Below are 72089 nucleotides of genomic sequence, written 5' to 3' on the forward strand. Positions count from 1 at the left end.
GCTTCTCAAATCGGAACCAAATCATCTCTGCAGTTTGATACCGACGAAACTATCAAAGCCCTAGGTGTCTGCTGGGAACCTGAGCGCGATAATTTATGCTTTGCATCAAGCATCAAGCCACTACAGTTACCCTCTACAAAACGGAGCATTTGTTCGGAGCTCGATTATTTGACCCGTTGGGTCTTATCGCTCCTGTCGTAGTGCGAGCAAAAATAATGATGCAGCAGCTTTGGGCGCTATCGATTGGCTGGGATGAGACTGTACCAGAGTCATTTGGGCTGAAATGGAAAGATTTTTATGAGAAGTTGGAGATTTTGGCTTGCTATAGAATCGAGCGATACTGTTTCGCCTTACGATCGAATGTGCAGCTGCACATATTTACTGATGCTTCAGAGGCGGCATATGGCTCATGCGTTTATGCAAGGTGCGAGGATGCCGAGGGGAATATTAAAATATCTTTGCTTGCGTCGAAATCTAGAGTAGCTCCATTGAAGCGTATAAGCCTGCCTCAATTAGAACTCTGCGGTGCCGTATTAGGGGCTCATCTTTACGAGCACATTGCCAAAGCCATTCAGCTTACTGTGCAGTCGGTACATTTCTGGTCCGATTCTAGTATTACACTACATTGGATCAAAGCGGCTCCAAATACCTGGAAAACATACGTGGCAAATAGAGTAGCAAACATTCAACAATGTACGAAGGGCCACACGTGGAGGCACGTACCTGGACAGCAGAACCCGGCTGATCTCGTTTCGCGAGGCATGACGGCACCCGATTTTATAAAAAGCACCATTTGGCTCTCTGGGCCAGCTTGGCTGGCGCTACCCTCTACTGAATGGCCTACATCTGAACCGCTACTACCGACCGGCATCGAAAAGGAAACGCGTTTGCTAGTTGCTGTTGCCAGCGCATCGCCTGCAGTTAACCCTTGGTTCAAAAGGTGGTCATCATACTCCCAATTACTGCACATTATTGCATACTGCAAGCGATTTATAAAAAATCTAAGGCTTAAGGCGAGAACGAAGCCTTCTTGTGACCCGGTATCCATCGTACTGACACCAGAGCAGAATGAGAAGGCAAAGGCATTTCTGGTCAAGACTGCTCAAGACGATGCCTTCCGAAACGAAATTTCAGCCCTTCGGAACGGCCAACCTATAAAAAAAAACTCATCGATTAGAAATCTCAACCCGTTTTTGGACAACCAAGGTGTGCTTAGAGTCGGAGGAAGGTTAAACTTAGCTGATTTGCCGTTCCAGTCAAAGCATCCTGCTCTCCTTCCAAAGGGGCATCCGTTTACACGCAACATAGTGGTTCACTATCACTGGAAACTACTTCACGCTGGAGGGCGAAATCTCATCAGCAACATAAGAGAGGAGTTATGGCCTTTGGATGCTCGACGATTAGTTAGAAGCATAACGCGGGAATGTTTCCGGTGTTTTCGGTCGGATCCTTTTATTGCATGCCAGCGAATTGGACAGCTACCCGCATCCAGAGTGACACCTAGCCGACCTTTCAGCAACGTGGGAATCGACTACGCCGGCCCATTTTATTTAAAACCGGTACACAGAAGAGCGGCCGCCTGCAAGGCTTATCTCTGCCTTTTTGTGTGTTTCGCTACAAAGGCGGTACATCTCGAGCTGGTATGTGATTTGTCTACATCAGCCTTTTTAGCAACGCTACGAAGATTCATTGCTCGCCGTGGTAAGCCGTGTCACATTCACTCGGATAACGGAAAAAACTTCGAAGGAGCTAGTAACGAAATAACAGAATTGGCATCGCTCATCGCTAGAAAGGAAGAAGAACAGCAAGTGAATGAGTTCTGCACGTCCCAAGGGATATCATGGCACTTTAATCCCCCAAGGGCTCCTCATTTCGGCGGACTGTGGGAATCTGCGGTGAAGGTAGCAAAAAGACATCTGTGTCGTATCCTCGGTGCATCTCGTTTGTCTTTTGAAGATTTTTATACGGTACTAACGCAAATCGAAGCGGTCATGAATTCGCGACCGTTGCTTCCTCTTTCAAAAAATCCTGATGAACTGGCGGCGCTAACTCCGGGCCACTTTCTGATCGGTACCTCCATGCAAGCACTTCCCGAACCTAACTTGTGTGACGTTCCCTTAAACCGGTTGGAGCACTATTGGAAGCTACAAGCCTACGTGCAGCGTTTCTGGGTCCACTGGAAAGGCGAATATTTGCAAGAGCTGCAAAAGGACACGGTGGGACATGAACAGAATCCTCAGTTCACTATCGGCAGGATGGTCATTCTCATCGATGAGCTGTTACCCGCAACCCGATGGCCTTTGGCACGTATTGTTGAGACGCATGCTGGAAAGGACGGAATAACGAGAGTAGTATCTGTGCGCACCAGTAAGGGTATATACAAACGTCCCATAACAAAAATATGCCTGTTACCGATACCATCGTCAATAGACGACGCAGCTTCAGAGGAGGTTGATTTGAACAAAGAGAAATTGATAGGAGAATAGGTTGATAGCGCTGAATGCACGTGCAGCAGTCTGTATTTTTGGTTGCACCGTTCTGACGGGAGTTTGTTGTGTTGTGCTTTCCGGTAGCAATCGATTTGTTGATATGCCATATCAAGGGGGGGGGAGGATGTTTATACATAAGAGTTAGGATCGGCGGAGGAGATTGCATGAAAGAGAGTTCAGCAATAATACAAGCAATGCCATAATTAGAGTGCCATAATTTGGCGGCCATCAACGCGTTGGTTGGTGTGCGTGAGAGGGCAACAGCAGAAAGGTGATCGCCCGAACAGCGAGAATCTTCCACGAACGGCAACGGCAGCGATCGGACACGCGCGCAATCCGCTTAGTTTTTAAGTTATTTATTAAAAATAAAAATTAAATGTAAAAAATATCGCAACGTCCAACCCTAGACGGATCAAACATATTTCACAGCCCATGGCTGTGAAATATTTCGCATTCAAAATTGTTGCAAATTAATAAATGAAATATTTCGAAATTTTCAGCTCTGAATTTTTAGGATTGAAATATTTGTTCAATTGGAATCGAAGCGTTTTCCCTGACATTTCTGCTCGCTTTTTCGATCGCTTTTGGCGGAAAGCGATCGAAAATCCGACCCGCTGCGCACAGCGATCGAAAACTTCTCAAACTCAAACTGCAAACATATTTCACAGCCCATAGCTGTGAAATATTTCGCATTCAAACTTGTTGCAAATTTATAAATTAAATATTTCGAAATTTTCAGCTCTGAAATTTTAGGATTGAAATATTTCTTCGATCGGAATCCAAGCGTTTTCCCTGACATTTCTGCTCGCTTTCTCGATCGCTTTTGGCGAAAAGCGATCGAAAATCCGAACTACAAAACTGCTCGATTTGGTCGTGCGGGGAGCTACAAAACTGCTCGATTTTGTCGTGCGGGGTGCGAGTCCTTCCGCAAGCGTTTTGTGAAGCGTTTAGGAGCTGCCCGCACGACAAAATCGAGCAGTTTTGTAGCTCGGATTTTCGATCGCTTTCCGCCAAAAGCGATCGAAAAAGCGAGCAGAAATGTCAGGGAAAACGCTTGGATTCCGATCGAAGACATATATCAATCCTAAAATTTCAGCGCTGAAAATTTCGCAATATTTCATTTATAAATTTGCAACAATTTTGAATGCGAAATATTTCACAGCCATGCTGTGAAATATGTTTGCAGTTTGAGTTTGAGAAGTTTTCGATCGCTGTGCGCAGCGGGATGTTGCGCTCCGTGTTATGCTGTGTGGAGTCCTGCGGTAACGGATGTTATAACAACATTTAAAAATTTAATTTTTTTTGTTTAAGAGGAACGGTTCGCAAAGGCCGTACTGCTAAAAAATATCATATGAAATAATAACATCCACAGGTGTTTTTTTTTTCAAATGTGAAGAAGTGGAACTAGGCACATAAAAACAGCTCAAGAAAACGCGCCAGTCCGCGATCGCCAAAACACACAATTAAAACAAAATAGAAACAAACGTGTTGCACACAGTTCGCAGTTGAAACAATAAATTTGATCATGTTGATACAACAGTGCATCGTCGTGTACCAATAGGTATGTATTACACAACAAAGTGGATAAGCGAATTACTCATGTAAATGATTTTAGGTGCGTCAACAATATTTTTCTTCCGGACGGGATTTGATAGCAATTAGTAGCAGCGGTCTGTTTTAGGTAGTTCTAGTTCAACTCTATCTTTGTCCCAATTTTAAATCAAGCAAACATATGTAATGAACGTAATTGTTTATATTATTTCAGCAAACATGGATGTATCAGTTGAAAATTAATTCAAATCACTTATAAAGACTACTTAGAATCGAAAAGAAAAGGAACATTTCAATCCTCAATTACTTCACCTCGCAAACAACGGGCCAAGTAAGCCCCCATATTCCTATTTACCCTTCACAATCTTGGGAGTGACAAGGTTGGCATAATTTGTGATAGCTTTCATTAATTCCGGCTCATTCTGAGCGTTGGCTCTTTTCACTAAATTTTTCCTCTCACTTATAAGATTTTCTATCAGGTTCTGAAAAGGCGAGTAGAGAGACAAATAAACTGCTTTATCTTCGTCTTAGCCTATTGCTTCCTTCACCTCGCTACTCTTACGGAAAGCCACGTTATCCATGACCATAAATATTCGATGAATTTCGCGCATCCTGAATTTCTCTTTGAGCTCGTAAATAAACTGTTTAAACAGTTCGCGATGTATAGTTCTGTTGTGCGACAGGTAATGAACAATATCACTCTTATTCATTGCGCAAACAATAGAAATATTTCTTGAGCGCAATTGAGGCACGACAATCGTTGGAGTTGTTAGCGATCTATCCTTTGACTTGCGCATACTCACTTTAAATCCTACCTCATCCAAGAATACTATAACTGTATAGGGATTTTCCATCGATATTTCGTAAAAAATCAAAGTATACGACCTACATTCTTCGATGGTGGAATCCGTATTACGCCGTTCGGGAAGATAATGAATTCTTTTAAACGAATAATTAAACCCTTTGGTTTCGCGGCCTATTGTCATCGTACTCACACGCACGTTAAATCTTTCGTGTACCTTTTCTACCAACGCCTTCAACGTGACAATGCAGTCTTCGTCTATCCAAGAACGAATGCTTAGAGCAGCCGCTTCTAATAATAGTTTTGCACGATTGCCACCCCGTTTAGCAGCCGCAACTTCCCAAGTGTTATGGAACTTTTTTATAATACTATAAACAGTGTAATAAGTTTTATTATGTACACTTTATTACGTATACGTCTGTTGCTCTCTAGTTCCCAAGCACGTCTGCTGGATCATTCCCCAAGCAGCCAGAACTGTCATATGCCAGTGTTGCCAGCAACCTTGCTTATTACACGCTTTCTTTTTCTTTTTTTGTTACAAATATTTACAAACTTATTATTAAAGCTAATTATCCTAATGCACTTAGTCTAATCCTATCAATATGAATCTATACTAACTAAACATCAAATATTCTTGGAGCACGAACGACGCGTCCACTTCGAGTTTTGTATAGGTTATCTGTATCTGACCCATCTGATTGAGATTCGTTATTTTCAAGGTCCTCATTTAATGTTGATTCTGAATCACTCGCTGTACCACACGTGTCATAATCAGATTCTGTCCCTGTAACTGTTTCGTTTGATTGATTTTCCAATGCCTCGGTATCTTGTGTTTCTATGCTTTCAGTTGGCTGATATCTATTTTCAACGTGAGATGCGGCCATACTTATGGGTAAACCTACATGAATCTCATCTTTGTGATAGAATATGTCATTGCTATTTGGGATCATATTTGCAGTTTTCACCAGAAATCTTCTATTCCGTCGAAAATGATTTCCAAAATTGTCTTGAACTATGTACGATCTACTGTTTACCTGACGAACGATTTTACCATTATTCCATTCTTTTCCTGTCTTTTTGAAATTCACTCTATCTCCTATGTTCAGGACTGGCAATGGTTTTGAAGCTCGATCATAGAATTTCTTTTGATGTTGTCGCTTGGAAAATATTTTCCTTTCGATGAGTTTTTCATCAATGCAATTGTGATGTAACAACGCACTATTTGTGGGTAAGCGAGACTTAAGCTGGCGACCAAAGAATAATTGTGCTGGAGAAAGACCCATTGTCGCTACTGTTGTGGTGTTATACTCTAGAAGCCGATATTGAAAATATTTGATATCGTTAGCTTCATAGCATCGTTTGATAATATTTTTAGCAAAAGCTACACCTTTTTCTGCTAATCCGTTACTTTGAGGGTTTCTTGGGCTAGAAAATGATATGTTAATATTTGTATCATTGCTATACGTTACAAATGCAGTAGAATTGAATGGAACATTGTCACACCTGATTTGCGTGGGATACCCATATTCACAAAACACGCGATCTAAGACTTCCAGGACACATCTTATTGATTTTTCATTTAACTGCCTAGAAATAAGATACCCTGAATATGCATCTATAATTACGATATGGTCATTCCCTGCGTATTCATATAAATCTATACCCACTCTCTCAAATGGATAACTAGGAGGTGTGTCTTGTAAAAGGGGTTCTTTTTGTTGGTTACGTGTAAACTTTTCGCAAACCTGGCATACTTTAACAAGTTCAGTGATGTCATTCGACATACCGGGCCAAAAAAACTGGGACCTGGCTCTTGCGAGAGTTTTTTCTATGCCTAGATGAGGAGCATGCAACCATTTGGAAATAGTTGGTTGCATGAGAGTAGGAACAACCAATCGATGCTCTTTGAACAACAATCCATTTTCAAAACGAAGCAAGTGTCGATGCTTCTAAAACAATTGTCCTAATGAATCTAGTTGATGATATGACGGCCAGCCCTGTTTGACATAATTGACAATTTGTTTGTATCTTTCATCATCATTGAGTTTACCTACATAGTAATTATAATTATCAGTCGATAAGCATGCTTTATTGGATATTGCATGAATTATCCCCGATAGCTCGTTGCTAAAGTCTTTATTGTCTGGCAGTGCTGCTCGTGAGAGACAGTCAGCTATAAGTAATTCCTTACCAGGCGTGTATTTTATGATCATTCCTGGATACTTCAATAGATGGAGGAACATTCGTTGCAAACGAGGAGTAACATCATCAATATCACGTTTAACCAGAGCTTCTAGTGGCTTGTGGTCCGATTGAACAGTGAATTCGTGACCATATAAAAAGTGATGAAATCGTTCACAAGCAAAAACAATAGCCAATAGCCAACAATTTGTTCACTTTTGGATAGTGTACGAGATGCATATGCTATGGCCTTTCCATTCTGCATTAAAACACTCCCTAAGCCAACTTTAGAACTGTCTGTTTGAACTATTATAGGCTTGTCAATATCAAACATTGCTAGCACAGGTTGATTGGTAATCGTCTCTAATATATCGTCAACCTCACGTTCGTGTTGCTCGGTCCAAGACCATTCAACATCATTGCGAGACAGTTGTCGCAGTAAGGCGGTTCGTTTGGATAGATTTGGGATAAATTTACCTAGATATTTTAGCAATCCCAGAAGACGAAGCACCTATGACTTATTTTTTGGTCGGGGCATATCAACAATTGCATTTATGTAAGATTGATCTGGTCTTATTTTACCATCAGATAATATGTGACCCGGTCTATAAGCCGGTCTCGTAGTACAGTCGTCAACTCGTACGACTTAACAACATGCCCGTCATGGGTTCAATCCCCAAATAGACCGTGCCGCCATACGTAGGACTGACTATCCTGCTATGGGGGAAATCAATTAGTCACTGAAAGCCAAGCCCACAAGTGGGTACAGGCAGGCCTTGACCGACATCGGTTGTTGAGCCAAAGAAAAAAAAATATATGTGACCCATGAACTTGATCTCATCAGTTCTGTATTGGGTTTTGCTAGAGTTAAATTTTATGTTATTTTGTCTAGCTCTTTCAAGAACAATTGATAGAGTTTTGTCATGTTCCTCAAAATCCTTTCCAGTAATGGCCAGATCATCAAAATATACTTCAACTCCAGGAATATCCCCAAATATTTTTACCATTCTTTGTTGGAACATTTCTAGTGCACTACTTATTCCAAACGGCACACGATTCCAACGGAATCTACCATACGGTGTCATAAACGTGGTTAGATCCGAACTTTTTCTATCTAGTTTCAACTGCCAAAACCCATTTTTAAGATCTAATACGGTAAATATTTTTTTTTCCTGTCATACGACTTAGAAGATCTTCTGACTTTGGGATAAGAAAATGTTCCCTTTTGATACATTCATTCAATGGTTTCGGATCTAGACAAATACGTAAAGCACCATTAGGTTTTTCGACAATTTGCATATTGTTTACCCAATCTGTAGGGTATTCAACCGAACTAATAATCCCTAAAGATTCCATATTTTTAAACTCATCTTTTAAACGAGAGTGCAGGCTAATTGGTATGCGCTTTTTGTAGTGCAAGGAGGGAGTGGAGTTTTCTTTAAGCGCTATAGTGCATTCCCCTGGAAGGTTTCCCAGGCCTTCAAAAAGATCTGCATTTGAATCAATGAACGTTTTCCTGTCTGATGGAAAAGACTGAGATGATTCTATACTATTCAAGCGTTTCAGCAATCCAAATGCTATACATGTTTGTAATCCCAATATTGGTTGAAGATTATCATCTACAACAAAGAAATTAGCTGATAATGCGTTTTTGGTTTCCTCGTCAACACAAGTAAGACGAATCTGACCGTGTATTTTTATACGATTATTATTATAATCCACAACATTAAATGTACGCTCTTTCGACAACGGTAAGTTCATACGGGTAACCACGCTAACAGGAATGCAATTGACATCTGCACCGGTATCAAGCTTAAATTCCACTGGCCAGTCCTGAATTAGGTATCGTTTAGTCCATTTGTAATTGGAACCCACTGTTGCTACGTTACAGTTTACTCTACAATAATAATTATTTTGAAATTCATAAGAATCCCTATTTTCCATACCCTCACAATAAACATCTCTAACAATGTTACCTGAATCAGCCCACGCGATCATGTTTACATCTTTGTCGTTCCTTTGCTTCACTTCATGCGTTGTTCGTACCGGTTCCCGTGAGATGTCACTGTTGCTGTTGATCTTCGGAGCTTTGCAGAATTTCATGAAATGTCCCCGCTTTCCGCAATTGTTACAGGTCACATTCTTTGCAGGACAATAACGACGATGACTCACGTTAAAAGGATGTCCACAGTTATAGCAGCTTGCCTTATGAAGTTCACTACGCTGAATTGTGTCTATTTTCCAATTTCCAGCATCTTTTTCTACACTATTGAGGTGATGTACATCGTTGGTCTGAATTAGCTGCTTGTGTTTTGATGCAGCCTCATACGTTTTACACATTTCTACGACGTTTTTAAGCGGCTCGTCTTTTGCATCCAACAATTTTAGCTACAACGTTTTATTCTGGATGCCGACTATAATACGATCACGAAGCATTCGGTCAGCATAGGATGCGTGACAATTTGCACACTCAAATTCGCAAAATGCCATTTGTTTTCGTAGTGCCGTTTCAAACTCTGCAAAGGGTTGATTTTCTTTCTGCTCTATGAGGTTGAATTTGAACGCTTCGATGGCAAATTTTTTTCTTGGAAGACAGTAAGAATCAAAAGCAGTAATGACGTCATCCAATGTTCTGCCTATTTCTTCTTTTTTAGCAGCATCTCCCTTATCATCTTTTTTTGCATTGTTTTCGACAATTTCACCGAACATTGCCTTCATGTCTCCGTTGCTGGGAAATAATGTGTTGTATATTTCAACTCCGTGATCACCAACTAGCCATAAAAAGATCGCGATCTTATTCCGCTCGTCCTCGTTGATTTTGTTATTCGCAATCATAAAGATGTGAAACTGCTGCTTCCATTTTGGCCATTCTTTTGTCAAATCTGAGCAATCCAGCGCTCTTGGTAAGCGGTCTGCTGAATTTGCCGCCATCTTGCTGCTTCTTTTCTTCTCTTGATACACGCAATATGCGACTTTAATATGCGTTTGTTCTGCTGGCAAACGACAATAAATCCACGATTTACCGGATATTGGACGATACTTTCCCGTTTGCTTTTAGGTTCCGAGAGTTCTTACACTTCTGACACCATGTAATAAGTTTTATTATGTACACTTTATTACGTATGCGTCTGTTGCTCTCTAGTTCCCAAGCACGTCTGCTGGATCATTCCCCAAGCAGCCAGAACTGTCATATGCCAGTGTTGCCAGCAACCTTGCTTATTACTAACAGTTCCTGGATTCATGTCCAGCATTGTGGCGATCAAGGATAATGTATTTAGAAAGTTGATTTTTATCGCTTTTGCTGGGCGACATTGTGGGGGACATCTGTCACTCTCTGCATACAAATTTCAATACCCCGCACCAGCCCTCCCCGATTTTTATACCGGAGCCCCCGGAAGAGAAATGTCAAGTCGAGAAATGTCATTTTGCTCTGAACAACTTCACCTTGTCATTTATAACACCTTGGTGGCGATATATTTTCCAGATGTTCCGTTTTCATACGCTGCTATCACTCGGTTCCTGCCTTCATAAAAAGTAGTCTTGTTTCGGCGTCGAAGTGCGGCAACTGATGCATCCATGTTTGCTGAAACAATATAAACAATTACGTTCATTACATGTGTTTGCTTGATTTAACATTGGGACTAAGCATGGGCAAAACGACTCTTTTCACCGATCGCGAGCGTACTAGTTCGCTCAGTAAAAAGAACCGAACGCGAACGGCGATTCTATCGTTCATTTTTTATTCAATATGACCCAGCCATATCCTTACCATAATTTTTTATTAACAAATTATTTATTCGTTATTTAGCCTACATTAATAATTTGGGTTAACCAATAATTGCTGCATAGTAAAGTTGCAGAAGTGTATTCAACAGCGCGGTTGAACCAAAAGCAAACAAGCAGTTTAACAAACAAACGCGTTGTCTTATTTCCAATTTTACAATATATTTACATACTAGTTGATATCATAGAGTGTGCCTGGCAAAAATTATCATTCATTTAGTTGTGTTTAAAAGTATTTCATAGTTCATTATGTTCAACATTTATTAACTGTTAACAAAAATTTTATTTAAAAAAAGCTCAACTATACCTTGACTGTTTTACAAAGAGAAGAAATAGAGAGAATATATTATGAATTGTGTTGTAAGAAAACTAATTCGTGTAGTTTTTTAGGTAGTAACCTTGTTCGTTTTTCTGAAACTTGGGGCCTTTCCGTTTCTAGCTCGTAGGCTGAAACAAGGTGTGTTTATTAAGGAGGTGAATTATTAGCGCGATTTCCGGGCGCCATCATTGAGTATTGTTATGTCAAATCGCATACAATGTTCTATACCCCCCTCCAGCCCTCCCCGATTTTAATACCGGAGCCCACAGCATTGATATGTCAAGCAAGGTGTATGGATATTAGGAGGTGAAGTGCTTCAGAGCAAATTGACATTTCACGACTTGACATAACAATACTGTGGGCTCCGGTATTAAAATCGGGGAGGGCTGGAGGGGGGTATAGAAAATTGTATGCGATTTGACATAACAATACTCAATGATGGCGCCCGGAAAACGCGCTAACAATTCACCTCCTTAATAAAGACACCTTGATGTCAAGTCGTGAAATGTCAATTTGCTCTGAAGCACTTCACCTCCTAATCAAGGTGTATGGATATTAGGAGGTGAAGTGCTTCAGAGCAAATTGACATTTCACGACTTGACATAACAATACTGGGGGCTCTGGTATTAAAATCGGGGAGGGCTGGAGGGGGGTATAGAAAATTGTATGCGATTTGACATAACAATACTCAATGATGGCGCCCGGAAAACGCGCTAACAATTCACCTCCTTAATAAACACACCTTGCTCCTAATATCCATACACCTTGGGCTGAAATTTCAGCCTGTCAGCTGATTGCATTGTATAGCAGTTTTCGAGCAGCTATCAAGCAGTTTTCAATTTGAAATCAACACCAGGTTGCGTCATGCACGTGTTGGAAAGATTATCGTTTATATGGATTACCAGTTTGCGTCATGCACGTGTTGGAAAGATTATCGTTTATATGTGTTACATATGAAATCAGGTTTTATTTTTGAAACATTCAGTTAAAAACCATTAGAATGAGTTAAACTTAAATTGAATTTAAAAAAGAGCAACAAATATTTTTCAACAAAATAACAACATATAAAGCAAAACAAACTGTACGTTCTTGTAAAAATACACACGATATTATGTTTTCGTCTGCATAAAGAAATGCTTATTATTTTATTTTATATAAAATTCTATTACAAAAAAAATCATTTATTTGCATTATTATTGTTTCCAGATTTTTTTTGTGTTAACGACAACGTCTCTATTCTTTTATTAATTTGTATTGTTTAATATTTGTAGAACATTACGGAGTCATAGGTTTTTATTTAAATCAATGTGCATTGAAAGTGGCATTTATTGTTATATTAGACCAAAAATACATGTACAGTATCGGACATTAAGATAGGACCCTTTTTTTCAATGCACCGTGCACTTGTTTTGCCACGTTACTTGTGTTTGTGTGTGTGTGTATGTGTGTATGTGTGTGTGTATGTGTGTGTGTGTGTGTGTGTGTGTGTGTGTGTGTGTGTGTGTGTGTGTGTGAGTGTGTGTGTGTATGTGTGTGTGTGTGTATGTGTGTGTGTGTGCATGTGTGTGTGTGTGTGTAGTAGTAGAAAGAGAGTGTGCTTTTTAATGTGTATTTGCAAGTGCGCGGGTTTGTGTCTGAAAAACATAGCTTGCCATGATGTCATATTGCGTTGAAATTATTCTTATTATGTGTGTTATCATGTGAAACATTGTGCGTTTACACTTGGATAAAAACTAAAGTTTGCATCGACAGCAGCGCTTGTTCCTCGGACGAAAACGCAGGTGTGCTGTTTCATGAATGTGAATGCGACACCGGTGCGAAATGGACACGCGCACAATAGCAATGAACTCGGCATTCCCTCACAGGTGTTTCTCCAGTGCACGCCATTGAAAGGCCTTCGTGCATCTCTGCGTTGCACGTTGTGTGCGAATGGTAAACTTTGTGCGTGCATTGAGCTGGCGCGCAGTTATTCTTTTCAATGGGCGTTTTGTTTCATGAGCGCGGCAGTATTCTTTTCTCGATTTTGAAGGGAAGACGCTTACTCGCGTATTCGTTGATAGTTTTTTTCCATGCGATGTTTTCGCTGCTCCAAAACGATGTAATTCATCGCGTATAGAAGTAGAACGCAGACAGAGCACGGGATCAGCCGTGTCCAAGTTTTTAACCAGCGCGTTCTTGACGGTCCAAGCAAGCAATGTTAGTAACAATGGGTCGAGGTAAACGTTGTACCGATTATCAGCGCCATATGTAAAAGCGAATGGCTGCTGCTGGCATTAAGCACAAAAAGATCGAGTTCGTAATGGAACGATCGCGCACTTTTGTGGCAAACGCGCTTGGACAACCGAAACGCGCAAGTCAACCGGACGTCCTCAGAAGACCACGGTGAAAGAAGACCGTAAAATTGTTAATATATCGAAAAAACACTAATCGCGAGGGCAGTGGTCCTGCTTATTACATCAGAAACCTAACCCAAAACACAAAAAAACTACTAACAAAACTATCCGAAACGACCTACTTGTGAAACATGTGGAATAATGGTTTACCACTGTCAGGCGTGATGCTACCTGGCATGAATATAATGTTAAGTGACAGGAGGTAGGGTATAAAGTAAGTTGCTATGTTGAATGAACTCTCTCTCTGCGTTCTGAACTCTACCCCTCAAGTGTGCTGCGTTAATTCATTGCGATTCTGCTAACAGGTTATGGGCCCAGGCGAAATGGCGGACTCCCAACGATTTATTGTGCAAAGGTTGACGAACTAAAACTACCAAACGTGGAAGTTTAAAATGCAAATGCTCCTCGAACGCGATGAGCTATGGTGCACATTAAGTGAACAAAAACCAGAGCCAGTGACGCCTGCGTGGAGCCTAAAAGATTCGCGTGCTCGTGCGACAATCGGTTTGTGTGTAGATGATAACCAAGTGAGTTTAGTGCGAAACGCGGCAACGGCAAAGGATGCGTGGACTGCGTTGAAAGAGTACCACGGGACGGGGTCGGAGGTGTACCTGCTAAAGCGGCTTACGCGCCTGGAATTAGCGGAAGGAGGCGACATGGAAAACCACCTACAGACGTTTTCCAATATCGTCCAGCAGATAGCAGATTTAGGAGAGCCAATACCGAAAAAATGGAAAGTAGCCATGTTATTGTGTTCTTTGCCGGAATCGTACGATCCTTTAACGACGGCATTAGAACAGGTTTCCGCCAATAATCTCACATTAGAGTTGGTGAAGAGCAAATTACTTGCTGAAGGAGAGAAGCGACGTGAACGCGCGTGTAGTGGTTCACAAGAAAACAAAGTATTTCGTGTATCGGCGAGCAAATACAAAAGGTCTGAGCGAGACACTAATACAAGTGTAGTGTGTTACCATTGTGGCAAGGCTGGCCACATGAAGCGAAATTGTCGTTTGTTGAACCGTGCTCAAGCACAAAGCAAAGGTGAGAGCGGTAATTCGGCGAAAGTCGCTCACAGCGAAGCGGCAGAACCGATGGCTTGGATGACAAACAGTGCAGCGCCAGGAAACTGGTACGTCGATAGTGGTGCATCGCGACACATGACGAGCGATAGAACTTTCTTTGGAAGAATGGAGAGTTGCAGTGAAATGCACGTAACACTAGCCGATGGTGGAAAAGCTAAGATCGAAGGCGTTGGTTCCGGGACATTAGTGTGTGTGAACCAGGATGGAGAACGAGCGGCAATAAAAGTGTGTGAAGTGCTATACGTACCGAAATTGGCAAGCGGACTAATATCTGTAAGCAGTTTGGTGAAAAAAGGCATGCATGTGGTGTTTCATGTGAATACATGTGAAATAAAGCTGCGGGACAGAGTGATCGCCGTGGCGGAGAGATGCGGAAATTTGTACAAGCTGAGCAGCGGCGTGGATGCTTTGGTGAGTACAACCGCTAGAAAAGAAGATGCTTGTCTACATTTATGGCATAGAAGGCTCGGGCATCGCGACACACAGATAATTCAGCAACTTTTTAATGGTGATCCTAAGCTGAAGGAGTGCGGTGTTAAGAGTGTGTGTGTGAGTTGCTTAGAAGGAAAAATGGCGCGATCGCCATTTAAGCGGCTAGACAAAAGAAGTGAAAATATTTTAGATATTGTTCACACTGACGTATGTGGTCCCTTTCCACATACACCGAGTGGTAATCGCTATTTTATCACATTTATCGATGATTATTCGAGGATGGCGTTTGTGTATCTCTTGAAAAATAAATCCGACGCGGAGAGACTTATACGGGATTTTGTAGCCTTTTGCAAAACCCAGTTTGGCATGGTTCCGAAAGCCATACGGTCGGACAATGGTGGAGAGTACACGGGAAAGACGCTACAAAACTTCTACAAAAATGAAGGCATAGCGAGCCAACTAACAATGCCATATTCGCCACAACAAAATGGTGTCGCCGAGCGAAAAAACCGGCACCTACAAGAAATGGCATTGTGCATGTTGCAAGACGCACACATGGATATAAAGTACTGGGGCGAAGCCATTCTCACTGCCGCATACACTCAAAATAGACTACCATCGCGTACAATTGGTATGTCATCGTTCGAAAAATGGTTCGGTAAAAAGCCATCTTACGAGCATTTTAAAGTGTTTGGGTGTGAAGCGTGGGCACAAATACCAACAGAAAAACGAGGCAAGATGGAGCCCAAAGCAAGGCGATTGAGACTAGTTGGCTATTGTGTTCAAGAGAAAGCGTACAGGCTAGTGGATACGAGCTCCGATCGTATAGTGATTAGCCGTGACGTAATATTCAACGAAGCGTCTGCATCATCCGAGCAAGGAAATAGTGGTCCGGCTGAAGTGGTTGAATTCGACGTTGATTCCAACCGATATCAACAATTTCGACCTGATGACGTTAATGGTGAATGCAGCCCTGATGACGTTGATGACGAATGCAGCATTGATGACGTTAATGGAGAACGTAGCCCTGATGACGTTGATGACGAATGCAGCCCGACTGACGAGCAGGAGGAGGAATTCGATTCGGCAGAAAGTGACGAAAATTCTGCATCGAGTTCTGATGGCCAAGACGAACCTGCTGCAACCTCTTCAAAACGCTCAACAAGAGGTAAACCACCAGCTAAATTTTCTGATTATTTTTTAGGTCTGGTGAAGACGAGTTTCGATGAGCCAGTGTTCTATAATGAGGCTGTTGCTTCCGAGGAAAAGGAGGAGTGGATAGCTGCTATTGATGATGAGTTTCATTCCCTCGAGAGCAACAACACGTGGGAGCTCACTTATCCTCCACCTAACTGTAACATTATCGGATGCAAGTGGGTTTTTAAGAAAAAGTTGGACGCGAGAGGAGAGGTTGAACGTTATAAAGCGAGACTTGTTGCACAAGGTTTCGGACAGAGAAAAGGATGCGATTATGAAGAAGTTTCGGCACCAGTAGCAAATCAGAGCACGTTAAGAATATTACTAACCATAGCAGGGCATAAGAAACTTTACGTAAAACACTTGGATATAAAAACAGCATATTTATACGGAACGCTGAACGAAACGATATATATGTATCAACCACAAGGATTCATAAAGAAAGGAAAAGAAAAGTTAGTTTGTCGCTTAAAGAAAAGTATGTATGGACTCAAGCAAGCTGCAAGAGTCTGGTATCAAACGATATCCGGTATATTGATGCAAACAGGATTCGATCAATGCATAGGAGATACATGTTTATTCAAAATGAGGCGTAAAGATAACATAATATAGATAACGTAAAGATAACGTCGACGATATGATCATAGCAGGAAATAATGAGGAAATGATCAAAGATGTTGTTAAATCAATTAGTAAAATTTTACAAGTATCATCCTTAGGGGACATTAACTGGTTTATAGGGATGCGTGTAATCAAGAATAGAGACGGTTTTTACAGCTTGATACAGGACAGTTTCATACAAAAAATAGCATCCCGTTTCAATTTAGACCAGGCAAGAGATTCCAAATACCCTATGGATCCAAACCATTTCAATAATCGAATGAGCAGTAAAGAAATGGAAAGTAATGATAATTATCAGAAAATTATAGGTAGTTTGCTATATTTAGCAACTTATACACGCCCAGACATAGCAGCTGTTACAGGCATATTAAGTAGATTTGTTAGCAAGCCTACCGAAGCAGATTGGCTTGAAGCAAAGAGGGTAGTTAGATATTTGCTACATACGATCAATTATGCTTTAAAGCTAGGAAGTTCAAATGAAACAATTGAACTTGTAGGTTTTTGTGATGCGGACTGGGCAGGCGATACCAGTGATAGAAAATCCTGTAGCGGATTCCTATACCGTTTAGGAGGAGGCACTATTAGCTGGACTAGTAGAAAGCAAACGTGCGTATCGATGTCTACAATGGAGGCAGAGTACATAGCTCTTTCGGAAGCAAGTCAACAGGCTGTTTGGCTACGTAGGTTATTAGAGGACATGGATCTAAAACAAGAAGGAGCAACTCTAATTTACGAAGATAATAGAAGTTGTATTGATTTTACATCATTACATCATGAAAAAAGAAAATCGAAACACATCGATACTAGATACCATTACACAAGAGATCTTTGCACGAAGAATATTGTTAAATTAAAATATTGTGCTTCAGATAGAATGTTAGCCGATTTATTAACTAAACCTCTAGGAGCACAAAAGCTTAAGGAATTATCGATAGGATTAGGACTCGTTAATGTAGGATCCGATCGAACAATATATTAATGAGGAGGAGTGTGGAATAATGGTTTACCACTGTCAGGCGTGATGCTACCTGGCATGAATATAATGTTAAGTGACAGGAGGTAGGGTATAAAGTAAGTTGCTATGTTGAATAAACTCTCTCTCTGCGTTCTGAACTCTACCCCTCAAGTGTGCTGCGTTAATTCATTGCGATTCTGCTAACAAAACAAACACACACATCAATACACATTCAAACATACATCCACACACACACACACACACACATGCACACATACACACACACACACACACACACACACACACACACACACACACACACACACACACACACACACACACACACACACACACACACACACACACACACACACACACACATATGCACACACATACACACACACACATACACACACATACACACACAAACACAAACACATACAAACCACACATAAACTTGGCCCAACGGGTGCACGGTGCGTTAAAAAACCAATGCCCTATCTTTCTGTCCGATACTGTACCACCTGCTGTCAAATCCATATACAAATTGTCAACGGCAACTTTCCCGAACTGTCATATCCATACATTTTTCAGCAACCGGAATTCTGCGACCGCAAAATTCTGGTCCGTGTAATTTTGGCCTCAGGTGTTCATAAGGCCGGAAGGCCTGCCAAATTTTATACGAGATTTGACAGATAACGTCGGACGTGCGATTTCGTCGGACGCTGCATCCGATTTTATCTGTCAAACTAAATGTGTGGTGTTTTGTAGGAACAATCTCAACTTAATTTTTCATAATCGTTATACTAGTAAAATCATCCAAATAATCGCAATATGATACGAAAAAGCGTTTGACAGCACGTGCGATAAAATCGCATGCGATGGAACACAGACATGGGCCTAATGCATTGCAGCAAAAAAATTAAGACAATTTTGATAACACAGGATAAATACCCAAGAATAAAAGTCGTAGCCCAAGTTGACAGACATATTGAAATACAGTTTTGACATAAGGAAATGATGATTTACAGTGTTCTGTGCAAAGTCTATATAATACAGAGGTCGAGTCGTCCAGAACATTTGATCAAAAAGCGTGGGAAAGTTTTGACAGCTGGTTGAAAAAGCTTCAATAGTTTCATCGTAGCATACATTGAGGTTTTAGTTGTTGTGCATGCATTGGTCTGAATGCATTTTTGGTCATTTTTACATCGTTTGTTCGTAATATTGTACTTAAAAAAAGCTGACGAATATCAAGAACAGATAGAATTATAGTACAATTATTGATTATAACAAGATCAGTGCCCAAAATTAGGACGAAATCATGTGCAGCTCAAGAGAACCAAAACTAACAGGCTTGTTTCCTGATTTTATTCGTTTTCAAGGGATGAATTATTGAAAAAACTTCTCCATGCCACGTACATGACAAGAAATGTATAGTTACACTAGATTTTGTGCAGAAAAAGCACAATTGGCCCTAAAAAGTGTTTGGTTGTGTGGAATCGCTCACAAACTTTTTCAGCTAAGTGTCAAAAACAAGCTTTCAAAATGGTGGACCAAAATCGAGCTATGCACCGACCTCTGTATTATATAGACTTTGGTCCTGTGCATCATCACAACATTTAGCATCTAATGGCAGCTAGAAAAAGACCAAAGTGGGTATAAAGGAGGTGTCGTCATATAAAACATTTGGCCATCAACCCATATACAAACTGTCAACGGCTACTTTTCTGAACTGTCATATCCACACATTTTCCTACAGGCGGAATTCCACGGCCGCGAAATTCCGGTCTGTGTATTTTCGACCTTAGAAAAAGCACAAATCCATGATCGACGGCAGTTGTCAAATACGACGAGTGTTATTGGTATAGGTATTTAATAATCGAATTGTTTACATTTGATTAAAATTCGTTTAGCACTAACAGTTTTGATTTTGCAACCACACTTTATAAATTGGCATTTTCCTCGAAAAAGTATGGCTGCTGCCTGTAGGCAAACATCGATAGCTATTTAAATTAAATCAAATTTAATCTCAAAATAGCAACCTGTCAAAAGCTAAGAAGACACCTCCTTTATACACCACCTTCAACAAGAAAGCAAACATAAAAAATATGGAATTTGACAGCTTGAATTTGAGAGATATCGAGCCCGTGGCATCTTTTCTTCGCATGCGATTTTATTGTGTTGTATATTTTTAAATAGATGTTTGTGTTGTGCGAGGTTGCAGTGTCAGAGCGCGGTATAACTGTGCCTTGACAGAGCGCTGCATAACTCACAGCGGAGCGATGGCGCCATTGCGAATAGAGACACCGAGACAAGAAGACGATAAGCTTTTGTGCATTCTGTAAACTATTTAAGAAAGTTAAATAAATGTCAGAGTTAACAGAAAACATGGTGTCAGAAGTGGTCAACGGTTGAAATATTGTTCGACGTCATCTATATCGTCGTAAACCGTTTTATAACGAGAAAAGAAATAAGCTGAGAGAAAAGCTTTCATCAAGTAGCGACAATACGCCATTTTGGATTCGAGACGGCATCACGAACTAAAAAATGGATGCGCAACAGTTTGCTCAATTTTTGGATCACCAGACGAAAGTGATTGGAAACATGATGAAACAACTAAACAGCCAGAATACAGCGGGCCCTAGCAAGGAGTTGCTACATGTTCCATCAGTACCGATGCCATCACCTCTATTGTTAGAGGGAGATATAGAAGAGAATTTAGATTTCGTCGAAAAAAGCTGGAATGACTACGTGAAGGCTACGGGAATGAACAATTGGCCAACGACGCAGGGAGAACAAAAGGTGAGCTACTTACTATCGGTTATCGGTGAAGAAGCTAAAAAGAAGTACTTTAACTTTGAGCTCACTAAGGAGGAACGTGCCTCTCCAGAAACAGCCTTGAGAGCGATAAGAAAGAAAATTGTGCCGAAAAGGAACATTCTTTTAGATCGAATGGATTTTTTTAACGCAGAACAATTGGGCAGTGAATCTATTGACGAATTTTCCACAAGATTGAAACTTCTAGCAAAAGTAGCTAAATTGGGCCAAATTAATAACGAATTAATAATGTATAAACTCGCTACTGCCAATAAATGGCCCCACTTGCGACAGAAAATGCTTTGTATGACCGATTTAACAACACAAACAATATTGGACACTTGTAGAGTGGAAGAAATTTCATTGAAAAGAGTAAATGCGACAGATGGTGAATCATCAGTTAACAAGATAACCAAACATAACGATAAACGTGGAAACAATCTTCAATTTAGAAAATGCAAATTCTGCGGAAATGAGCAAGAGTTTATAAAGGGTGCCTGTCCGGCTTATGGAAAAAAGTGTCGTAACTGTAACGGAAAAAACCATTTTGAAAAAGTTTGTCGAAAACGCTCATTGAAGGTAAAGGAAGTGAAAGATATGTCGTCAATAAATGATACCTCATCTGAGGATGAAGAACTGTACATGGTTGGTAATGTCATTGATAATTCTTACAACGGAGGGAATGTACAAGCTGAATTACTTTTTAAATATGATAACAAATGGAAAAAGGTATTGTGCGAAATTTATACGGGAGCAAGTACATGTCTTATTGGTCAAGATCATCTTAGGGATCTGTGGAAATCTAGCTTAAACATATCGTCGTCACAGAAACGCCTACAGGCGTTTGGTGGATTTCCTATAAAGGTTATGGGTGAAATCAAAATTCAATTCATGCCGTAGATACGGGAAATGTTACAACATCGTGTTTCAAGTTGTGGAAGGTGATCATTGTCCATTACTTTCAGCCAAGGTTTGTCGAGAATTAGGTCTGATAAAATACTGTAATAGTATTACGGTACATGAACCAATTTTTAATAAAAAGAATTTACTCAGCATTTATCGAGCTAAAGCTCCCAAGATAGCTGAACATAACCAGGAACTGTTTTCGGGATATGGTAAATTAGAAGGAGAAATCACTTTAGAAGTTGATCAGTCCGTCACACCATCTATACAACCACCAAGACGTATTCCAATCGCAATGCGGGATAAGCTCAAAACCGAGTCAGTAACTCTAGAAAGGGATGGAATAATAGCAAAAGAAACAGCCCAGACAGATTGGATGAGTAATATCGTAATTATTCAAAAGGGTGATCCAGAAAAAAGAAATATTCGAGTATGCTTAGACCCAATCCCTTTGAACAAAGCTCTCTTAAGACCCTATCTCCAGTTTTCCACATTTGATGAAATACTTCCCGAGTTGGAAAAAGCAAAAGTTTTCTCGACGGTAGATGCAAGGAAAGGATTTTGGCATGTTTTATTAGACGAAGATAGCAGCAAATTGACTACCTTTTGGACGCCATTTGGCAGATATCGTTGGCTAATAATGCCGTTCGGAATCGCTCCAGCACCTGAAATTTTCCAAAGGAAAATGAAAGAAGTAATAGAGGGTTTGGAAAATGTCGAGTGCATAGCAGACGACTTGCTTATTTATGATACAGGAGAAACGTTAGAGGAAGCTTTGATAAAAAATAACAGATGTCTAGAGAAACCATTTTGCCGACTAGCAGAACGTAACGTTAAACTTAACAGAGATAAGTTAAATTTATGCCAAACTTCGGTTAAATTCTTTGGTCATGTTTTGACTAACCAAGGTCTACAACCAGATGAAGCAAAAATATTGGCAATCCGAAACTATCCAACACCTTCTGATAGCAAAGCAGTCCACATATTCATTGGAATGGTGAATTATTTAAGCCGATTCATACCGAATTTGAGCACAAATTTACCGAACCTAAGAAAACTTATCATAAAAGATCAACCATGGCGATGGACGGAAGTGGAACAAAAAGAGTTTGACTATGTAAAATCTCTTGTAACTGATATCAGCACTCTAAAATACTATGATGTGAACCAACCGTTAGTAATCGAATGTGACGCAAGTGGTTTTGGGCTCGGCGTAGCGGTGTATCAAGACAACGCAGTAATTGGTTATGCATCAAGAACGTTAACCTCAACCGAAAAAAATTATGCTCAGATAGAAAAAGAGCTATTAGCCATTTTGTTCGCATGCATTCGCTTTGATCAACTAATTGTCGGTAATCAAAACACAATAGTAAAGACCGATCATAAACCGCTAATCAACATCTTCAAAAAACCAATTATTACAGCTCCCCGTAGATTGCAGAGAATGTTGTTGAATCTTCAAAGATATAACCTCACGATACAATTTGTCACAGGGAAGGATAATGTAGTTGCAGATGCGTTGTCAAGAGGTCCAGAAGTAGAAAGTCAACTTTGGGACCAATACAAGAAACTGAATATCTATAGAATATTTGACGAAATAGAAAATATCCCATTACAGAAGTTCTTGAAAGTATCAGATACTCGTTTAAAAGAAATTGAAGAAGAGACTAAACAAGATCAAGCTATGCAATTATTGATACAGTTTATTCGTAATTGGTGGCCTGATAACGTAAATAAAGTGCCAGACATAATTAAACAATATTTTGGATTTCGTAATGAACTTGCAGTACAAGATGATAAAATATTTAAAGGAGATCGCATTTTGGTTCCCCAAAGATTACGTCATAAACTCATTGATCGTTGCCACTGGAGCCACAATGGCATTGAAGCTACACTGAAGTTAGCCAGGGCTAATCTTTTCTGGCCCGGAATGAGCTGTCAAATCAAGGAAGTGATAAGCAAGTGTAATGTGTGTGCAAAGTTTGCAGACTCACAACGCAATCCACCAATGATGACCCATATCATTCCAGTACATCCTTTCCAAATAGTGTCCATGGATGTATTTTTTGCGGAATATCGCGGAAAAAAGCGAAATTTTCTAGTTACTGTTGATCATTATTCCGATTTCTTCGAAGTAGACATTTTAAAGGATATGTCACCACAGTCTGTCATTGCTAAATGTAAAAGAAATTTTGCTCGACATGGCAGACCACAGAGAATTGTTACGGACAATGGAACAAATTTCGTAAACAAACAAAGGACATTTTTTGCAAAAGAATGGGATTTTGAACACGTAACATCAGCACCACACCATCAACAGGTAAACGGAAAGTCGGAAGCAGCTCTTAAAATCGCAAAACGGTTACTTAAAAAAGCTCAAGATTCAGGAATCGATTTTTGGTTAGCGCTACTGAACTGGAGGAACATTCCAAATAAGATAGGATCAAGCCCTGCTGCTCGCCTCTTCTCAAGATCGACCAAATGTGGCGTTCCCATCACGAGTAACAATCTGCTTCCAAAAGTGGTCACAAACGTACCCGCGGCTATCGAAAATCAACGGAGGAAGATAAAGAGGCATTATGACAAGAAAACAAGGACACTACCAGAACTCGAAATAGGTTCACCTGTTTTTGTGCAGCTAACACCAGACATAACAAAACAATGGTCACCTGGATATTGTCGTGATCTGGCCAAGCCACCATCCTTTAAAGCAACCTTTCGGATTCAAGAAATTAAGGAACACACGGTGTCATGCTCTTCCGTTGATTAATCCAACACGACTGACGTTTATTCGCATTTCCTGTCATCTCGAATGATCTTTCACGCTCGTCCTATCTCTCTCTATCTATCACTTCCTTGTCTATCCTAAACCCTACAGATATGTTTCTCAACGTTTTAGCTCACGGTCGTATGTCGTCGATGTAGATGGGCGAAATTATCGACGTACGTTAGTCCATTTGAAGCCAAGGCAAGAATCCTCTGAACGTACGACATCAGAAGCAATCATCGACGCAGACCAATCCATTCAGTCACCCGATTCCTTCCAAGCTTCATTAGCTGTTGAAACACCGATAACATCAAAACAAGTTCGTCCTAAACGTAACGCAGCGTTACCGTCTAGAATGAAAGACTACATTATGTATTAATTTTTTTTTAGTGTAAGGAGGATGTTGTATATTTGTAAATAGATGTTTGTGTTGTGCGAGGTTGCAGTGTCAGAGCGCGGTATAACTGTGCCTTGACAGAGCGCTGCATAACTCACAGCGGAGCGATGGCGCCATTGCGAATAGAGACACCGAGACAAGAAAACGATAAGCTTTTGTGCATTCTGTAAACTATTTAACCGTAGAGTTGGCAACCAGATTTACACACGTAAGTTGGCAACCGGCATACCCGGGTATTCCACACGTTTTGATGCAAAAAATTAACGATTTTCATAGGTAAACAATGCTTTCTATATTTTAATGCTGTAAGCAAGTAATGCTGACCATATATTCTCTTCTATTTCATTTATACATAAAGTTTTTTCGTTTTATTATAAAAATAACGGTCAAATTGAAATTTGGAATCGCTTGAATTTGACTCGAAAATAAGCACAATACGAAAAGAGGAAGAAGAGAAACGTCATTCTCCATACAAAATGTATGGAATACCCGGGTATGCTGGTTGCCAACTTATAGGGACGTCACACGAAGCGTAAACTTTGGCGTAAATTTGGAATTTGATCAAAACATCTGTCAAAAAGTTTACGCTTCGTGTGACGGCGTTTTTGGTCGGTCAATAGCGCTGATGCGTAAACTTGCTGTCAAATCGTTGTTACCGGCGGATTGTTGATGTGGATGCCATTGTGTGTTGTGTTGATATTTTATAAAAACGTCGAAGAAAGTTTAATATAATAAAATGGACTCACTACTAATGAACAAATCGTGGCTCTCTGCAGTTGAAAAAGTGTTAGAGGCTTCTGAAGCTAGGGAAGCCGGTCGCCGGCCAGCAAATCGCCGTTGCTATTGGGTTCAACCGTTGTTTATGGAGCGCCGGCAAATTGGAAACGATGTGCTAAAGCATGTATCTGCCGAACGTACAGGTGCGATGCTGCTGAAATTCCTTCGCATGAATAGGCAAGATTTCGACTTTTTGGTGGGGCTTGTTCGTCCTATGATCGAGCGCATGGATACAAACATGCGGGAAGCGATTACTACCCAGGAAAGGGTATTAATCGCGTTGCGTTACATGGCAACTGGCGAAACGTTTACAGGCCTGCAGTATATGTTTCGTGTAAGTGAAGTTCAGCATTGCTAGAGCAAGAAATATTAAATGATCCTTATTACAGGTGTCTCGTCCATGCATTGCCCAAATAGTAATGGAAGTGTGTAAATGCATTCGAGAGGCTCTACGTGACTATGTTAAGGTAAGACCAGGAGTATTATGATTGTTTACTTAACTCATTTTTTTATTCAGGAGGGACGGCTTTGCCGTATTGCTTAATAGTTAACTCATTAATATTACTACATTTTATTCATGTTTTTGTAGTTGATGATATATTTAAAATTTTAACTTACTTACTTACTTATCCGGCGCTACAACCGCTTTGCGGCCTTGGCCTGCCTCAGGACTGTCCGAAACCTCTCACAGTCTCGCGCCCTTCGTTTGCCAGTCCGTTATCCCGGGATTATATAACATTGATTGAAATTCGTTTTATACCAAAATTCACAAAATTTATTTCTCCTACATTTCTTCACTGGCCCGAGCAGCCATCACCGATTCTTCTTCTTCAAGCAGGAGTCGCAAAATTTTGGAGGTTACCCGATCCTGCTCCTGAGGGGTAAACCTCCGCAAAAAATCAGCCACCATACGGCCGAACGTGTTCTCTCTGCTATTTGCGGCAGCAAGAGTCTCCTCCATCAGCCGGTTGACGCTTCCTATGAGGACCTCGTCCAGCTCATTATCCCGCTTTTTTTTCCTTGGGTTGACCGGGGTGGAATTTGAGGGACCAGGAAATGATGAGGAGGGACCAGGGAGTGATGAGGAGGGACCAGGGAGTGATGAGGAGGGACCAGGGAGTATTGAGGAGGGACCAGGGAGTGATGAGGAGGGACCAGGGAGCGATGAGGAGGGACCAGGAAGTGATGAGGAGGGACCAGGGAGTGATGAGGAGGGACCAGGGAGTGATGAGGAGGGACCAGGGAGTGATGAGGAGGGACCAGGGAGTGATGAGGAGGGACCAGGGAGTGATGAGGAGGGACCAGGGACAGGGATGGAAGGCTCATATTCATGATCGAAATGGATGATTTCAACATCATCCATTCCGACCAGGAAATAATCATCTTCCGGGGAAGATTGAAATTGGAGTGGGGATGGGAGTGAGGTTGGAAGTGGGGCTGGAAGTGGGGCTGGAAGTGGGGCTGGAAGTGGGGCTGGAAGTGGGGCTGGAAGTGGGGCTGGAAATGGGGCTGGAGGCTGTGGAACAGTTATCTGAAAAAAAATCGAAAAAAAGGATTGAATAGTTCTGTTAGAAAAACATAACTTTTCACCTATGAATACTATAATACCACTACAAAATGAAAAGAATATATTGATTATTTGATGATATTTAAGACAAGTTTTCTTCCTTTTTAATTACAGACGCCGTGTTCGCGACATGAATGGCTCGATATTTCTGAGCAATTTGAACGACGCTGGAACTTTCCACATGCAATTGGTGCCATCGACGGCAAACATGTCCGTATTCGAAAACCCAATCACGGCGGCTCTGAATATTTTAATTACAAGGGTTTTAATAGCATTGTGTTAATGGTTGTAGTTGATGCTAACTACAATTTCCTGTGTGCTGATGCTGGAGGCAAAGGAGGCATTTCTGACGGTGGAATTTTTAAAAACACTCGATTATATCAAAAATTCGAGAACAAACAGTTGAATATTCCGGAGCCGAAGCCATTGCGTGTGCCGTATGCAATAGACGTTCCGTATTTTATACTCGGCGATCAGGCGTTTGCATTTTCGGATTATTGTATCCGTCCATTTCCTGGGACACATGCATCGGGCAGCATTGAACGCGTGTTCAATTATCGTCATTCTCGTGGCCGTACGGTTGCCGAAAATGCTTTAGGCCACATATCCAATCGGTTCTGGATATACCAAACCCCAATTCAACTTCAACCAGAAAAAGCTACTGAAGTTGTACTAACTACAATTTATTTGCATAATTTTCTCTGCAAAAGATCGTCAAGAACTTTGTATGCTCCTGCAACGGCATTTGATAGAGTTGTTGACGGGAGGCTTGTGGCAGGTGATTGGAGGAGTAATGACACGTTGGCTCCTTTAGAGTATTTTTCATCCCGGCCTTCTAATACACTGAGAGATATACGTATTCACATGGCCAAGGACTTCGTGAACAACAATCGTTTAAGATAATAAAACAAGAAACAAAACAGATAATTATCCCCATTTGGTCTTGGAAAGAAATGAATTTGTTTTTCTTTGTTTCCCTTCTTCTTCAGATACTGGTCATGTTGCGTTTTCTATCTGAAGGGGTTAAAGATCGAAAAAACTTGAGTTCTTTTAAAATGGTTTGTTTCATAACTACTACTCGCTTTTAGTGATTATGTAGGACAGCTTACAGTATTCAAGAATCAACGGCGATTAGATCTCCACTCCGCGTGTCACTGTTGCCAGAATTTCTGTTGCGCTGCATGTTAGGCCACAAATACAGCATGAGCATCTCTGCGTTACCGCGGTAGCGCGTTCGAATGACATTTCATTTCTATGGCTGGATTGTTATACGCGTTTCCGCGGGCGCGAAAACGCAAGTTGTATATTAGCGGCCTTAGATAACTTTAATTGCTCGTTGTATACTACAAATGGTATGGAGTAGTGGCGGGGTAGTTCTAGCCAAACTCGCTGCACCCATTTTTCGGATTTGAATCCATTTACCATTCACTTACGCGTTTGAACCAGAACAGCTTCGTGTTGCTATGGCATCGACCCTTTAGATGCGCGTCGTCCCGCATATAACGTTTGTGATATTATCTTTGAGCAAGTTATGTTTTAGCAATACATTTATATTGATTTTTGTTATACGAACTATATAGTTCGATTGTCGTGGTAATGGTTTATTATTATATTCATCCCTGACAATTCAAAAACCTGGATAATTATATGATATGTGGTTTTCGTTTAACTTGTTTTATATATGTAACCTATAATTTGAGTCATCAGTAATGTTCTTGCGTACAGGAGTTATCAAAGTTTATTTTATGTTATAGCCTAAACTAGAGCATGTGCTCTTTCCACCACCTCACTGTATTTAAAACGAATAAATGATAAACTATAAATTAAAATTAGTAAATTATTAGTATATTAGACCTCTGTTAGTTCCGAACTACCTCTAATGGACTCGATTATTAAACCTTTTTTGATTTATCCATACCAGGATATTCATTTTGCATATAAAAGGCTCTGGCCGTACGAAACCTGATCCTTTATACGTTCATCATTTCAATTAAGCTCTCTATCAGCTATTCGGAAAAGCTTTTACTGCTATAATCATTTGCTCAACTGTTTCACATTAATTAGGTGCTAAATTAATTCTAAGTTTCTTCTTCTTCTTCTTTCTTCTTCTTTGGCTTAACAACCGTTGTCGGTCAAGGCCTGCCTGTACCCACTTGCGGGCTTGGCTTTCAGTGACTAATTGAATCCCCCCCATAGCAGGATAGTCAATCGTACGTATGGCGGCACGGTCTATTTGGGGATTGAACCCATGACGGGCATGTTGTTTATGTCGTACGAGTTGACGACTGAACTACGAGACCGGCTTCTTCTTCTACTTGGCGTAAACGTCCTACGCGGAAATGCCGCGGGATCACCTCAATATTCTTATAGTTTATAATCTTATAAAAAATCTAATTTTAAAGTATTAAAAGCAATTAATTAAAGTTAATATTGAACATTAAACATTAACCAATAAACATTAATACTAAATTAAACATACATATACTTAAACCAAACATATATTATACATACGGTATCCTGATGGTTCGCATCCTCCATCGTGTCCTCGACGAACGCCATGGCTTCATAGGCAAACCATCTTGGCACGTACACCTCCGATGCGCCTAAAAGAAAAAGAAAATATAAATAATATAAATAATATATCTTTTAATCCTTAATTAATCATCAATTTACCTGCCCCACTATGCTTTGACTTTTTCACTTTACTCCTGTACGTCCTATAGGAGTTGAGGAGGTTTTTCCACACTGCTTTAGCTTCAGCAGTTGGAAGCCCTACCTCACTACCTATAGCCGTCCACCCATCATTTTGGAGGTTTCGATTTTTATAGCTGTCCAACTTTTTATTCCATAAAGATGGACGCTTACTTACTGCCTCTATCACGGCACAGCTTTGCTCGATATCCTTAAAAAATATATAAATGTATACATATCACTTATACAAAAATAATAAACGTGTGGGTGTTGGACCGAATATGTAAATACAGTATAGTGAGATATCTAGCTACTTTTATAAATAAGTACCTGTTTTGCGTAGTTCCGGACTGTTTTTTTTGTGTTTTCCATTGCTAAAATTATATTAAAACCATTTAAAAATTTAATTTTCTGATTATTTTTAACATGCACAATAGTTGTATACATACCGCTCGCTTTTTGTTTTTCGTTTGTTTACCATGTGCGATGAAAAGCGCGCGGTAAATTTATCTGTCAAAAGTTTACGCTCAAAGTTTACGCCAAGATTTCACCCTCTCGGACCTGAAATCTTTTTGACATGAAGTTTACGCCTGGCAACCCAGTTTACGCGTAAACTTTTTGAGTTTACGCTTCGTGTGACGTCCGTATTACGTGGTAAAGTTTAAAAAAAATCAAAATAAAATACTTACAGGCTGTTTAAAATTACAATTTATGCCGTTAAATTTGTATATGCGATTTGACAGATAACGTCTGACGACGAATCCTACGTCCGACGGGATCTGTCAAATACCAAAGAAAATTCGTTCTATAAAATCGCATTGAATCAGTGCAAGCTGTATGTACAGGCGGTCCCCGAGATACACGGTTAATGGGGACCGAAAACGGCCGCAAAATACCGCGTATCTCGAATTTCCGCGTAAGTCGAATCTCGTGATTTCCAGCTAAAATATCACAAATTTTCGTGTAATTTTGCAAGTAGGGGGCGGTTTTAGTCATTTTATGAATTATTTGATATGATTCTGACTGAATATAACTGTTTTAAACCTTTTGAAATAGTTTTGAACATTCAATCAAAACGGAAATTATTTGGCAATTTGCAATTGATGTGTCAAATCAGTACAATTTGCTCAAAGAATTGTCAAATTTAGAAAACCGCGTATCTCCGAATCCGCGTATAAGAGGTACCGTGTATCTCGGGGACCGCCTGTATTTAGAAGGTTGATATTTACCACCCTATCAAAACTTTTCGGACGATTTTATCGGACGAAATCGCACGGCCGACATTTTCTGTCAAATCCCATATAAATCTCATCCGATTAAATCGCATCCGATCAGGGTTGCCACTACCTTTAGCAGTCATTGCACTATCGTAGCAATAGACGATGCGAGATCTCAGATTGCGCATATATTTATCTGTCGAACGGATCGGTTTCCCGAGCGAAATTTTTCGGGGATAATGAACATAAACTCATGCCATCTCTTTCTATTCATCAGCTCTACTCTCTCACACGCATCGATGAACTTTTAGACATCTCTTTGTTCATTGTGCTATATTTGAAGGGTTTAAAACTAATAGATAACGATTCTTGTTCATTAACTAGTAATGGTCAAATGATAATGGTGTAATGTTTGCACCATGGTCGACATGAGTTCAATTCCATTTTTATTGTTTTCATTGATGATTTAAAGTTTTGATTTCTTTTTAAAACATGTAGCTCCAGTAACTTCAGACCCCTTTACTCATTGTTAGAAATGCGTGTTTAATAGTCAATCTATTATTTTTATTGTTTTATTTATTTCTTTAAATTCATTTAGTATCAGTACCCCTTCATACAACAAAACAAGCAAATAGCACGATCATGAATAATAATATGGTGGCGCAACTGGCAAAGTGATTCGAAGTAAAATTAGCGATGTGGTTGGTAGCATCAAGGATGAAGCATGAGCATGAATTGGAATATGAGGGAAGGGAATGAATCCGAATGTTCATTTCTATTTTTAGCTCTTTTTTGCATGGGTTCATCCTTCACGTGTGTTCACTATCCCCGAAAATGATCTGTATTTCGCTGGTCTTTTCGGGGATAATTCGTTAACGAATTATCCCCGAAAAGACCAGCGAAAACCAGCGTGGTCGGGAGCTTGGGTTGATATATTTATCTGTCAAAAAATATTTATATATCTCGGACATATAATCTTGAAAATTTATGCGTAATCTTGGCGCAATCTGAAATTGTATGGAAATGACGTTTATAGCTCAGGGTTGGCTTCGCGAAATGACATTTGTTTTGATAAAACGAATATATGCGCAATCTGAGGTTGCGCATCGTGTATTGATACGGTTAAGTCATGTTGTGAAGTGACAATTTGTAATGAACGATATAACCTCCTATTTTTGTATACCTTGAATCAATGCCTGAAAAGTATAACCTCCTCATTTTCATATGCCTTGGATCAATGCCAGTATCTGTCAAAAGTGCAATATATTTACACATTCTGTTCCAAAGGCTATGTGATAGACTTCGATTGTTACGGTGCAAATAAAATCAAAGATATATTATATAAGTATATGTGTAATTGTTATACTGCTATATTTAAACAGGTTTGACTAATTACTAGTTCTTTATAAACCTACTGAAAGGAATTCCCGTACAAACACCAACAAAATGCAATTTGAGATGCTTATTACACGGCTTGAGCAAAGACCTGATATAGCAAAAGGATTCGTGAAAGAAAAGCAAACGGAGTTTAGGGAGAAATTGACAACCGATTTAAATGCAGCAGGGCCACCAGAATTATCGATTAAAGAATGGATAACAGTTAGATTATATATTTTGTGAATGTTTTTTTTTCTAAAGAAACTAACAAAAAAATTAAATTTTCAGGTGTGGAAAAACTGTAAATATGCAACAAAAAAGATATGGTTCAAAAACAAACAGAACTATACAGCAACTGGAGGAGGGCCAAGTACCGAAGTTCCATTTTCTCCCCTGGAAGAAAGAATTGCAACGATATTATGCTACCAACAACAGGATGAAGATCATTTTGGTGATCATTATGGCGTAGAAAATATCGACACAAATGCCCGAAATGTTAGCAACTTAAACGACGGAATCGAGAGCGACATTTATGAACAGCAGCCATATTACTGTTGGAGTGTGCACCGACGCCTAATCTGACAGCAGTGTGAACACCTTACAGTTTATACTAACCTTTGAGTTCACACCTTTCTTTATTTTGTTACCTTGTTTTGTACCATGTAAATATCTTGATCAGACAATAAATGAACTTTGTAGTTGAGCTTAGACCGTCAGCCAGAACGGAACCACTGCGTTTGTTGGATTTATTCCTTTTTATTAAGCTTAACTCAACAGGTTATGGGCCCAGTTAGAGGCTAATTGCGTAATTTCTGCTGAATAATATCTTGACCAGTCAGAGTCGAGTACGTGTGTAAAAAATTGCGAGTGAATTCGGTCGCGCTTCCGAATAGAAATCCACAGTGCTAAGCAGCTACGAGCAGTACTGAATACAAAATGTTGGACAGCAAAATGTCGTTCCCGAAACTAAACGCAACAAATTGGAGCACTTGGAAAGTGCGTATAGAAAACTTGCTACAGCGTGATGATCTTTGGGAGGTTATGGTGAAGCAACCGGAGGCTAAGAACAAAGCAGATGATGTTTGGATGTCCGACAATAGGCACGCTAAGGCAACTATCATCTTATCACTGGAAGACAATCAGCTCCCATTAGTGAAAAACAAGGAAACGGCACATGACGTTTTCAATGCTCTCAAGAAACATCACGAGAAAAATACGCGATCAGTAAAATTTTCACTACTGAAGAAACTTTGCGCGTTGAACCTGGCAGAGCATGGTGATGTTGAACAGCATTTAAAATCGACGAATTATTCGATCGCTTGAGTGCAGCTGGAATGGCTCTCGACACCGACACGAAAATATGCATGATTTTTCGTAGCCTTCCCGCATCGTATGATACGTTAGTGACAGCACTCGATTGTTTGTCGGATGACGACATTTCTGTGGAATTGGTGCGATCGAAAATAGCGGATGAAAACCAGCGCAGGATCGAACGTGAGTGTGGCTCAAACAATAGGAGCGACAAAGCACATAGCTCAGCAGAAAATAATCGACACCGTCTTCCCCGTCTTTGCAATTTTTGTAAGAAGCCCGGCCATATCATGGCAAATTGCAAAAAGAGACAAAACCAAAGTAAGAACAATGGCAACGCGAAGACTGTATTGAGCGATGTTCCTGGAACAGCGTTTGTTGTTAACGGTGGGTGCAGCAACGCTTGGATTATCGACAGCGGTGCCAGTGCTCATATGTGCAACGACAAAGCCATTTTCACCGAATTGAACGAATTTGCTGGAGGTTTTATAACGCTCGCAAATGGTGAAAAGACAAGGGTTCTCGGAGAAGGAAAAGCGGTTATTTCTGTGATTGATGGTAATCAGGAGAAGCGGCACATTACCTTCAGTGACTTGAAATATGTGCCCGGATTAGAAGCAAATCTAATCTCAGTAGATCGCCTGGCGAAGAAAAATATGAGTGCGATATCCGACTGCGAAGGGTGCAAAATTATGGACATGCATGGAACCATCGTAGCAACTGGCGTACGGTACAATGGTCAGTACTATCTACAATTGGCGGAGTCGTCCATGAGAGCAGCCAGCGACCAACATCAGAATTGTCAGCATCAGTGGCACCGGCGTCTGGGACACCGCGATTGGGCAGCCATCGAGAGAATCAACAAGGAGCAGCTAGGCACCGGGATGAAGATCATCGATTGCGGAGTTAAACTGGTGTGCGAGTGCTGCCCTCAGGGGAAATCTACCAGAGCCCCCTTCCCAGCTGTGACCGACAGGAAGTCGACGAAGGTGTTGGACATCGTGCACACAGACGTATGTGGTCCGATGGAAACACTAACACCGAGTGGCAACAGGTATGTTATGCATATAGTCGATGATTTTAGCAGATTTACCGTAACTTGTTTACTGCAGAAGAAATCAGATGCCACGGAGAAAATAATCGAATACGTAGAGTGGGTAGGAAATATTTTCGGCAGAAAACCTCGTTTTATTCGTTCTGATCGTGGAGGGGAATTCGACAACACAAGGTTGCGAAAATTTTACGTTGATAATGGAATTAAGCCTCAGTTCACAACACCCTATTCCCCTCAATCCAACGGCGTGGCAGAACGAAAGAATCGATCGATCACCGAGATGGCTACTTGTATGCTGATCGATTCGGGTATGGATAAACGTTTTTGGGGTGAGGCGATGTTGACGGCAACATACATGCAGAACCGCTTACCATCTAGATCCGTTAACAAAACACCGTATGAGCTATGGTGGAATCGTAAGCCGGACTTAAGACACATACGCGTTTTTGGTAGTGACGCTTGTGTTCATTTGCCGAAAGTGAAACGAAATAAGTTAGATGATAGAGCTATAAAGCTAAAACTAGTTGGATACTCCTCAGAGCATAAAGCTTATAGATTTGTGAATCCTTAAACTGACGACATAACAATAAGTCGAGACGCCCGGTTCATCGAACATGAAAATAGAAACAGCTTTGTAGAAGTTTCATTAGTTTCACGTTCTCAAAAGAATGCAAGCGATGACAATGACGAAACGGTAATCGCACAGACAAGCGAAGGGGCATCAGGAAAGGAGGAGATCCAAAACACAGAAACTACAGAAACAGATGAAAATGCTCGCCCAGAAAGAGTAACAAGACCGCCTCCGTACCTTGAAGATTATGTTTTAGAGTACGCAGCTGGCGTAGCTTCGTGTGCTCGTGAAGAACTTTTAAATGTAGAAGAGGCCATGAAAGAAGCAGAGTGGCGTGAAGCCATGGCGTCCGAAATGCAATCACATCAAAAGATTGGCACATGGGAATTGGTACCCCTCCCTAAGGGACGTAAAGCCATTGGTTCAAGATGGGTATTTAAAATCAAAAGAAATGAGCAAGATGAAATAGTTAAGTACAAAGCTCGTGTTGTAGCACAAGGTTATATGCAACGATTTGGCATTGATTATAGTGACGTGTATGCTCCAGTGACAAATCACTCGACATTTCGAACTTTTCTCACTGTTGCTTGTAAACGAAAAATGACAGTACGCCATCTGGACGTAAAAACGGCATACTTGAATGGAACACTAAGCGAAGAAATTTACATGCGTCAACCACCTGGTTTCGCAGTAAACGGGCAGGAGGAGCTAGTTTGTCGGCTTAAACGGAGCATTTATGGATTACACCAATCTGCTCGTTGTTGGTATCGAAAATTAAACGACGTGTTAGCCAAACTAGCATTTAAAGCTTCTCCGGCAGATCAATGCATGTATGTAAAGTCTACAAATAACAATTCGATCTTCTTGCTTGTGTACGTAGACGATATGCTCATAGCCACATCAACAGAAGAAGAATCCTACCCAACCTACCCAAAACTGATTGGAATGCAGCTAAACGAGTACTGCGTTTCTTGAAAGGAACTAAAGAGAATTATCTGCGACTTGGTGGTGCTGAAAATGAAGGGCTGTGTGGATACTCTGACTCTGATTGGGCTGGAGACATTGAGAGCCGGCGCTCAACGTCGGGATTCGTGTTCATGTACTGCGGAGGAGTTATATCTATCATCTATGGAGGCCGAGTACGTGGCATTGTCAAAAGCATGCCAGGAGACGATTTGGTTGCGAAAGCTGCTTCGAGATTTTGGAGAAAGCACATCAAATCCTACAGTCATCAAAGAAGACAACCAAGGGTGTTTGGCATTCGTGAAGCCAAAAAGAACTCATCGCAGATCCAAACACATCGACACGAAAGAACGTTTCGTGCAGGAGTTGTGCGAAAGGAACGAGATTACCCTGGAATATTGTCGACTATCATTACCTTGGCTGGACATCATGACCAAACCGCTGGGACCGCAAAAGCACGAGTTATTTTGTAAACTGCTCAATATCGAGTAGTTGTACGATGGAGTCGTCGGTGAGGAGGAGTGTTGGAGTTTGCACCGACGCCTAATCTGACAGCAGTGTGAACACCTTACGTTTATACTAATGTTCTGTATTTACTGTTGTAAGTTCACTGGTTTATTAGAAAAAATACTTCGGGTTTACACAGTTCGTTTTATACGCGATAACAATGGCAATCGGAGAGAAAAGAAGAAGTCCAAAAAGCGCGGACGCAAGCGGCGTGGTCTGCTTAGATGACAGCTGTTGACGTCTGTCACTTATCCTGCGTTCACATACATAACATTTCCTCCCTGCTTTAATAAAGATGCTTCTAGGGAGAAAATTTCTTGGGCGGCTGCCGGAGTCTGGTCGAACGACGCAAAGTTGTTGACACGTTTCCTGGTGGTTGTGGGCTGGAAGGTGGTGTTGAGAAGGTCTCATCCTCCAAATCGTCATCAGCTGTTACGACCTGCTCTGGTTCTGCTGGGGCTGACGGTGCTGCGTGGCCATAGAAACGAAGCCTTCTAGTAGCGGTACTTGAAGATACAGCTAGTGGTGTCGATGTGGTAGTCGTTGCAACCGGTGGTGAGATTGCCGCTGAAGAACTTTCTTCTTCATCGTTGGTCTTCATTTCAAACCGTCGAATTTGATCAATGTGCCGCTTCAAATGTTGACCGTTGTACAACACATCGTAATGTAGGTCTCCCAAACGGGCGAAGATGGTAGCCGGAATCCACTTGTCCATGCGCGTGTTGCCTGATAGTACGTAGACGGACTGTCCAGGTGGCAAAGTTCGAAACACAGGCCGGAACTGGGCTTTTTGTCTTTCGGAGACACTGGCGTGAACAGCTTGTGGTCTCACGAGGTCGAGTCGAGTACGAATGTTTCGTCCAAGAAACAGTTTGGCTGTAGAGTCTTTCGTCTCGGCGTGTGGAGTTTTACGGAAATGCTGTAGGAATGTGTTTAAGTTGCGTGTGAGGTTAGCGCTTGTTGTTCCCATAGCTTTGAGACCATTTTTCACCGTTTGGACATAACGTTCGGCTTGTCCATTGGTTGCTGGGTGGTAAGGTGCGGTGAGTTTGTGATATTTGACTCCACTCTTTTGCAGGAACTCTTTAAACTCCTTTGCGGTGAACTGAGTACCGTTATCGGATACTACGGTGATCGGTACTCCATACGTTGCAAAGAGTTCGTCTAGAATTTTAATTGTTGCTGCTGAAGTTATAGTGTTTGTGGGCTTGACTTCGACCCATTTACTAAAAGCGTCGACAACAATTAACAGCATAGTGTTGCATACGGGACCAGCGAAGTCAATATGGATGCGCTCCCAGGGAGCACTCGGATACTCCCAGTGATGGCTGTCGAACCTGGGAGGTGTTGGTCCATAACGAGCACATGCGTGACACTCCTTAGCTGTTTTCTCTATATCGGCGTCGATGCCGGGCCAGTAGACATATGATCGGGCTAAGGCTTTCATCATAACGATGCCGAAGTGTGCCACATGCAAATCGTTAAGAATGGCTTGACGTAGTGTGCTTGGTATGACTACTCGGTGCTCAAAGAGTAAACAGTTGGCTGCGATTGTGTACTTCGATTCGGGTGCTTTGTATCCATATTGTCCGAGGTTTTGACCTTGCTCAAGGTGTTGAAGGATTTTTCCTAGGTGAGGATCTTTGCGTGTTTCTCGAGCAATGTGCTCTGCTCTTACTGGCAGTTGTTCGATTTGGACATGCGCAAATTGTTCAAAATCGTCGCCTGAGCTTCTTCCCTCGTCTTTGAATTGGTTGACATTAGAATTGTTCGGGATTCTCGAATAGTAGTCAGCGTTCGTGTTGAGATTCGTAGGCTTGAATACAACATCGAAGTTGAAGTGTGCCAAGTAGTCAGCATAATTCGCCATTCTGCTAATACACAACGTTGGAAGGGATTTCTCGGGGTGTAGAATTTGTGTTAGCGGTTTATGGTCCGTCACTAAAGTAAATTTAAGTGCATACAAATAGTGAAAGAACTTTTTCACTGCCCACACGATTGCTAACGCCTCTTTGTCTATCTGCGGATACTTTTGCTCTGTTTTGGACATCGTGCAGCTAGCATAAGCTATGGGGCGTTCCGTTCCGTCAGACAATCGGTGTGATAGTACGGCTCCCAAACCGGTTTTGCTGGCATCCGTGGCTAAGATAACGGGAAGTGTAGGATCGTATTGTACCAAGACTTGCGGTGAGATTAGCGCTTCCTTAATATCTTGGTAGGCTTCATCCGCGTCGTCATTCCATTCGAATGTCTGCGCTGTGAGCAAATCACGTAAGCTACGAGCTCGTGTTGAAAGGTTCGGAATGAACGAACTGTAATAGGTAGCTTTGCCTAAAAATAGCTGCAGCTCTTTCGGGGTGTTTGGACGTGGAGCATCACGGATTGCGGCAATGTGTTTGTCGGATTTGTGCAACCCATGGCGATCGATCTTGTGACCAAGACACTCTAACGAAGGAACAGCAAATACACATTTCGCTCGGTTAAGCCGGAGTCCGTTATCTTTCAGTTTCTGTAGTGTACCTTTGAGGGTTTCGAGCAGGTTGTCGAAATTGGCTGCGGCTACGATTATGTCGTCGTAAAAATTGACCACATTGTTTAGGTCTTGCAGAACGCTTTCCATACGCCTTTGCCATATTGCTGGGATATTGGCGGCTCCATACACTGCTCTGGTCGGTCGGATGAGACCATGTGTAACAGTGTTTAGCGTAAGGACGTGCTTGAAATCATCGTCTATAGGAAGGTGGGTGTATGCATCGAGATGACAAAAGAAGGCAGCTCCCTTGAGTTTGTTAAAAATGTCCTCGACCTTCGGGATGGGGTGTTCATCGACTATCATACGAGGATTAACAGTCGGTTTGTAATTACCCGTAATTCTGATGTTCCCGTTCTTTTTAACAACGATGTGTGTGGGTAAAGCCCATTTGGAGTAGTCAACTCGTTCGTAAAAGCCTGCTGCAATCTTTTTGTTGATTTCTGCTGCGTAACGCTCTCGCAGAGAAAGTGGCACCTCTCTAGCCTTAGAAAAAATAGGTGTGGCGCCAGGCTTTAGATGTACTTTTGCCGGAGGACCAATTAGCTTTCCAGGGGTATCGCTAAAAACTTCTCGAAAATTTTCCAAAAGATCATTGAGTTTCGATTTTTGAATGGCTGATGGTTCTGTGTCAGTGACTGATTGGACAGAAACATTAGGAGCAAACATGAAATTTATATCGATTTGATCTGAAAACTGCGCGATCCATTCTCTACCGAATAACGGCTCGGATGTTCCCGAAACAACATAAACGTTTAGTTTTCTATTTGCAGACCCCATGGCTACGTTAACTGGCAAACGTCCTAAACAGGTGATGCTGTGACCTGAATAGCTAGAAAACTGTCGTTCGGATGGAAGTAAGCGGAATTGTTTTTTAATTGTTTTTAACTTTGCTTCCGAAATAATACCGCATGGGGCTCCTGTGTCAAGCTCCATGTGTAAAGGATGTCCATCGATCGTAACTTCTACCATTTTCTTCCCGGATGGCGAAGTTGTTTGTAGGGCATTTAGCGTTTGTACGTAATCGATGGAGGCTTCTGGGCGGGTGTTTACGGGATTAATAGAATCTTCATCGTGGTTAGTTTTCCGAGATCTACACACTTTAGAAATGTGTCCCTTTTTGTTGCACGTGTTGCAACGAGCATCACGAAAACGACATTGATTTCGGAGGTGGTTTCCACCACAACCATTGCACATACCTGGATTTGTTGTACCTTGTGTTGGTTTACCTTGGGACGTTTCTCGCCGCGTTGACTTGCTGGGCTTCGACGTAGCACGAGATGCAGGTGTCTTCTTTGTCTTCGGCTGCTCGTAACCCAACTTATTCGTTGATTCGACGGACGGCATCCCTGCGTTAACCTCCTGCGCGGTGTTGTGTGTTGCTTCCAGCGTGCTGGCGATCTCACATGCATCTTTAAATGTTACTGGATTCTTTGCGATAATCTCGTCGCAAATACCACGTTCCATAAGTCCGTGTAGCAATTGTTCGATGAGCATGCGGTCCAAGAACTCTCCGTAATCACAATGAGCAGCTCCCTGCTTCAGGCGTAGTGTGAATTTTGCGATGCTTTCCCCTTGCTGCTGCGTAATTTGCCGGAACTTGATGCTTTCGACAAACTTATTGCGCTGTTTGTCAAAATGCGTTTCGAGCGTTTTCCGGAGATCCTTGTACAGAATCTCTTGCGGTAGCTTCGGTGCAATCAGGATCTTTAGCGCGTTGTTTAACTCGGCTCCCATGTGGACTCTCGCGTAATCGGCGTACTTTTCGGTAGGGATACCGTTCAGCTGCAGGGCCCATTCCATTCGGTCGAAATAGTCGCAGACGGTCCCTTCGGTGGTACGATAAGCTGGATGAGAAAATGACGGTGCCCGTAACGTCGAGGGTGTTGCATCTTGGTGTGCTTCCCCTGCCGCTGATCCGATGGCTGTTTTTAGGGCTTCCGCGATCATGTGGGATAGCGCAGCCATAGACGATGGATCTAGTGTCGTCATTTTCAAGTAAGTTTTTCTTCTCACAGTGAATCTCTCACAAGGGTAATGTACGTTACAGACTGTGGACCGTAAATCCGGAACTTCTGACACCAAATGTTCTGTATTTACTGTTGTGAGTTCACTGGTTTATTAGAAAAATACTTCGGGTTTACACAATTCGTTTTATACGCGATAACAATGGCAATCGGAGAGAAAAGAAGAAGTCCAAAAAGCGCGTACGCAAGCGGCGTGGTCTGCTTGGATGACAGCTGTTGACGTCTGTCACTTATCCTGCGTTCACATACATAACAACTAACCTTTGCGTTCACACCTTTCTTTATTTTGTTACCTTGTTTTGTACCATGTAAATATCTTGATCAGACAATAAATGAACTTTGTAGTTGAGCTTAGACCGTCAGCCAGAACGGAACCACTGCGTTTGTTGGATTTATTCCTTTTTATTAAGCTTAACTCAATAATTACAAGCCAAAGCAAACAACAGAAAAACTACCTGTGAACCCAGCACCACACTGCTCAATAGAGGAGAGCGATGAAGAAATTCCGCAACAACCACTCCAGAAAAAGCTAAAGCAACGCTCTGATAAATTAACCAATATGGCAGAAAGGCAAACAGATATATTATAAGAAACACAAAAACTCACCGAGAAAATCGTTAAAACTAATCAGGAAATATTACAAGCAATAACCAGTTTGGGTGATATCATAAAACAAAGCCAGTGCAATTGTGCATGTAGATGCAAACAACGTGAGAGCTTTTAAAACTCAATCATTTTATTTACTCTTAACATAAGTTAGTTTTCGTAATGGTATCGCAAGCTATAGTTAATTAGTTAATAAGCTATACAAAACGGATGATATTTTTTATGCTTAAATGTTTTGAAAACAAAATAATTTATTTTTTGAATTCCTTACAAGTTTTTAAATAACATTAGATTTTAAGTAATACGACGATATGAATTAAAATCAAGAGAATTAAAAGGTGAATTTTAAACCCTAGTTTGAATGCAATGAAGAGTATTTATTTAAAAGTTTACACGATAATTTAAACACATATTGTGTAGCGCACAACATACATTAATAATTTTAAGGCATTTTACTGCTGTATGCAAAAGCTCTCTATGCCCGGAAAGACATCGGAATCGACTTTTCAACACTCCGATCGTTCTTTCTATTACAGGGTTTACCAGTCCAATAAACAACTGTCCACTTGTTTATAACAATAGTCGTTTTGAATAGACACCGCTGTCTACCACTTGCTCACACGTCAGATGGTGTAAGCTACTCTGTCCAATTCAATAACACAATTTTCGCCTTCGATTGCACAACGGTCGGATTCGGCACGGTTTCTTGTGGTTGTTGTATAACTAACAAAATTAATGTTTTGATTTATTGAAATGTATGGTTTATACTGCATATTTCTTGAATAAAAGAAACGTGTTTGAAAATGTTTTGTTTTGCCAAATTTGTCAAAACAAAATAAACTGTGTCGAATCTGACAGTTGCTTATCGAATGCGAAAATTGTGTTATTGAAATGGACAGAGTAGCTTACACCATCTGACGTGTGAGCAAGTGGTAGACAGCGGTGTCTATTCAAAACGACTATTGTTATAAACAAGTGGACAGTTGTTTATTATGCTGGTAAACCCGGTATAATTCTAGCAGCAGTGTGGAGCGTATTCATTCATTTCATTCATTTGTATTTATTTCTTAGATGTACATTAATCCTGAATTACAATTTAGTATTTTACATCGGTACCGGAGTTTCCATAACGCGATATTTCGTTGATTTTTATTGCACTTGGCATTGTGGACACTATTTCTGATGTTAAATGAATTTGACGTATTGATGGAGGAAAAATTATAAAAAACTCTTAATTTGGCTATATTTTCTAAACTATGTACTAACTTATTCTTTTATAAACTACACTAGGGGAACTAATTCATATTGTGATTTGCAATTAGGGAGAAAGAGAAAAAAAGGTAGTATTTACAAATAGAAGTATCGGTTTAGATGAGGTTTTGTAGTGTATGTATGCCACTATTTGTGCATTTAGATCGATATTTAATATTGATTTTTTTCTATAAACTCGCTAATCCTGTCAATTTTAGCTTTTCTATGAATAATGCTTGTTATTTGTTATTTGTTATTTGTTATTTATTAATTAAAATGCAACGGACCGCAAGTGGCCCACTTGAAGCGAATTCATTTACAATCATTCATTATAACTTAGTCACATTTCAGTCATTCATTTGTCACGCTTAGTCTTAAGTAACATAATTAACATGTAAAAGGTCGCACGACACGAATACTATTTAACAATGCGGTGCGCGACATGTCAGGTTGATGACGATCACAAATAACATTAAACTCACGGCACATAAGAATAAACGGATCAGAGGAGCCAAAGCGAGTGCGGCGTTCCTCCACGTCAAGTAGCGATCTAGCTCGGAGCGATCTCGGCGGGACATACATGTTGAGCCTCGAAAGAAGCGCGGGCGAGTCGATCCGATTGTCAAGAAGTCCCGCGACAAACAGCCTCTGAGCGTTGCAGTTCCGCTGCTTCAGCGTCTCGATGCCAAGCAACGCACAGCGTCCCTCATAGTCAAGTTGGATACTCCAGGAGCGCAAAGCGAACCGCGTGAATTTGCGCTGGATCGACTCTAAACGAGCTAGGGGACGAGCAGCTGTAGGCCACCATACTACTGAAGCGTATTCTAACACTGGTCGCACCAAAGCACAGTATAGCGTCTTGATGCAAATCGGGTCAGTGATGTCTCGTGCTATTTGTTTTAGTAAGCCGATCAATTGATTACCCTTAGTGACAACGTGCTCTAGCTGGTCGTGGAAGCTCAACTTTTCGTCAAGGAGCACTCCTAGATCCGTGACACAGCTTTTGCGCCCAATGGTAGATCCATTTAACGCATAGTCATACACTAAGGGGCACCGCTTTCTCGCAAACGTAACGACAACACAGTTCTCGACGCACAATTCAAGACCATTCAAAGAGCACCATGACTGGAAGGCACTTAGAGTGGCTTGAAGGCGGAGTTGGTCTGACCGGTCACGGATAGGCAGGAACAGCTTCGCGTCGTCTGCATACAGTAGGTGGCCGTCAGGAGGGAGCAACCGTGTTATGTCATTCAGGAAAATGACAAACAGCAGCGGTCCAAGGTTACTCCCCTGCGGCACCCCCGAAGAAGCATCGATACGGCGCGACGTATGGGGTCCCATCTTCACGCAGTATGTGCGACCAGCAAGATAGGAGCGCATCCAGGCCAGCAGCTGCACAGGCAGACCAAGCGTTTCGAGCTTTGCGAGCAGCAAGGCGTGCGGAACGCTATCGAAGGCAGCCTTGATGTCCGTGTAGACTGCGTCGATCTGCGAGCCGGCATCGATGGTCCTGTGGCAGAGGCTAACGAACTCAACCAGGTTGGTGGTGGTTGAACGCTGAGGGACAAATCCATGTTGAGCTGTGCTAATGTAGTTCGAGGCAGCTGCGAGGAGAGGTTCGTACACCAGGAGCTCGAAGACCTTAGCGCAGGCACAAAGCGATGTAATGCCACGGTAATTACATGCATTTGATTTGTCCCCCTTTTTGTGCACTGGAACAAGCCACGAAGTTTCCCAGCAGGCAGGATAGATGCCCGAACGCAGCGAGTCGCGAAAAATCGAGGCCAGGATAGGCGCGATGGTCGTACCACAACGCTTAAGCGTGGAAGCCGGGATCCCGTCAGGCCCTGGAGCAAACGAAGATTTCAGCCTGTCAATCGCTTTCGAGACTGAATACTCATCGATGATCGGCAAGTTTGGGGCCATAGCATCCACCGGTACGTTTGATAATGCGTCGGCTATCTGCCTCTCATCAGTTACAGCTGGAAGGAAGGTGGCGGCAAAGCGCGAGGCAAAAATATCACATACTGCAGACGGATTGTTGCCGTTGCGCCCGTTGTAACTGACGGAGCTAGGAAAACCAGAGGATTTCCGACGATTGTTTGCGAAGTTCCACAGTACACGTGAATTGCCGCGGCAGCGCAAAACCGTACGCCGTACGTGCCCCAGGTAGCGGAACCTGTTATAGCGCCGATAGAGAGAGTGCGCAGTATTATAGTTGCGCAATGCAGCGGGACACCTACGCAACAAATAATCGCGATACGCGACAGCTTTAGCCGTTTTGAGCCTGCGCAGCGTTCTGTCACCCCAAGGGGGGCCCGTTTAGGTCGTTTCACCGGCGTGCATTCATTCAGGGCTTGCAACATGAACCGCTCAAAATCTTTCACAGCGAGGTCAAGAGTGGCGTAACGGGAACAATCGAAGACATTCGCGAACGAGGCGATCATCGGCAGGAGCCTGTTAAAGTCCGTCCGCGCGTAGTCAAGGCGTGATATTAGCGCAGGAACGGCTGATTCCTCTCGTGGTAGCGGGATGGCCAACTCAAGCGCAGGGTGATAGGTGTCAATTGCTAACAGCGGGGTGAGGCAAAGTTCAAGCGGAAGGCAAACAGAAGCAACAGCATTATTTGCAAACACCAGGTCTAAGACGCATCCGCTGGTGTTAAGATGACCATTGATCTGGAAAAGTCCGCTATGATGCATCTCGTCCATAAACAGAGCGGAGAGAGCCGATCGCGTACGTGGCTCATAATGCAGAAATGGCAAATCCGGATCATGCTGAGCGGCTGACCAGGAGACGAGAGGTTGATTGAAGTCTCCTAACAGGAGTAAACCGTCTCCGGGAGGCATAGTTGAGCATAATGAGCGAATGCAGTTTTCGATTTCACGGAGCGTGGCAGCATTTGCGGCAAGTCTAGGCGGGAGGTATGCAGCAATGATGAATAGTCGGGAATTGCCTAGTTGTATTACAACGCACACTAGCTCAAGCGATGGATGCACCGTTGTGTGTTCCCGTGACGTCAGAGACTGAGAGCACGCAATCAACACACCTCCACCGCGGGAACATGTACTGTTGTCAACACTACGATCGCATCGGTAGCCTCGGAAGCTATCGTCAAACAGCAAAGCCGAAGGTAGACTAGGATCGAGCCAGGTTTCCGTAAGCACTATTACATCGAAATTGGATTCTAACACCGACAGGCGAAACTCATCGAACTTCGTGCGCAGTCCCCGCACGTTTTGATAGTAAACAGAGGCAGTGGAACGGGCAGTGCGAAGCGCATTAGCAGCAGGAACATAACAGGTAGGTATTTGTGCAGACTTAACAGAGGTTCGTCTATTCGTGAAAGAAACGGTCAAGTGTGGTCTGTTGTAAGTTGGTGTTGGAAGTGCGGCGAATTAAAGGCGGGCCGTCAATGAGTGTTGAATTAGGACCATGAGTGGTGTCGTTCAACGTGTGTTCTCCCAATTGTGGTGATGTTAGTGTTTGAGCCTGTGAAGTTGATGCGTGTGCCGGTGAGTGATAGACAGTGGATGTTGGTGTGCGAGGCATCGAACGGCGATCGATGACAACAGGTGTGCGTGTGAGAGAACGGTGTTTGATGGTGATTGGTGACGATGAGTGTCCATGCTCTCGTTGACGGGATTGTACAAATTCACGTACACCAATACCGACAGGCCAGGACGATGGGGCGAGTGCTGCGTCACGAAGGGCGGCCGGTACTCTCACTTTGAAAGAAAGCCAGTTTACGCTGTCAACACTGACTCCTTTCCTCAGCAAGCAGTATGCTAGGACGTCATCGGTGGCTAAACGGCGTTTCACAGAAGCGACCACTTGCTCCACGGTGACGGCAGTGGACAAGCGAGATAGTCGGATCCATATTCTGTCTGTGGCCGGCTGGGAAAACGCTGCTCGAAGCGGTGACGATAGCGAATCGGTTCCCATGAGTTCTTCCGGTAGCGTAGACGGGGGTGGGATGCCGACTGTAGTGTTAGTGTACGCGCTTGGCGATGACGCTGCATACATGTTATTTTGACGAATGTTTACGTTTTTGTTCACATCAGGGGACATAGAATCCTCGATGATACGCCGCCGCTTTCTACCCGCAACGGGCCGAGGATCGGTATTGCAAAGCTGAGGTATGGGTGCATATTGCAGTAGAGTAAATCCACTGCGCACCTCGGCGATAATCGGTTCAATAAGCTTCCCCACAGCCGCAACAGTTGAGGTGAGAGCAGCTTGAAAACCGACCTGAGCCCCGATCTCTTTGACTGATCGGCAGCGCGGATTTTTCAGGATATTGGTGCACCCAGTGCAGCTCCAGTGCAGATCGATGTGAGTCAGGACCGCATCAATCAGCTCGGAAGGCAGCCTGCAACAACCGCGGTGAAAAGTAGCCTCACAGTACGCACAGCCGACGATACAGTCGGCAGCATCCAGTGGCACAGCACACGCGAAACAGATAGCCGCCATCGCGAAATTATGCGCGGTTTTGATCACACCACCGTTAACCCGGATTAAAAACGTTAATACACAGTCGTGGGTCAATGAAATAACACACTAACGCGCAACAGTAACAGGAAGCAGTTTGGTAGTCAATTGAACGAGTATTAACTGGGTACGTTAGAAAATACACTTAAATATTTTTGGAAAAACGCGGAGCACAGCGATATGCGACCGAGCAGTTAGACGTCAGACGTCAGACTGTACCAAGGCGGGAGATTTAGTATTCGTTTTAAGAATTTGTTTTGAAATATCTGCATTTGCTTTATATGTGTTTTTGCACTGTTTCTCCATATTGGTGATGCATAGGTAATTATAGGTCTTTGTACATAAGAAGTTTGTTTCGTAAATTCAATTTAGAGTTTCTATTAATAAATGGGTAAAGAATTCTAATCGCATTTGTGCCGCTAACTAATTTTTCTTCAATGTGTTTTTGAAATGTAAGCTTTTTATCTAATACTACTCCTAAATATTTTACGGTGTTATTTCAAGGAATTTCGTTATTATTTATCGTAAGTGAACTATTTGGGAGATTTCTTGCGCTTCGGCACCTCGTGAAAAATATTGCTTCCGTTTTTCCATCGTTAATTTTTAGTTTCCACTGCTCACAGAAGGTCACATATTTTCGTATGCCTTTGTTGAGGCTACACAATATGCTATTGGGATTGGAACTAGATGAGCTGATAGCAAAATCATCAGCAAAGGCGTATTTCTTAACTCCTTTCATTTTAGGTATATCGCTTGTAAATATATTAAAACATATTGGGGACAGCACACTGCCTTGGGGCAGGCAAGAAGGATTTAATGAGAAGAATTAATTTGGGGGGAAAATTGTTGCTGATCAATTTGAATATTAGTCCATCGTGCAATACTGCCAATGCTGCCAATGCTATGCCTTCTTGGAGCACTGCTCCCCCGTCATAGCTTCACCTGTTCCATTCGTCGCGCTAGACAATCATCATCCTGGTCATGAGACAAGTGTGCTCCTTACGCACTCTCGCCCTGCATCCTCTCAACGAATACCTACGGCTCGTATGTTCAATTTTAGGAAACTGGACTACCAAAAGCTTCATCATATTTTAGCCGGTACCGATTGGTGCTTTACTGATGATGACATAAATCAAGCTGTAGCAGCGTTTACTAATGTAATCACTTCCGCCTTCCCTTCCTGCTGTCCTCTCCTATCCTGTCTTCCGATCCCGTCTTCGTTCCTTTCCCGTACCATAAACTCCTTCCTACTCCTTCGTGAATAATTGTATTCTATAGTCAGTAAGCACTATTGCTGTAACCCAACGTGGCCGAGCAATTATTAAAATAAAAATAAATAAATAAATAAATAAATAAATACTGTGTCAAATGCCTTTTCGAGATCAAGTGTAACTAGTCCTGTAGATTTTTTAATGTTTCGATTCGATGTTATAGTGTTAGTGTTATGTATGTGAACGCAGGATAAGTGACAGACGTCAACAGCTGTCATCCAAGCAGACCACGCCGCTTGCGTCCGCGCTTTTTGGACTCTCTTTTTCTCTCCGATTGCCATTGTTATCGCGTATAAAACGAATTGTGTAAACTCGAAGTATTTTTTCTAATAAACCAGTGAACTCACAACAGTAAATACAGAACATTTGGTGTCAGAAGTTCCGGATTTACGGTCCACGGTCTGTAACGTACATTACCCTTGTGAGAGATTCACTGTGAGAAGAAAAACTTACTTGAAAATGACGACACTAGATCCATCGTCGATGGCTGCGCTATCCCACATGATCGCGGAAGCCCTAAAAACAGCCATCGGATCAGCGGCAGGGGAAGCACGCCAAGATGCAACACCCTCGACGTCACGGGCACCGTCATTTTCTCATCCAGCTTATCGCACCACCGAAGGGACCGTCTGCGACTATTTCGACCGAATGGAATGGGCCCTGCAGCTGAACGGTATCCCTACCGAAAAGTACGCCGATTACGCGAGAGTCCACATGGGAGCCGAGTTAAACAACGCGCTAAAGTTCCTGATTGCACCGAAGCTACCGCAAGAGATTCTGTACAAGGATCTCCGGAAAACGCTCGAAACGCATTTTGACAAACAGCGCAATAAGTTTGTCGAAAGCATCAAGTTCCGGCAAATTACGCAGCAGCAAGGGGAAAGCATCGCAAAATTCACACTACGCCTGAAGCAGGGAGCTGCTCATTGTGATTACGGAGAGTTCTTGGACCGCATGCTCATCGAACAATTGCTACACGGACTAGTGGAACGTGGTATTTGCGATGAGATTATCGCAAAGAATCCAGTAACATTTAAAGATGCATGTGAGATCGCCAGCACGCTGGAAGCAACACACAACACCGCGCAGGAGGTTAACGCAGGGATGCCGTCCGTCGAATCAACGAATAAGTTGGGTTACGAGCAGCCGAAGACAAAGAAGACACCTGCATCTCGTGCTACGTCGAAGCCCAGCAAGTCAACGCGGCGAGAAACGTCCCAAGGTAAACCAACACAAGGTACAACAAATCCAGGTATGTGCAATGGTTGTGGTGGAAACCACCTCCGAAATCAATGTCGTTTTCGTGATGCTCGTTGCAACACGTGCAACAAAAAGGGACACATTTCTAAAGTGTGTAGATCTCGGAAAACTAACCACGATGAAGATTCTATTAATCCCGTAAACACCCGCCCAGAAGCCTCCATCGATTACGTACAAACGTTAAATGCCCTACAAACAACTTCGCCATCCGGGAAGAAAATGGTAGAAGTTACGATCGATGGACATCCTTTACACATGGAGCTTGACACAGGAGCCCCATGCGGTATTATTTCGGAAGCAAAGTTGAAAACAATTGAAAAACAATTCCGTTTACTTCCATCCGAACGACAGTTTTCTAGCTATGCAGGTCACAGCATCACCTGTTTAGGACGTTTGCCAGTCAACGTAGCCATGGGGTCTGCAAATAGAAAACTAAATGTTTTTGTTGTTTCGGGAACATCCGAGCCGTTATTCGGTAGAGAATGGATCGCGCAGTTTTCAGATCAGATCGATATAAACTCCATGTTTGCTCCTAATGTTTCTGTCCAATCAGTCACTGACACAGAACCATCAGCCATTCAAAAATCGAAACTCAATGATCTTTTGGAAAATTTTCGAGAAGTTTTTAGCGATACCCCTGGAAAGCTAATTGGTCCTCCGGCAAAAGTACATCTAAAGCCTGGCGCCACACCTATTTTTTCTAAGGCTAGAGAGGTGCCACTTTCTCTGCGAGAGCGTTACGCAGCAGAAATCAACAAAAAGATTGCAGCAGGCTTTTACGAACGAGTTGACTACTCCGAATGGGCTTCACCCACACACATCGTTATTAAAAAGAACGGGAACATCAGAATTACGGGTAATTACAAACCGACTGTTAATCCTCGTATGATAGTCGATGAACACCCCATCCCGAAGGTCGAGGACATTTTTAACAAACTCAAGGGAGCTGCCTTCTTTTGTCATCTCGATTTAACCGATGCATACACGCACCTTCCTATAGACGATGATTTCAAGCACGTCCTTACGCTAAACACTGTTACACATGGTCTCATCCGACCGACCAGAGCAGTGTATGGAGCCGCCAATATCCCAGCAATATGGCAAAGGCGTATGGAAAGCGTTCTGCAAGACCTAAACAACGTGGTCAATTTTTACGACGACATAATCGTAGCCGCAGCCAATTTCGACAACCTGCTCGAAACCCTCAAAGGTACACTACAGAAACTGAAAGATAACGGACTCCGGCTTAACCGAGCGAAATGTGTATTTGCTGTTCCTTCGTTAGAGTTTCTTGGTCACAAGATCGATCGCCATGGGTTGCACAAATCCGACAAACACATTGCCGCAATCCGTGATGCTCCTCGTCCAAACACCCCGAAAGAGCTGCAGCTATTTTTAGGCAAAGCTACCTATTACAGTTCGTTCATTCCGAACCTTTCAACACGAGCTCGTAGCTTACGTGATTTGCTCACAGCACAGATATTCGAATGGAATGACGACGCGGATGAAGCCTACCAAGATATTAAGGAAGCGCTAATCTCACCGCAAGTCTTGGTACAATACGATCCTACACTTCCCGTCATCTTAGCCACGGATGCCAGCAAAACCGGTTTGGGAGCCGTACTATCACACCGATTGTCTGACGGAACGGAACGCCCCATAGCTTATGCTAGCTGCACGATGTCCAAAACAGAGCAAAAGTATCCTCAGATAGACAAAGAGGCGTTAGCAATCGTGTGGGCAGTGAAAAAGTTCTTTCACTATTTGTATGCACTTAAATTTACTTTAGTGACGGACCATAAACCGCTAACACAAATTCTACACCCCGAGAAATCCCTTCCAACGTTGTGTATTAGCAGAATGGCGAATTATGCTGACTACTTGGCACACTTCAACTTCGATGTTGTATTCAAGCCTACGAATCTCAACACGAACGCTGACTACTATTCGAGAATCCCGAACAATTCTAATGTCAACCAATTCAAAGACGAGGGAAGAAGCTCAGGCGACGATTTTGAACAATTTGCGCATGTCCAAATCGAACAACTGCCAGTAAGAGCAGAGCACATTGCTCGAGAAACACGCAAAGATCCTCACCTAGGAAAAATCCTTCAACACCTTGAGCAAGGTCAAAACCTCGGACAATATGGATACAAAGCACCCGAATCGAAGTACACACTCGCAGCCAACTGTTTACTCTTTGAGCACCAAGTAGTCATACCAAGCACACTACGTCAAGCCATTCTTAACGATTTGCACGTGGCACACTTCGGCATCGTTATGATGAAAGCCTTAGCCCGATCATATGTCTACTGGCCCGGCATCGACGCCGATATAGAGAAAACAGCTAAGGAGTGTCACGCATGTGCTCGTTATAGACCAACACCTCCCAGGTTCGACAGCCATCACTGGGAGTATCCGAGTGCTCCCTGGGAGCGCATCCATATTGACTTCGCTGGTCCCGTATGCAACACTATGCTGTTAATTGTTGTCAACGCTTTTAGTAAATGGGTCGAAGTCAAGCCCACAAACACTATAACTTCAGCAGCAACAATTAAAATTCTAGACGAACTCTTTGCAACGTATGGAGTACCGATCACCGTAGTATCCGATAACGGTACTCAGTTCACCGCAAAGGAGTTTAAAGAGTTCCTGCAAAAGAGTGGAGTCAAATATCACAAACTCACCGCACCTTACCACCCAGCAACCAATGGACAAGCCGAACGTTATGTCCAAACGGTGAAAAATGGTCTCAAAGCTATGGGAACAACAAGCGCTAACCTCACACGCAACTTAAACACATTCCTACAGCATTTCCGTAAAACTCCACACGCCGAGACGAAAGACTCTACAGCCAAACTGTTTCTTGGACGAAACATTCGTACTCGACTCGACCTCGTGAGACCACAAGCTGTTCACGCCAGTGTCTCCGAAAGACAAAAAGCCCAGTTCCGGCCTGCGTTTCGAACTTTGCCACCTGGACAGTCCGTCTACATACTATCAGGCAACACGCGCATGGACAAGTGGATTCCGGCTACCATCTTCGCCCGATTGGGAGACCTACATTACGATGTGTTGTACAACGGTCAACATTTGAAGCGGCACATTGATCAAATTCGACGGTTTGAAATGAAGACCAACGATGACGAAGAAAGTTCTTCAGCGGCAATCTCACCACCGGTTGCAACGACTACCACATCGACACCACTAGCTGTATCTTCAAGTACCGCTACTAGAAGGCTTCGTTTCTATGGCCACGCAGCACCGTCAGCCCCAGCAGAACCAGAGCAGGTCGTAACAGCTGATAACGATTTGGAGGATGAGACCTTCTCAACACCACCTTCCAGCCCACAACCACCAGGAAACGTGTCAACAACTTTGCGTCGTTCGACCAGACTCCGGCAGCCTCCCAAGAAATTTTTTCCCTAGAAGCATCTTTATTAAAGCAGGGAGGAAATGTTATGTATGTGAACGCAGGATAAGTGACAGACGTCAACAGCTGTCATCCAAGCAGACCACGGCGCTTGCGTCCGCGCTTTTTGGACTCTCTTTTTCTCTCCGATTGCCATTGTTATCGCGTATAAAACGAATTGTGTAAACTCGAAGTATTTTCTCTAATAAACCAGTGAACTCACAACAGTAAATACAGAACAGTTAGCGAGTCTATTTAATTGGTGAGTGGTGGCAAAATTGGCTTGAAATCCAACTTGAAAAGAAGGGATGACGTTATGAGACTTGGTATGAGAATCTAGCTTTTTTAATATGATCTTTTCCAAGATTTTACCCATACAGCTTAGTATGCTTATCGGTCTGTAATTTGCCGGAATCTTGGGGTCCTTTTTTGGCTTTGCTATGGGAATGATTTTCGCTATTTTCCAATTTTCGGGATAGTAGTTTAATTTTAAGCAGCTATTTAAGATAAAGCATAACAAAATGATTCCTTTTCTTGGTAAATGTTTTAGTGCGTTGTTACTTATAAGGTCAGTACCAATCGACTTTTTCGTTTTTAAAGTTTTTATAATTTTATAAACTTCCTTTGGCTTCACAAGATCAGGCGGATTTATATTTCCTCTTTTATATGATAGTTAAGAAACTGGGTTATTAAGGGGTCCATTTGTGCAGTTAATGGACTTGGACTGTTTAAAGTGGTGTTATCGGCATTCGCAAAATGAGCTTTTAATACTTCACTTTTTTCCTTTGGCGTGAGAAGTATTCTATCGTTTGCTTTGAGGTGAGGAATGGAGATAGAACAGCCTTTGATTATTTTTATAGATGTCCATAGTTTACTATTGTTTATGTTTTTAGAAGTATTAATTTTTGTTAAATATCGAGACCATGACATATTTCGGTATTGAGATATATCATTTTTAATTTGATTTGCTAGTTCGTTGTATTGATCTTTAAGTGTCAAGTTTCTTCTGTTTCTTTGTCATCTACGTCTTACTGAGTCTCGTAATTTGATTTTGGATTTAATGTTTTCAGGTAACACTAAAGTGAATCTAACTGGGTAGAATACTGGTATAGCATTATTTTGTGCCAAAGTGATTGTTTTGGTTAAGTACGTTACCATTGTATCGATCTGGAAGGTGTTAATTATGTTTTGGAGGTTTAGTGAGGTGAGATTAATACGGCTGTTAATGATGTTTTTAAATAGAGGCCAGTTTGCTGCGGCATAATTTGGCATCCCATAAGGGGATTTGCTGATGATTTTACTGTCGATAGTTTTGAACCGGATGGGTAAGAGATCTGATGAAAATATTTTTAGTGTACAAGAGGGAGTTATATCGATTCGGCCATTTGCAAGAATTAGGTCAAGTGTAGAAGGTGATCGTCTGTGACAGCTTGGAATATAAGTGGGCTCGTTGGGGCTATGAAGGGAAAAGGTTCCTGTTTGAATTACATCAAATAGGATTTTACCCATACTATTGCCTTTGATGCAATTCCACAAGCGGTGCCGGGCGTTAAAATCTCCGCAAATTAGTGATTTTCCTTTAAGCTTACTTATTTTTCTTCAATCGTTATGGAAACTAACATGGTAGGAATTTGAACCAGGGTTATAAATTGATAATATAGCTAAAGGACCGGCTACTAATTTAAAATTAATTCCTATGCATTCAATAACTTTGAGATCCAGTGCATGTAAAACTTCATGCGGTACTTCTTTTGCTACAACAATAGCCACTCCGCCTTTTTCACCGGTAGTTCTATCTAGTCTATGTACAATAAAGTTTGGGTGTGAGAAACGAGTTTGGGGTTTCAGGAAGGTTTCACTAATTGTAGCTATATCTATCTTTCTCTCTATTAAGGTATTGAAAAATTCATCTTGTTTTGTATGAATACCATTTGCATTCCATGATATGATTTTAAGTGTCCTAGGAGATTCATACATGGGAGAAGCAATAATTTGCAGTTACCTTGATGATAACGGTGATGAGATCTTGTTTTGAGCGGACTGAGCTCATGCGAGCGAACACATCTTCGATGATTTCGCCTATTTCGTCTATCGCGATCATGTCCGCTTCGGGTGTATGTGTTCTATTTCGCTCGCTAAACAAGCCGGCGTAGGTAGGCGTTCTGCTACTCGGTGTGGCGATCGTTGGTGTGGGAGCGTTTTGTCGATGTAGCGGTGGGAACATCTCGTGTCGTAAGGCGAACGTCGGGGCGCTTTGCTTCTTGTTCCGTGTGTTGGTAGATGGACGGGATTTGCAACCACGGTAATTCGCAGTGTGGTGTTCGTTGCAATTTGCACAGCAGAGCTTATTTGTGGCGATTTTGCCATCAGGATTTAATGTGCTCTGTGATAGAGGGCAGGTTTTTGAAGTGTGCGTGCCAACGCATTTCACACATATGGACGGGAGAAAGCAGTTTGCGCTACCATGGCCAAATTTTTGGCAGTTTGAACACTGGATTGGCCCGTTTTTTTGGTTGTAGTATTCGAAGTAAACACGATGATGATTTATCGCTCGTACATTTTTTAGTTCGGCTAATGTTATCGAACCTTTAGTGAAGTGTAAGAGGTACATTGCTTGGTCACTGTACCTTTTGTTTTTGATTGCCAAGCTCTTCACTGCAATTGGATTGACGTTATTTTTTTCTAGAGCACTTTTGATATCGTGCAAGTCCATAACGGGTAGGCCAAATACTACGACTTTTGTCGTCCTATCATCCGCGAGTTGATGCGTGTAGAAGGATACTTTCTGATCCTCAAATAGACTTTTTATGTTGCGAAAGTCGTTGACTGATGAAAATGTTACCACAATTCCTTTTCTGGTTTGGCTCGTTGTGTAGTTTACTACATGTGCTGCTACAATACGTCGGTGTACATCACTAACACTAGTACCCGTTACGATGATTGGCGGTATGCGAGTATTCTTTTGCTGAACGTTCTCGCTCGTGTGTGCAGATCGTGCATTGCGTTGCGGTTTAGGATACACAGCATCCATTTCTGCGTCGTTGTCCGTAAGGAGATCAAATTCGTTGTTAGTACGAATATTGGACGATGCTGACTCTCTTAAGCGTTGGAATTCCTCAAGAGGGATGATAATACTTCTTGTCCGTTTGGACGCACCGGTTTTTACTCGGCCCATTGCTGGAGCCCGAGTGGCCAAGGCCGACAACCTTTTCTGCTTAATTTTTTTTGCTTTTTTTATCTCTTCACTTGATAACGAAACACATCCGAACGCGTCGGTGGTTTGGTGAAGACTGAGTGTGGAGCGTATTAAACTCAGCTTCAGCTGAATTTGCAGTCGCATTTCTACATGGCACAATCAACCAATCTGCCCTAGGGTAAGCGGAATCTCATGTAAATCATCAAAAATGTATTTAGTTAAGTTCGTATTTTATGCTGAACATTTGCTCTTTTTACCTAATATTTTGAAGCCTGTTTCGAGATTACGATGTTTTATTGAGCAGAATCTTCCAACTGGACTTCTATTCCAAACGTGAGAATCGTGGCTTGCTCCGCCATATTTTGCGTTAACGAATCGAATTATCTGTGTATCATCACATACCTGCAATACATCAATGATTTCATAAATACTTCATGGCATATGAATAACTGAATAAATACTTACAAACAAAGTATTGATGCTGAAAAGTCCCTTTCGATTGTAGTAAAGATGTTCGTTTGATTTTGGACGCATTATTTTAACATGAGTGCCGTCTACACACATCACAACACCAGGAATGCGACACTTTTCATAAAAATAATTGTTTGCTGAAATTATTTCCGCATCTGACATGTCCATTCCAATATATTTCGAGCAGAGTTTCCTTTCCATGACGGGCAGTAACTGGCTCAAAATTTTTGAAAATGTCGTGTTTGCCACCGGTACGTAGAAATCTTTCCCAACACTTTGCTGAAAACTGCCCTCAGCAAAAAATCGTAAAACGGCTGCTAGTTTTTGTTCTGGAGTGATACCATGAGACCGCAATGGAGATATTTCATCCTTAATCTCCCAGATAATCTCCTCAAATATCGCAGGTGATACACGATAATCTCTGATGAACCTAGAATATACATAGGTTATTTTTCAGTTTGTTAACCTTATAAGATATTTATTACTTATTATAAGGCAGGTTCAACAATCCTTTTGACCATCTTGGATGATATTTAATAGTAAAAGGCCCTTGAAAATCATCCTACAATTATTATTACAAGAGACATAAAAACATTTCATATAACTTTCAAGAATCAAACAACTATCATCTTATAATGAGCAGACCGATTCATCATTTTAAACACATTCTAATCTAAAGGCCTCGGGCCAAAAACTCGAGACGAAATCTAAAAAATCTTCTTCTTCTAAAAAATCCTAAATGCTGAAAAATGTATGGATATGACAGATCGGGAAAGTTGCCGTTGACACTTTGTATATGGATTTGACAGTAGACAGAATTCCGTGGCCGCGAAATTCCGGTCAGTGTATTTTCGACCTTACGTCAACAAGATTGTAAATCACCACCGAACACACAAAATCACTGTTATTTAAAAAAAGCGAAATCTTGTGAATACTTTTCTTCAAACGAAAATGGATACTCTTTTATTCAGGTAAAAGGATTGATCCTATGCACAAACTGTCATCGGCAATTTTTTCAATCTGCCATATCCATATATTTATCCGCAGTCGGAATTTCCCGGCTGTGAAATTCTGGCCCACGTATTTTTGACAAAAGAGTTCCGTAGAGATATCCAGCATGAGTATCTCTGAGTTTCTCAAAGACTCTAAAAGTTTAAAAAAAGGTCTCTCTTTCTCAAAGTTTATAAAAATAAACAAAAAATAATCTCTGTGTTTCTGCGATAGCGCGTTCCAATGACATTACATTTTTATGATTAGATTGTTATCCACCCGTGGAAACGCGCGTCGTGTATTTTAGGCCTAACATAAAATTCATACAGAGTAATACTTTGTTTACAAAACATGAGACATTTATAAAAGGATAAAAGAGTTTAATGAGCCTTTGAATCCGTGTTTTTCAAGTATTCGGCCTTGACATCCGATGAAATTTTATAAAACGCCTAAAATAAACAATTTTTCAAACTACATTACAAAAAGTGATAGATGGCCCAACCTCTTTTAACCGTAGAGTTGGCAACCAGATTTACACACGTAAGTTGGCAACCGGCATACCCGGGTATTCCACACGTTTTGATGCAAAAAATTAACGATTTTCATAGTTAAACAATGCTTTCTATATTTTAATGCTGTAAGCAAGTAATGCCGACCATATATTCTCCTCTATTTCATTTATTCATTAAGTTTTTTTCATTTTAATATAAAAATAACAGTCATATTGAAATTTGGAATCGCTTGAATTTAACTCGAAAATAAGCACAATACGAAAAGCGGAAGAAGAGAAACGTCATTCTCCATACAAAATGTATGGAATACCCAGGTATGCTGGGTGCCAACTTACGTGGTAAAGTTAAAAAAAATTCAAAATAAAATACTTACAGGCTGTTTAAAATTACAACTTATGCACCAAAAAATCATAAATTAAAAGTTGGGAGGCTACGGAAAATTTCAGGTCAATAAATGCAATGAATCAAAAGTTATGGCAGTTTAAAGTTGAAAAAAATACCCGGGTATCTGGTTGCCAACTTAAAGGTTAATGAATGAAAGACAAGACCTTGTTTTGCCATGTTTTCGAGCAGGTACTCGAATCTAATTCTAGCTTTTAGGCTAATATTTTCTAGGCTGAAAATCGCAGGCTAGTTGTTTGTGTGGTTTTGTATGGATTGTTTACATGATTTCAGCCTCCAACTGTCAAATTCCATACAAAAAACTGACTAGAATTGTGAAGGCCCCCAATATCTGGCCTGCTTTGGAGAAAACTCTCTCACAAGGCACCGAAGTACCTGGTATGCAAAGGTTTTCCATTGCTAAAATGTACAATGTTGGATATTTCATACGATTTTCTTGTCACCATGATAGAGGATCTTGTTCCATTGCAATTGGATTTACCTTTAAGTTACAAATTAATTTTGTCTTCCGCAAGTTCCCTAAGAGTATAAGATGTTTCCAATTCAGAATGACAGACTATGTCACCATATACAGTGAACCCTCTCTTATTTGAGAGGCGATGGGACTGTCGAATAAGAGGGGTTTTCAAATTACAGAGGTGGAAGGTGAATGAAAGGTCCATCCAAACAAGAAAGAGACAGAACATTTAGTATGCAGCCTTAACTGTTGCTATAGGAAACTGCGAACAGGATTGCCAATTTGAGCATACATCATTCAATAACCATGGCAACACAATACACAAATAAGAGGGGCACAGATTTCAGAGGTTTTCCAAATTAGAGGAACAAAAATGTACTGGAAATCAAGGGACTGTGCAAAATGTTCAAATAAGAGAGGTTTTTCAAATTGGAGAGGTGTCAAATAAGAGAGGGATCACTGTAATAAGTTTGCATTAGTATTAGATTTGAAAGCATCCTCTATCGATATTGGTTTGCTCTCCTGAAGGGGAAGCATATCCGTTAGTATCAAATCATGTGTTTTTTTAGTTTATCGGGTTTATTCTGAAATCCCGCTTTCATCACACGTAGATCTAGGAACATTGCTTTCCAAATATGATGGTTATCTCTATACACTTTAAGTTTTTCTTCTGTGTTTTCAACTAGTAAAGATATCAAAGTCTTTGCTATTGAACAACGAATTAGTCCCAGAAGTAAAGTTGAAGTTTTACGCAATAATACATTAGCTAATAAGCCAACGTGTGAAAGGGTCGTATGTTTCTCCGCCGAAACTAATTTAGTAGCTGATGCAAAATATTTAAGTGCCTAGAATGATTGCTCGATAATTACCCAATCAGCGGGTGACAAGTGGGTTTCCATTTTTAAGCTATCTACGCACGAAATAATGGGTATTTTATTTTTAATGAATCTGTCCATCATGTCAAATGACGAGTTCCATCTAGTTGGGACATTTTTTTTAGTTTAAGTATTTCATGATTAAATTTTTTTTGAGTAGAAGCAAGCATTTCTGAAGCTATATTACTTTTTTTTAAATGCATGACCATTCGTGTAACTTCATCAACTGTTGTAAGGATAGACTTTTCTATTGAGTTTCGTACCATCAGATTTAGATTATGCGCAATACAAGGTATACGTGGGAAATTTAAATTATTGGCAGCTGCTATCATATTTTTAGCGCTGTCGGTCACTATGACAACTACTCTTTTTTCTATTTCAATTTTTTTTAAACTTCGGTGATCCACGAGGCGATCTGAGAACCTGTATGCGACCCTTTAAATTCAGAGCATTTAAGAAGTTTTGATTGCAATTTAAGACTCTCATCTATGTAATGGGCAGTCAGTGCATGAAAGCTAATGTTATTCATGTTTGACAAACCATCAGACGTCGATGCAATAGTTTTTGCTGGTCCTACATTTTTTTTAACTTTTTCCATCTCTTCATTATACACAGTTGGCAATAATGCATTGGATATCGTCTTCCTGCTAGGAAGTGTGTAATTAGGATTAAGTGTATGCAAGAATTTTTGGAATTCTTTACTCTCGACAATTGAAAACGGAAGACATTCCTTAGTTATAAAATCTAAAAGCATCCTATCAAGCTGCCTTTTTGTATCCTGACTCACTGGTTTATGCAAATAATTATAAATAGAGTTCGTTGAAGATGGAATACTTACTTCGCCTTTATTATCCAAGCATGAACCGGATGCTGGGGTTTCATTCGATGCAGAAGCATTAGCTATATCATTTGGGGAGTTTCGCGGTGGCTGGTTTAGATAAGGCACTGTTGGATGTTTGGTGAATAAGTGACGCTTCAAATTTGAAGTAGTAATTTTCGAAAAGCTTAATACAGGCGGTCCCCGAGATACACGGTTGATGGGGACCGAAAACGGCCGCAAAATACCGCGTATCTCGAATTTCCGCGTAAGTCGAATCTCGTGATTTCCAGCTAAAATATCACTAATTTTTGTGTAATTTTGCTAGTAGGGGGCGGTTTCAGTCACTTTATGAATTATTTGATTTGATTATGACTGAATATAACAGTTTTAAACCTTTTGAAATAGTTTTTCATAGTTTTTCATCGAAGTTAACATTCGATCGAAACGGAAATTATTTGGCAATTTACATTTGATGTGTCAAATCAGTACAATTTGCTCAAAGAACTGTCAAATTTAGAAAACCGCGTATCTCCGAATCCGCGTATAAGAGGTACCGTATATCTCGGGGACCGCCTGTACTGTCATGCAATACTTGCATTTTGGCGCCTTTTCCACCTTTTTAAAATGATTCCAGATGGGACTTTTGTATCCATACTTTTCAGCCATCTAGAATCATAACGCACTGTTAAATATTGTTCATGTTTTAAGTATATTTTTGTTACCTTATATTTGATGCTAATTCAACACTACTCAACTCTAAGAGCTTCAAGAACATTTCCACGTTTTTAACAGCGATTATGCACTTTGCCTATCTGCTCTCTGGTCGACAGAAGTTTGTCAAATCTGAGCAAAGACGCAAAATAGACGCAAAAGTGTCACCAATATTCTTAACACTTACCTATACCTTGTCATACTGTCACTTGTCACTCAAAGCGGCTGGTTGTGCTCTCTCACTCTCCTATTTCCAAGTTGATTTTTTACCGCGATTTTCTTGTTGATTAAGGCTTGAATTGTTTTAGTTCGGTTAATTTACACTCGCGCGTTCACGTATTACAAATTTGTGCGGCACCTGTGAATTGTACGGTTCAACATATAAACATTGCAATCCGCCTGCGGTTGTTGTGATCACTCACTGTTCAGTCGAACTTTGGTCTATTTTGCGATGGCGTCTGTAATCTGAAAGAAATGTGAAGGTACTATTAGCAACGATCCAATTCCGTGCTTCGGTTTTTGTGAACACTATTACCACGATAAGTGCATTGGACTTTCAACCCCGCTCCTGCGTAATTTAAAAAAGTCACAAAATTTATTCTGGGCTTGCGCGGATTGTGCTCAGCGTTTGCGGGCCGTTGACACTTTACGCTTCTCACACGGCCTTTCTCGTGACGCTGCCTACCTGTTGGAATCGTTGCAGTCCGATTTCCGCGATTCCTCACGTTCTGTGCAGGCGGCATCAGCTGGCTTGCGACTTGAACTTTCCTCTTCACTGGATTGTTTTAGAAACGAGATAGCTTTGATGAAACAGGAATCAGCATCGTCAATTCGTTCCGTGAAAGATTTCATCGTCTCACTTACTGCTTCTCACTCAATGGAACGCAACTACTCACAGGCTCCACTACTCACAACGCTTGATGAAGTTAAGCATGGCATCAAGGAGCTTGATCTCATGCACCGTGAGCTTCTCACTTCCTTCAACTCACTAATGAACAAGCTCAACTCTCATCTTGCCACGCATACCACTACATCGAGTGCTCACCATTCTGCGATTCCTGCTACGCACTCAACGACCACGATTCCAGTTGCGGCCTCTAAGCTCACTCATCAAGCTGTTGGTGAGAATCCTTCTAAACGTCGATTGTTGGATCGCTCTCCCGACCCATCGCCTACCAATACCGTTACACGCGCTATGCTTTCATCGGGCACAGGGTTGTCCTGCAATAATATTACGACCGTTCCTGAACGCCCACCCCGTACTTGGGTCTTTATCTCCCGTATTGCTCCTGATACTCCGATTGAAGCGATCAGCGAAATGGCCTGTTCTAACATAGGGACAGACGACATCTTGGTATATAGCCTTGTACGACGCGACCGGGATCTTTCTACGCTCTCCTACGTATCTTTTAAAATTGGTGTACCGGATTCGCACCGGGCTATTGCTTTGGCTGCTTCAACCTGGCCTCGCGGGATCTCTTTTAAGGAGTTCATCGACCTAAATCCCCGCTCCGTCAATGTTTGGCGACCCACTACTGCAGCTTCCCTTGCACCTTCTGCGCCTATTAATCGTGAATCGGATCATCCTTCCTCGCCACCTTCTATCAACCACACGACACAACTGCGAAACGCTGATTTCACTATTTCGCCAGATCATGGCCCTATGAGCTTGCCTTATACGCAGAACTTTCAGCAAGCGTAAACCGGCTGATCCGGGTGAAGATTCTCATGAACTACCGACTTTACCCGAATTGATGGAAGCTAACCCTGCATCTAATACACATAATCCGTCCGACTCCCTTTCGCCGTTAATAACTTGCAGCGAGAGCACTCCCGGCGCATCTCGCTCTCTCATCCCTTCGATCGATCAACTAAACATCTACTATCAAAAAGTATGAGGATTGCGCACAAAACTAAACGAGTTACGCCTCTCTGTCTATCTGAGCTTGATATGGATGTGTTTGCATCGTGCGTTAATCACTTCATTCCTACTGGTGTATCTCGTGAAAATGTTTCTCTGCTTGATGGAATGTCGGTAAACGGTTTGCCGCAATTATCTGGCATAAAAAATATACGCGGAAGTCAATTGGACCTTCTATTTGAGAATGCTGCCAATGCTATGCCTTCTTGGAGCGCTGCTCCCCCGTCATAGCTTCACCTGTTCCACTCGTCGCGCTAGACAATCATCATCCTGCTCATGAGACAAGTGTGCTCCTTACGCACTCTCGCCCTGCATCCTCTCAACGAATACCTACGGCTCGTATGTTCAATTTTAGGAAACTGGACTACCAAAAGCTTCATCATATTTTAGCCGGTACCGATTGGTGCTTTACTGATGATGACATAAATCAAGCTGTAGCAGCGTTTACTAATGTAATCACTTCCGCCTTCCCTTCCTGCTGTCCTTTCCTATCCTGTCTACCGATCCCGTCTTCGCTCCTTTTCCGTACCATAAACTCCTTCCTACTCCTTCGTGAATAATTGTATACTATAGTCAGTAAGCACTATTGCTGTAACCCAACGTGGCCGAGCAATTAATAAAATAAAAAATAAATAAATAAATAAATAAATACACAATATCATATACGCTCAATACAATAAGCTGTGTACCTCTGGGTCAAAATGATGAAATCAGTTAAGTTGTGTACGTACGATTTCCACACCAAAAGAACACTATCGAACCCGTTCGAACGGGCGCGTTCGATTCAATTGTATAGGTGCGACTTCCAGGCCAACAGAACTCGTATTGAACATTGACGAATCCGTTCGAACGCGTTCGATGAATTCAATCGTATAGATACGATTTCTACACCAAGAGAACACTGATCGAAAACTGATGGATCAATAAATTTTTAGCTGTCAGTAAATTGTCTTTTGAAATCAATTGCAACTTTTCAAAAGTCTATAGCGCTCACCCTAAATTATATGCTGCTGGTAAGAAATCAATAACGACGATTTAATGTAAAACCCTTTAATAGTTCTCGCAAAGTTCGTTAGTGCTTGTTCCTGCTTGGTATTTTCGGTGCTGTTGGTGCGTACCAGCACATTCCTGTAGTTGCTGTATTCTTGCTCGATTCCGGGAAACGGACCATCAAAGTCCCCAAGCCAGCATCCCCTCGGTTGGTGAGTATATCAAGTCACAGGTAAGGAAGGGTGTAGGGACAAGTGAAGCAATTTTTACCAGCCACCACAGTGCCGGTCACTCCTTACCGCAAACAAGTAAGAATGGGGAACATGAGGACGATGTGGATAAGTTTGCCGGCTTTGTTGATGATGTTTTTTTTCGAAAACCACCTCAATTCAGTTCGACACTTCACTGGAAAATGCAAATGATTACCGAACAGCTCGAAGACGAGCTTAACGAATTTGTCACAAAACCGTCTGCATCAATTGTTCCTGCCGTGAAACTTCGAGTAGACACAATGGCAGAGAAATACAATGGTCTCCAAGAACAGTTATATGATGGCAAAAATTATAGTAATGAAGATAAGCAACGCGATCGAAAGTATAACTCACTATACAGAAAATTAACAAATGCGTTGGAAGAGGCTATTTGCGAAGTCAATAATAAATCATCTGTATCTACATCTTTAACAGAAGTTTAACCTACTTCAGTTATAGTGCAGCAATATCCGCTTCCTGCATCGCTTCCCTCTTTTAACGGGAATTATGAAGCCTGGCCAAAATTCAAGGCAATGTTTCTTGACATCATAAAAAGAAGCAGTGACAGTGATGCAGTTAAAATTCATCATTTACATTTAGATAAAGCGCTAGTGGGCCAAGCATCAGGCACATTAAATGCACATTTGACAACAACCATTACCTTCGATCAAGCTTGGAAATTTGTGTTAGCCCGATTTGACAACCCAAGAGTAATAGTGGATGAACTCATTAAGGGACTGCTCAACATGCCACTCGTTCGCAGTGAATCTCCTTAAAATGTGCACACACTACATTAATGGGATGAAAAACATAAACAAGGAACCTAGCAAGCTGATAACTAACTACCTGTTGACATCACGATTTGATCCTTATACTCGTAAATTATTGGAAAGAACATTTTCTCATCATGACTTTCCCGATCTTGAAAAACATTAAGGCCGAGGGACACTGTCGGTACCCTGGTCCATACTCGCTAGAGTATTTAAATTTTCACTAGCGCATCTGGCGACGATCAGCGCAAGCTAGATGTCGATGTAATTTATGTGTCAAAATTGTTCACACTTGGTGTTAACGCCAGGGTTAACACAAAGCAGACTCGACATACTGTGTGTGATAACACATCAGTTAGAGCGCGGTATGATCATAAGATTTATATAGATTTGATGTGTGCGCTGCAAGCCAACGAAAATGAGCGTGGGCTCAACACTGGACAGATGCCGCGTGTTTTTTGACAGATGAAGAGAAGACATAACAGCGAAAGGGTGAAAACCAAGTGAATAAATCGACTTTAAGAAAACGGAGAAAGGCACACATTTAGTTGCAGTTATTTATACAAAATACCAGAAATTCCGAATCCGTATCCTACGCAATTGGGTAAAATTATAGCCTCCTAGACCCAAAACGTTTTTTGACAGGTAAATTATATCAACCTCTAGCTTCCACCAGCCGCCGCTAGATAGCGTACGCGCTCACAAAAATTAAGGCCGGGGGACATTGCCCGTACTCGCTAGTGTGATTTTTATTTTCACTAGCGCATCTGGCGACGACCAGCGCAAGCTAGATGTCGGTATAATTTATGTGTCAAAATTATTCATACTTAAGGCCGGGCTACATTGATCGTACTCGCAAGCGTAATTTCGATTTTCACTAGCGCATCTGGCGGCGGCTAACCGAAGCATTTTGCTAAACAATTTGGAGCCGCTCCTGAAAATACGTTATTTTTCCATGTTTTTTACTTAAATCGGACAAGAAAAGTTTTGTTAAAGGTAGATGCACATGTCCTGTATGCATTGCATCCATTTTCATGACAAAAAACGATGAAAAAACTACTTAATTTTGAGATCCGGCACGACCATTCCCTCGATGACCAAAAAAAGCTTCCACCAGCCGCCGCCAGATGCGCTAGTGAAAATCAAAATTACACCACGGAGTACGATCAATGTAGCCCGGCCTTACGTAGTACGTAGTACGATCAATCTAGCCCGACCTTCAAGTTTTCTCACCACTCAATGTGAAGTGCTGGAATGGTGCAAACCTGAGAGCAAGAGCAACAAAGACACTAGCGCACACGTTGCTATATCAGCGCAACACACACCATCCTCTTCAGTCATCTCCTCATGTGAGCTATGCTCAGAACGCCATTGGTTAGATAAACGCACAGTGTTTATTGGGTTATAGTTCGCTAAAACATAAATTGTGTTCAGCAACTAGCACGGTGTGAAAATTGCCAGACAAAAATCGCGCAGCATACAGATGCAAATACAAACAAAGGCATCACACTCTGCTGCATAAAGATCCTACTTTACCTAATCCAACTACGTCCACGTCGATCAGCATGCAAAATACCACAACACAGCCATCTGTTTTGCTCGCCATTTATTAAACATATTAAACATAACAAAAACATCAGTTGAAATACTAGTGATTGGTATAGGAGGCAGTATCAATAGCTTTGTGCGAAGCAAAGTCCGCAGTACTTTACACTACACAAAACTACCACAGAACTTTTAGTGCTGAAAACCCCATTGCTAATTTGCCCCATAACAATGTTAATTCTAATGAAAATCTATTACCATCAGCCATTATGCTTGCAGATCCTTATTTCTACTGCTCAGGAAAGATTGACATCATGCTGGGTGCCGAGCATTTCGCAGAAATGATTAAAGGTGGTCGTTTGAAAATAAACAACATACTTCCTTCAAGAGTCCGTACTTGGATGGTTGGTCAGTAGAAATGTGACATCAACAAATGTTTCCGCAGCTGTTGTTAATGCAGTATGCATAACACCCATGGGAGAGCTTATATCACGATTCTTTGAAGAAGAAGAACACTGCGCAACCACCTCCGGCTGGAGTGAAGAACAAAATATTGCGAGACTTCGTTTCTGGAAGGTACCACGCGTGATGTATAAGGTCTCTATGTTGTTCGACTACCACTAAAATCGGATATAGCACATGCATTTTGTGATTCTAAATCGATCGTCCTTCGTAGGTTCCTTTCACTTGAAAGTCGAACATGAAGCTAAATCACACCAGTTTGAATATTATATTCCACATCATCCAGTATTTAAAGCGGAAAGCACGACAACTAAATGCAGATTGTAGTGTTCGATGCGTCTGCCAAAACCACTTCTGGATATTCGCTCAATGATGCCATTCAGTTGGTTGGACAAACCATTCAGCAGGAATCATTTACAATCCTACTACGTTTTCGTTCCAATATAATTGCAGCCATCTCTGACGTAGAAAAAATGTACAGGCAAGTGCACATCACAGTGTCCCCGAAGATCGCCCACTGCAACGTATTTTCTGGAGAGATTCTCCAAATCAGCCAGTTCAAACCATTCACCTCAACACCGTCACCTCAGCATCAGCATCTGTTCCATCCCATGCTGTAACAGCAGAAGAGGCAAAGAATTTCCAAGAGTAGCAGAAAGAGTAGACGTCTTTTATGTGGACGATTTTGTTTTGGGAGCTGACTCAATTACTGATGTACAACAATTGTACACTGAAGCAACAACACTTTTGGCAAAAGGGTGGTTCACCCTCAGAAAGTGGTGTTCAAATAATCCTGAAGCGCTGTTTGAAATCAGCAAAATCGGATATTTCACGATGCATGCAGACGACATGAATGGTCATGTCAACTACCCTTGGACTCATTTAGCAACCACATGCAGTCTAGTGATCGTAAAAATGAATCTCGCTTATCTCGGGGACAGCCTCTAATTTCAATCACAAACACAATCCCTACCGCAATCGCAATCCCAATATCAATCAGAATCCCAATCGCATTCAGAATCGTAATCGCAATCAGAATACCAATCAGATTCCTAAACGAATCCCTAGCCCTATCGAATCGCAATCCCAATAAGAATCCCAATGGAAAACCAACCCTAATCGAATCGCAATTAGTGTTGGTATATTCGAAGATTCAATCCCTAGAAAGATTCGATCGGACCGGATCCCGATTGTAAGAATTGAATCCGTAAAAGATTCAATTGCGATTCGATTGGGATTGGGATTCGTTTGGGATTCTGATTGGGATTGGGATTGCGTTCGATTCGGATTGGGATCCGTTTGGCACTCGATTGGGTTTCTGATTAGGATTGGCATTGCGATTTTTGATGGGAAAAATGAATCTCAGAAGGGATTCAAATCTTCGAAATCGAGCTTTAAAGATCGATGCCTAAATCGTAAGGAATCATATGATGAAACTATAACATTGCAGGCATATAAACAAACAAAACCAGAGATGGGAGAAACATTTTATGCATATTGCCGATATATGAAATGCCAGGCTGTCAGGGTGTACAGGGTGAAACAACTGTTTCTTTTTTAATCTAGATTTGTGCTTTAATTTAGCTTTAGTTTTTTTTCATAAATAGGTTTGTTTTCTACTATTTGTATCAGCTTTCGTGATTTATTGTGATACTTTGAATCCTGTGATTGTTTTTGAATAAGATTTTGATACACTGTTTCTATTATTTTAGATGAGTCTATGGAAGGAAAGATAATCTCTTGAGGTGTGTATTTTGTGGAGGAGTGAATGGTATTGTTGTATTTTTGAACCAATATCTGTATGAAATCAGGTGGTGATAGCGTCGGATTTTCCATCTCTGAGATGCGATAAATCTCTAAAAAAAGTTGAATGGAATCGTTCTATAATACCGTTGATTTCACTGTGACCAATAGGTGTGACGTAGACCGAAATTTCTAAATTCTAAAAGTTTTCAATTCACGACTACTGAAGGTCTTTTCACCATCTAAGACAAGTATTTTTGGAGGATGGTATTTTTTAATTAATTCTTTAATAATACGAACTACATCTGTAGCAGCTCGTGTTAGAATCAATTTAGTTTGAGCAAATTTGGAAAACTTATCCATATAAGTTGTGAAGCGATGATTTTCTATAAAGAAGATATCTATATGTGTAATTTCAATTGGTTTATGAGGAATAGGAGTTTTTTTGTAAAGGGTACGATATAGGCTTTCTATCGTTTTTATTTATGTGACAAATGTCACATTTTCTTATAAATTCAAAAAAAAAATTATAATTTGAGGAAAATAGCATCTTCGAAAAATCAGGCTTTTATTTTCTTTGCCACATCTATGAGCTCAAAAATGCTTTTTTTATTAAATTGTATTGCTCCTCCTCATTTTCTATATCTTCTAATATTTTTTGAAAAAAAAGCGAATTTTCAAGAGTCTTTGATTCGCAAAATGACTCCTGTAGACTTCTTGAATTTGACCCATAATAGCTTCAGTAGTGAATAGGCAATTCATTTCAGAGTGATCAAAGTTTACTTGCAAAATTTTAAGAATAGAAGCTTCGTTAATACTACTGATGGAAATAATAATTATTTTGTAAGTATTAAACACAATTTTAGGTTATTATCAGGGATCATTTTTAAAATAATCCCTGATAAAATAATATTATCAGGGATCATTTTTAAAATAATTTGTTGTTTAAGTACGTTAATTGGAGCTTCTGTAGCAATATTAAAAAAAATCGTCAGAAGTATCTGCTGAGTGTTGCGTACTTGTCATCGAAAATGCAATTGTACTTAGAGCGTCCGCAACTGCATTATTTTTACCGGGCCTGTAAAATAGTTCATAGTCGTGCTCTTCCAAAAAACTTTTCCACTTTTCCACTTTGCATTTTTCGATGACAGTGCAAAAGTTAAAGATTGGTGATCGGGAATGATTTTAAACATGGCTCCATTCAAATAATTTCTGAAAGTTTTGAGTGCCCAGAAAACCGCTAACATTTCTTTTTCTGGTACAGAGTATTTTTCTTCTGCCTTTGATAAGGTTCGTGAGGCAAAACTAATTGGTAATCTTTTCCATCCTCATCCTGTGATAACACAGCGCCAATGCCAAAGTCCTGTCTGTGGCCAAAACAAAAGGTTTTTTTTTTATAATCAGGATAAATAAGTATATCCTCTGATGAAAGATGAAATTTTTTTCATCTTATGGAAACATTCTGTTTCATTTTTTCCAATTCTATTTTTTTTGTTGGATGATGAACTCTAGTCTTCCCTTAAGAGGTTTGTTAGAGGTTTGTTAGAGGCTTTTACGAATCGCCTGTAATAACCCATCATCCCCAAAAATCCTCTTAGCTCTTTTAAGGTTTTTGGAATAGGATAATTGCTTATTACTTCTATTTTTTATGCTTGGTTTTATACCATTGCATCCAATTACGTAGTCTAAAAATTTAATTTCAGAATGCAAAAACTCTGATTTGTCGAGTTGAACATTTAAGTTTGCTTCATTTAATAGTTTCAAAATTTTATCTAAATTAATTAAATGATCAGTTAAGTTTTTCCCAAAAATAATAACGTCATCCATATAAACGTAACAAGTTTTACCTATTTCTGCTCGAAGGACGTCATCAATTACCCTTTGAAATATGGAAGGACCGTTTTTAAGCCGAAATAGCATTCTAACAAATTAATATTTGCGATTGTTGATAGCAAATGCCGTTTTTCTATGTCACTCGGTCTCATTTTTTTTTAAAGCCAGGGGCTAAATCTCGCGTCGTAAAAACAGTGTGTCCTTTCAGTTGATCAATTGCATAATTGATTTCAGGTATGGGATACCGATCAGCTATTGTTTTTTAATTTAGCTTGTGATAGTCGATCACCATGCGAATTTTTTTTCTCCAGAGGCGTCTGATTTTTTTGGAACGACCCATACAGGTGCCGTCCAGGTAGGGTGCGAAGGTCTGATAATACCATTACCCAGCAATTCTGTTCTGACCTCTTCGGCATACGCTGCTGGATAAGGATATACCTTTTGGTGTATTGGTATATCGTCAGTGGTGTTTATACAACACTCAACTCTAGTAGTGCATGTAAGTTTTAAATTAGGCTCGTAGAAAACAGATATATTTGAATCTAACACTTTTTTTAAGTTTAGTTTG

At 41.3% G+C, this 72089-nt stretch overlaps 3 protein-coding genes and 1 long non-coding RNA gene across 4 annotated transcripts; 2 read left to right on the plus strand and 2 right to left on the minus strand.

The window, feature by feature from the left end:
- Window positions 1–8580: 8580 nt before the first annotated feature.
- LOC125906583 (uncharacterized) lies at window positions 8581–9214 on the minus strand. Its single transcript, XR_007451944.1, has 2 exons — window positions 9000–9214; window positions 8581–8920 (listed from the first exon to the last, which is right to left on the minus strand). It is a non-coding gene; the product is annotated as an uncharacterized LOC125906583 (long non-coding RNA).
- A 15999-nt stretch (window positions 9215–25213) lies between these two features.
- On the plus strand, window positions 25214–27973 carry LOC125906576 (putative nuclease HARBI1). Its single transcript, XM_049606065.1, has 3 exons — window positions 25214–25800; window positions 25856–25933; window positions 27148–27973. The coding sequence occupies exons 1-3, from the start codon at window positions 25426–25428 to the stop codon at window positions 27934–27936; spliced, it is 1242 nt and encodes a 413-aa protein (XP_049462022.1). The 5' UTR covers window positions 25214–25425; the 3' UTR covers window positions 27937–27973.
- Window positions 27974–46394: 18421 nt separating this feature from the next.
- LOC125908382 (uncharacterized) lies at window positions 46395–47935 on the minus strand. The gene is made up of 2 exons (XM_049611106.1): window positions 47849–47935; window positions 46395–47698 (listed from the first exon to the last, which is right to left on the minus strand). The coding sequence occupies exons 1-2, from the start codon at window positions 47933–47935 to the stop codon at window positions 46475–46477; spliced, it is 1311 nt and encodes a 436-aa protein (XP_049467063.1). The 3' UTR covers window positions 46395–46474.
- A 1424-nt stretch (window positions 47936–49359) lies between these two features.
- LOC125908383 (uncharacterized protein K02A2.6-like) lies at window positions 49360–53589 on the plus strand. Its single transcript, XM_049611107.1, has 2 exons — window positions 49360–50152; window positions 51161–53589. Exons 1-2 carry the CDS (start codon window positions 49360–49362, stop codon window positions 53587–53589), a joined length of 3222 nt encoding a protein of 1073 aa, XP_049467064.1.
- The last annotated feature ends 18500 nt before the right edge of the window (window positions 53590–72089 follow it).

This window comes from Anopheles coluzzii, chromosome 2 (assembly GCF_943734685.1).
Source record: "Anopheles coluzzii chromosome 2, AcolN3, whole genome shotgun sequence".
Taxonomy (NCBI): Eukaryota; Metazoa; Arthropoda; class Insecta; order Diptera; family Culicidae; genus Anopheles; species Anopheles coluzzii.

Excerpts from the sequence above, each read along its gene's own strand:
- LOC125908383 (XM_049611107.1), top strand. The coding sequence starts at position 49,360 with ATGACGACACTAGATCCATCGTCGATGGCTGCGCTATCCCACATGATC. Across the intron at positions 50,153-51,160 it reads ACAAGGTACAACAAATCCAG|ACGATGATTTCAAGCACGTC; the intron begins GTATGTGCAATG and ends ACCTTCCTATAG.
- LOC125906576 (XM_049606065.1), top strand. The coding sequence starts at position 25,426 with ATGGACTCACTACTAATGAACAAATCGTGGCTCTCTGCAGTTGAAAAA. Across the intron at positions 25,801-25,855 it reads GCCTGCAGTATATGTTTCGT|GTGTCTCGTCCATGCATTGC; the intron begins GTAAGTGAAGTT and ends TCCTTATTACAG. Across the intron at positions 25,934-27,147 it reads CTCTACGTGACTATGTTAAG|ACGCCGTGTTCGCGACATGA; the intron begins GTAAGACCAGGA and ends TTTTAATTACAG.
- LOC125908382 (XM_049611106.1), bottom strand. The coding sequence starts at position 47,935 with ATGGAGAAACAGTGCAAAAACACATATAAAGCAAATGCAGATATTTCA. Across the intron at positions 47,699-47,848 it reads ATACTAAATCTCCCGCCTTG|TGTGTTATTTCATTGACCCA; the intron begins GTACAGTCTGAC and ends GTTGCGCGTTAG.